This window comes from Parasteatoda tepidariorum, chromosome 1, assembly GCF_982258835.1.
Source record: "Parasteatoda tepidariorum strain Cologne lab strain chromosome 1, Ptep-v5.0, whole genome shotgun sequence".
Classification (NCBI taxonomy): Eukaryota; Metazoa; Arthropoda; class Arachnida; order Araneae; family Theridiidae; genus Parasteatoda; species Parasteatoda tepidariorum.
In genome coordinates this window covers 3,475,064-3,539,091 of record NC_141755.1, presented here as the reverse complement: position 1 = coordinate 3,539,091, position 64,028 = coordinate 3,475,064, and the positions used below count along the sequence as shown (strand labels likewise).

General features: G+C 29.3%; 2 protein-coding genes and 1 long non-coding RNA gene across 4 annotated transcripts; 2 read left to right on the top strand and 1 right to left on the bottom strand.

Annotated features, from left to right (window-relative positions):
• Positions 1 to 10,372: 10,372 nt before the first annotated feature.
• Pex13 (peroxisomal biogenesis factor 13) lies at positions 10,373 to 27,071 on the bottom strand. Its single transcript, XM_016067380.5, has 5 exons — positions 26,833 to 27,071; positions 19,674 to 20,281; positions 18,539 to 18,727; positions 13,616 to 13,750; positions 10,373 to 12,988 (listed from the first exon to the last, which is right to left on the bottom strand). The coding sequence occupies exons 1-5, from the start codon at positions 26,901 to 26,903 to the stop codon at positions 12,519 to 12,521; spliced, it is 1,473 nt and encodes a 490-aa protein (XP_015922866.2). The 5' UTR covers positions 26,904 to 27,071; the 3' UTR covers positions 10,373 to 12,518.
• Positions 27,072 to 27,283: 212 nt separating this feature from the next.
• On the top strand, positions 27,284 to 47,811 carry AIMP3 (aaRS-interacting multifunctional protein 3). 2 transcript variants are annotated; one of them, XM_016067310.5, is made up of 6 exons: positions 27,284 to 27,499; positions 34,524 to 34,620; positions 37,764 to 37,855; positions 41,033 to 41,128; positions 43,026 to 43,085; positions 47,673 to 47,811. In XM_016067310.5, exons 1-6 carry the CDS (start codon positions 27,392 to 27,394, stop codon positions 47,742 to 47,744), a joined length of 525 nt encoding a protein of 174 aa, XP_015922796.3. In that variant the 5' UTR covers positions 27,284 to 27,391; the 3' UTR covers positions 47,745 to 47,811. The 2 variants fall into 2 exon arrangements, with proteins under 2 accessions (XP_015922796.3, XP_015922802.3); XM_016067316.4 differs by having other exon boundaries at positions 27,285 to 27,472.
• Positions 47,812 to 51,217: 3,406 nt separating this feature from the next.
• On the top strand, positions 51,218 to 61,621 carry LOC107451255 (uncharacterized). The gene is made up of 3 exons (XR_011636668.2): positions 51,218 to 51,380; positions 55,992 to 56,164; positions 61,580 to 61,621. It is a non-coding gene; the product is annotated as an uncharacterized LOC107451255 (long non-coding RNA).
• Positions 61,622 to 64,028: the final 2,407 nt, after the last annotated feature.

Sequence of the window (64,028 nt, the reverse complement as noted above, 5' to 3'; positions counted from 1 at the left end):
ACAAACATTTCTTTTATCATGTTCTATCACCTTTACTAAACTATATTGAATAATAATTCTCTCTAATAATCAAATTTTTGGATTCATTTATAAATCCAGATTAAAAGGGGTGGGAATGTGAGTGTGTCAGTACTTCTATATTTTATTTGTGGGGAGGTTTTCTTCTGTTCGCTACAGTAAATAACTAAATAATAAATAAAAAATAATTTAAAAAATTACATAATACGTGAATTCAAGTGGTACTTAACTGATGAGCCAAACAGAATAGCATACATTTTTTTACGAGCATTTGACCTTAAATTAAAATAGATATTATTTTTTTATGAAAAAGTTGCATTGAAATTTGATGAAGAAGAAAATTCTTCCGCATGGATAATAATACTAATTATTTTGTGTCCTTTTTTGCTCTGCTCAGAGTCAAAACAAATTATTTTAACTCACATGCGATTTCGAGACTTTTTTTTATCATTTTAAATCATAACTTGAATTATAGAAACACACAAATACCATTTTTTCCAATTTACCGAGAAGATTCACTGCCATTCGAACTGATGAAGAGTTGAGAGACAATACTTTTTGTTTTAATTATGAGGTTATTTACTTCTGTTAGTTATCACTTCGGTTCAGAAAATTATTCCAAATATTGATTTTTTAATGTATTTTGGTTGGTAACAATAATAGCGAACTTCTGTTCATGAAATAATCGTAATATCAATATTAGAAATTTAAGAAAAAATTGACCTAACTTTTTTTTAAAAAAAAGACTATGCTATAGTTGCTGTTTACTACACTTTCTGATGAAAATTCTTTGTACTGGTATTGATATAACAATCGATTTCACATTTGCGCGTAAGAATTGTTTTAACAATGCAAACACTTAATATCCTTAAAGAATATTTAATTTTATAATCGTCGTTAAACATCATCATCATCATCATATCTGGCTAGACAGCCCAGGATGGGCCAGTGCCTTCCTTTGAATTCGAATCCACTTCTCTCTACTTTTGACACTTGTTCGCCAGTTTTTTTCCTTTAGAGTAAGGAAATCAGTCTCAACTATATCCAGCCATCTCAGCCTGGGTCTACCTCTTTTCCTGTTCGTTAGGGGTTTGTGTAATAGGATTTTCTTTAAATTTGAGTCATCCTTCTGAAAATGTGAGCTGCCCAGTTCATTCGATTTATTTTAATGAATTTCACAATATCTGGCTCTCTGTAGATTTTATACAGTTCAGTATTATATCGTCTTCTCCAGGAATTATTTATTTTTATCCCACCAAGGATGGCCCTCAAAACTTTTCTCTCAAAAATGGCAATTTATCGTCGTTAAACAGCTGATCCAATTTTTTAGGATTACGACTACTAATTTTCAACTTCATAGCCTTGTCATTTTGAACCCAATCCCGAAGAGAAGGGAATTCCTGGATCAGGTATTGGGAGAAAACATCCAACGGTAAGGGGGCTTTAACCCATAATCCGTTTGCCACTAAAGATATCCTTAAAGAATATTGTCAGAACTTGTGTGCATTTATTTAAAATGTTTATGGCGGTAAAAAAAAAATTATATATTTTCTTAAACACTAGAAGAGTCAGCCCCCTGTTCGCTTCTTTCATCAACCCGTGTGGTTACTTCTCATTCATCCAGGGGAAAGAACGGTTTCTATTTTTCTTAAACGTAACGTTGGATTGCCATCAGTCGACTTTCGAAGATGCCGACCAGGTGGCCGAGAGGTTAGCGTGCCTGACTGCGAAGCCAATGGCTGCGGGTTCGAATCTCGCTTTGGGCACGGATGTTTCTCTCTGTGTGTTGTGTGAATGTGACCCACCCTATGAACGGGTATCTGTGGCGTGGGTAATGTTACCCGCGCAGGGCATGGATGTTTCTCTCTGTTTTCTATGTCCTTTCTTCTGCGTCACCCTAAATAACTTTTCATTCTAATGATCGGATTTTCATGTACTAAGCGTCAATCTTAATGGTTTCTGGGGGGTGACTTTAAATGTGATAATTAATTAGTGCTAACTATTAATTAAGATACGAAAACGCACTTTCTCTGAATAAACATTTTTTTTCCTCACATATTTGGATTCCTGACCCTCAAAATAGGGTGGGGTAGACAAAATTTCGAAAAGATTGGATCATAAATTGTGGGGTGCTAATGAATTATGCATATTTGACGATAGTTCACAAAAACAGCTGAGCAAAGTCACCACTGCAAATGAATATTTTAAGATAACACATAGACAAATTCAGGAGAGGAATACTTACTTTTTCTCCGTAGCTAAGCAACCAAGTTCAGACTATAAAAAAAAAATTAAATAATGCTCTGTGATTGCTCGAAAAGTTTTATTCATTAATAATTAATAGAAAATATCTCGCAATATCTAGACAATAGACAATTTTTCAGCTGATTTCTGACCAAATTTTTTTTTTTCTTTTTAATCTCCTTTGAAAAGAAAAGTTGAATCAATTTATAAATTATTTAGGATGCTCTGAGCTTTTACAATGCGAATGCATGAACTTTTCATCTGACATTATTTGAGTTTTTTTATGTTGTTTTTACTTCATTTATACGAGGATTTCATACTAAAATCAAAGTTACATAACTTATTATAACTATATACAAATTTTTAGGGATAATCATATTTGCAGCTTAGATCGAGTCCTCTAGGCAAAAAAGTTTAAAGAAACAAAAAAAAGTGCCTGAAAAATTTAGATTGTATAGTAATTCTAATGCACATTCACATGGTTTTATACAATTTGCGATGTTTCTTATGGCTGAGAAAGCCTGGTTGGCAGAGCGCTGGACTCAAGTATGTGAGAACGAGAGTTCGAATCCAGCCGGCCGAAGACTGATGCACGTTAAATCTGTCGGGTCACAAAGTCTTCCATGTTCCCTTATCAATCTGGGGGTACTTAATTGGAGATCGATTGTTCTCTGGTTCAGGTCGAAATTACGATTTGTGGATGTATGAATGGGTTTGCCCTATAAACGGGTGTGACGTATGGAAGTGGCAAAAGCTGAATTCTTGGCCATACATGGCTCAACTGGAAAACAAGAACAATCTCACCCCCTCTGCCTTAATGGCAGACGACAATAACAACAATATTTCTTTTTTCTATAGCTGAAGGAATAACTGAATGTCAAGAGTCATTTTGAAAGCATTGAAATATATTACGTTTAAGAATAACATATTTAAATAATATATTTCATATTGTATGATTCATTGTTAAAAAATCGCTTTATTCTGTCAGATATTTTTTTCTTTGAGAGAGATGATTTGCAAATAGCATTCTGATGTATCAATACATTCTGAAACTTGTGGCGTTAATCATTGGACGCTCAAAACATGTCTATTTTTATTATCATCTATTATTTTTTAAATCAATGAAGTTTTTATTTTTTAGAAACAGTTTCTTAGGATTATTCATTGAATAACACAGTATATTAAATTATTTCACGCTATATTAACATAAGTTTAACTTAAGATAGAGGTATACGTTCTTAGATTGAAACAATAATAATTCGTCACTACTTTCTAAAAAAATCAATGCAAAGCAATTTTTTTTACTGCTAACCTTAATAACAGTTTTTAAGGACATAAAAAAAATTCCGTTTGCCATTGAAATTTCAAAAGTCGAATGTGAATATGGAATACCCCTAGAACCAGGAATCAAAATTAAATAGCTATTTAATTTTGATTTCGATCAAGCACAGCTATTTAAAACAAGTTAGCATTTTCGTCTTACTTGGAGTTGTTTGAAAATATATTTTTTATTTATGGATTCCAAAATTTATTCAACATATATTTTAGGATATACCTTAGGCGTACTTTGATCGAGTTTCTTTTTACACCCTCATTTGCTTAAAATTATTAAATAATTTGCTTAAAATAAATTATTCAAGCTATATGATTTAATGCATTTTTAGTATAATAGTAAACGGGACTTCCATCGCATATCCTTAACCTTGATACCGCTACCATTAAAATAATGTAATAAGCATAGATAAAAAATAATAGTTACATCTTTCTCGTTTTAGCTTTCAATGAATAATATGTTTCGTCCAAACAGATTTCAATTCTAGAAATAAAGAAATTATTGAGTGGGATCCTTGGAGCAATATCATTCTTATTACGAAACATAGGAAAAATAGGTATTCACAGATTCTGTAAAAAGTATGTTAACCTTCTCACTACTTATTTTAATTTACCAAATTAAGTTCAAAAATTGCGTATTTTTTATTGCATTTTTCAAATCAGAAGATAATTCTGAAATTGGCACGACTTTGGAATCCTTATACAAATTTCAATTTTTAGTATTTGCTGTTTAACAAAAAGAAAAAAAACATTTTTCCAAAAACAAATTATGCTAAAATAGTATCTTGGGAATTGTACTAAAGTAGATATATAAATTTAACAAAAGCAAATTTTTCAACAGAAAAACGACCTGTATACCTTAAAAATCATTTCCTCGGTCTGTTAGTTATGAAGTTAACTTTAAACAACCTTAAATTAAGATGAGGTATAAATAAAATGACTTCATACACCTCAAAAAATTCATCACTCTCTTTAGATGAAATAAGGTAAATTTTTTATACTTCATAAATACCTCTTTTGTTACAAGTATCAAAAAAACAATCTGGTATACCTTATAAATCGCCTCATCAGTCTGGCTCATATGAAGTTAATTTAAAACAACCTCAAAATGAGCTGAAGTGATGTAAAACAACCTCGTGCACCTTAGTTGCAACCTTTATGAGGTATAATTATGATTGTTTTCTTACCACCCTCAAATATACCTCAAAATAACCTCAAAGCCTCAAAAATACTTCAAAACAACCTCAAAAATACCTTACATTTTCGTAAAGGTATTTACATATTCGTAAAGGTATTTCGTAAAGGTATCACATTAAATTCAAAACATACTTGGACTCAAGTAGTATAATAACTTACTCTAAACATTAAAGCGTTTAGAACAACAAAAACAATTTCGTAAACAAAGTCATTTGTACTTGCAAAAAAAACTAAATATATTTTATATGAACCTAGAAAGAAAAAAAAAGTCTCAATTTCTAACATCAACTTTCATTCTTAATTTTGGAATTGCTCTTCTTGTTATTTTTATTCTGTTTTTGCGCGAAAATCAATAATCAATCGAATTTCTAATATTTAATGTCAAATTTAACCAAAGCGCATTATGTATAAATTGTAAATAGATGTAAATAGTATTTATTAAATATATTCATTCATTAAACTACTCATTTCGTTTCAATCCTACGTCTAACTTTCGACTACGAGAAACAATCCAAAAGACGTTTTTTGATAGTTGTCTCGTAGACGTCTACTAAGGTCCACCAAGTGCTTCATCCACGTTACGTCTACCCTTGTTATCTATAAGACATCTATACTTAAGCCATTGTGGTTTATCCATAAATACCGACGTCTATTAGACGTCGGTATTTGATCCACGACGTCTAATGGATCATGAGACCAAAATCTGGACGTCTACTTAATTATACTGTATGGGTCGATTTAACGCAAAGCAAGTATTTAACTCAACCGTGTGTTCAACTCAATTGAGTTTAAAAATTTCACTCATTTTTGAGATTTAACTTATTCATTTTAAATGAGTTAAAATATCCTGTTTATATATAATTAGATCTAACTTGGAATTGAAGCTGAAAAGGCGTCTTTATATTTCCATGATAAGACCAATACTAACCAACGCTTCACTTGCCCAGTGCAATAAATCACTTGCTCAATATTTGCAATTACTTAAATCGCCTGCTCAAAATTGCAATAACTGTCGAACAAATAGGAATTTCGAAACAAACAAAAAACTCTCGTTAAAGTTATAATTCAATATGATCTGATCAGCCTGTCAAATTTCCACTCTGTAGCTTGCATTTCAGTGGACGACCACGACTTTTTTTTACTGCAAATTTAACAGTTGATAACTCTGAACTCATAATGGTATCAAAACTTTTTTTTTCATTAAATCGAACACCTTCGTAATTTAAAATTTCCAAGTCTTATAGATTTGAGCAGCAGAGCAAAAGGTAATGCAAAGCGAAACAAATGGAGGGTAAAGGCTTTCGGACAAATTGAAGTTTCGAAGGAAAAAAACTAGGTTAAATTCATAAACAAATATGTCCCTGGCAAATTGCCAAATTTCAGCTCTGTAATTGCATTTTCCTGCAATCTGCAGAGCGGTGCAAAACATCATTTGAGTGCTTACGATCATGTACGAGAAGTTGGACGATTGGAAGCATGTTAAAGAGTCACCCTTATGGCCACAGTAATGGGAGTGTCATCTCGCTAGTAAAAAATGTCGTTGAAAATGGAGATGCTATGGGAAAGCATACCGGTGGTAGGAACACCGCAACTCAAGAAGATCGATATGTATCCCTAATGCCAAAGAAGAGCACAAAATGCCCCTCCTAGTAAGATAGCTGCAGACCTTGTAACCACAACCGGTACATGGGTTTCTGCTAGAGCAAATTCACGGCCAAATTGTATGCACGGAAGCCTGTTCGATGCATCTCGCTTCAAACTTGCCATCGTCGAGAGAGATTACGTTGATTTTATATGCTAATATAAATACCAGGACCGGGATAGCCTGGATGGCAGGGCACTAGCCCCGTGTCCAAGAGTTCGTGGGTTCGATCCCAACCTGCTGAAGACTGCCCGTGTAGTAAATGGTGACTGATGCACGTTAAATCTGTCGAGTCACACAGTCCTCCATGTTCCCATAACAAATCATACCTCTGGAGGTACTGATCCAGGAGTTTCCTTGTCCCAAAAATTGGGTCGACTGTTCAACAACGGATATATATATATATATATATATATATATATATAAGGCCAGAGCCATGATAGCTCAAGGGATAGAGCGTTCTCCTTCCAATGAGATGAACAGGGTTCGAATCCCAGCGATGGCTGGTCGATACGAAGTCTGCATCCGGCTTACACTGATCACTGTGCTCACTAAAATATCCTCAGTGGTAGACAGAGAGTCCCCTTGCCGTCAGGCTAACCGTAGGAGGTTTTCCTCACCATATAAAGCAAATGCGAGTTTGTTCCATCAAAAAGTCCTCCACTAAGGCACATTTCACATGGGATCTATTAGAAAGGAATGTAATTTGATGACAAAATCCTTAGCACTCGATTGTGAACTAGAAGCAGCTGCTCTACAGATAATTTATACCAGGTATCCAAAAAGTAATTGGATTCACATATGACTCCTGCAGAAGAAATATTAATCTCCTAGCTTCTGAGGGAAGGACTGTTGTTCTGCAGTGGTTTCCATCTCATGTAGGAATAAATGGTAACGAATGGGCTGATACATTAGCAAAGAAGGGAACAGAGATTTTGCAGGCAGGTAATGCCAAAGTACCATTTTCATCAATTAAAAGAATTATAAAAAATACTGTGAAGAAAAGCTATGATGCTAATTTAGTAGAAGAAATGAAGAATAAGAAATGGAGGTATTCAATTAATAAAATTCCAAACTCCCCTAGATCCACTGCAGTGGCGGCGTTCCGTCTGGAGACTGGACATGACTGCCTTGCTAAACATCTATACAGAATTGGTATATTTGGCAGTCCTATGTGCACTTTGTGCAACCAGAACTTTGAGATGGACAAAGATCATTTGCTCAGTTGTTCTTCATTAAATGAAGATTTATTCAGTCGATATTGGCGAGCTAGGGAGTTGATTCAATTGGTATCCAGCGACTGATTCTCGTTCATGTTTAAGTGGTTCATGTTTGGCAAGTATTTATTGTTCTTGTTATTATATTGTTCTTGTATTGTTCAATGGTTCAGTTTTTGTTTTATATACTCCAATCTCATGCATCTTCGATGCATGGGGGCCAATGATGTAAAGTCAAGTGCTTTTGCAATAAAAAAAAGGGGCACATTTCTCCCGCTACTTGATCATGGAGTTCCCTTGTCTTCTGGATTGGGTTCAAAATTACAAGACTACGGAGTTGAACATTAGTAATCGTAAACCCAAAAATTGGGACGGCTGTTCAACGACGGTTATAAAAATTATAACTTAAAATATAGTTTAGTGAAAATAAAAAGCTTTTTTGATCTAATTTTTTAATGTTCAAAAATTCGAGCTCAAACATTTTGCAAAAAATTAAAATTATTGATTGACATTGGTAATTTTTATCTAGGAAGAAACATCTCACCAAATTGATGATTTTCAAAAATTTTTTAAAATATTTTAGCTATTTTTCTGTTTGAAAAACCAATAATTCTTACGGCAAGATGGTAATTTAACGATAGATATAATAACATATATCGTTAGTAGTATATATAATTAATACAGAATAACTATTCTTAAACCATATATTTCTTAAAATACCAGATGACCTTCCATTTCAACCCATCAAGACATTTTTTTTTCTAAAATAAAAATAAAAAACAAGTGTTTAACAATTTTACATAAGGAATCTATCTTAAAAAAAGGATAACAAAATCATACATTTTAACCATTCTAAAAAAATAGCTGTAAGACCTGGCATAACTAAATGATTTGTGTATAATGTAAACAATTATAAATAAGAATATACATAAATTTATTACAAAAAAAAATTTTATTAGATATACAGAACACATAAATATATTAAATGGGTTCAATTGAGGCATACAAAAGTTTCATTTACAATAATTACAAGATATTACACATGAGTATAAAAAAAAGTCACTGGTAACTCACAAGGGAAACTAGGGAAGTGTGACTCGTCAATTTTGAAATAAACTAGTAGGATGTATGCCTTATGAAGAATAAATTTAGGGGGCAACATTCGTTTCGGCCCATAGAGGGCCTATGAGAGATAAAAAATAATTAAGTATGTAGAAAAATCGGTATTTCATTACTTCAAAGCAGACTATTAGTTATTGTAATTATCTCATACTCCAATTAATTTTGTGCTACTTTCACGTACTATATAATGCATATTTATTGTCAAAATTGATTTCGAAAATTTTATATATCTGTAGTTTTTCAGAAAAAAAAATTTAAAAAAAATTGGCATTTTTTAAAAAAAAAAATTTGGCATCAAATTTTTTAAATTTTTTTTTTCAAAAAATTTTCCAATATTAAAACTAGTAAACAGTATTAAAACTAGTAAAAACTAATTTTTGAAATATTTAACTTTAAAAGTTGGCATTAGCTAGGATATCAGGTATAAAGATAATTGTATGAATAATATTTCAAAAATAGCAATGTTTGGACAAAATATTAAACAATTCACAGGACAATTTTGTTTTATAATTTGTTAATTTTTTGGCAAAAAATTTAAACTTTTCTGAAACTTATTTTTTTTTCTCATTTTTTTTTACCAGTTGTGCAATAAAAAAAATTAAGAAAAAAAAATGTGTCTAATAAAGCGACAAATACTTACAAATTTTGTTTATATAGTACGGTTGACCTTTCAAGAAAAAAAGAAAATCATTGAAAACTGAAATATTTTTTTAAGTTCAAATTTCCCGACAAACAAATTTGAAAACATTTTTATAAATGCAATTTAATTTTATGCAATCACATAAATTATTTAAGATTTTTTTGCAAGATCTAACAATATGAAAAAAAAATTTTTTTTTTATAAATCACATTTTTGGATACACATTAAATATGAAAAAATTCCATCAGTTTGGGAAAATGCGTATTATATTTCGACTCTCATATAAATGAAATTTATTACTGTTTACTAGTTTTAATATTGAAAAATTTTTTGAAAAAAAAAATTTAAAAAATTTGATGCCAAATTTTTTTTTTTTTTTTTTCTGAAAAACTACAGATATATAAAATTTTCGAAATCAATTTTGACAATAAATATGCATTATATAGTACGTGAAAGTACCATAAAATTAATTGGAGTATAAGATAATTACAATAACTAATAGTCTGCATTGAAGTAATGAAATACCGATTTTTCTACATACTTAATTATTTTTTTATCTCTCATAGGACCCTCTATGGGCCGAAACGAATGTTGCCCCCTAAAATTATTCCTCATAAGGCATACATCCCACTAGTTTATTTCAAAATTGGCGAGTCACACTTCCCTAGTTTCCCTTGTCAGTAACATAAAAGAAAATTCCAGTCATATAATACAAATTCGAACATTTAACCCTGCAGTGCAAAAATCAAAATTATATTTCAGATTAATGACAAATGTTAAAAAAAATTTAGCACAAAAATGTCTCAAAAATCCCCTAAAGTGGTATTATTTTGTCACTTTTCAACAAACACTATTGAAATACATCTATTCTATCATGTATGAAAATAATACTAGAACAATTTCAAAAATGATACCCCAAACATATTTTCCTAGCAAGCAAACAAACATTTCCAAAGAATATTCTTTAAAAAAAAAAAGTTCAGGAATTATATGTTTTCAGAGATATTTTTTACTCATCAGTAACTTATTCGTAACGTTTGCTACTGAATAGATAAACCATTAATAGAAAAAGGAATTACTAACAATCTGATTTTTATATTTATATATCTCAATACTTAGTGTTACTAAGAGGCAGAATTATACAACCTTTATAATCTTATAGCTTAAAAAGTGTGCATGCATTAATGGAGAATTCAGTTTGTTCACAATAACATTACAATTTGATGTTAAATAATATACATGATTATCCTATAAACGTTTAAATAAAATAATATATATTAGTAGTCAGATTTCGCTAATAATATGCGCATAGACGTGTATTTGATTTGATTTTCACACTTCAAAAAGTTTACCAAGAGTAAAAATATTATTCCTAAAATATTTGTTACATTTTTTTCCTGCTGATGAAGAAAGATAACCCTTTCGAAAATCAACCATTGTATCAGTAAGACTCATTCATTAATTCAGGAAACTAATTGCTCAAACATTGCGAGTAATTACAGCTAAAAGGTTTTGTTTTAAGATAATCTGTGTGGTAAAATGACAGTCATTTACAAATGTTTTGAAATTCATTCATCTATCTTAAATTTCACTCCTTAAAAAATGATAGAATTACTGACTGAAAAAAATGTTGTATAACACCGCCTGTGGTAATGTTCAACTTTTGTTAATGACAAGAATTGTTGTGTTCAATTTTTGTTAGTGTTAATGAGGAACAATTTTTGGCAAAAGAACTATACAGAGTAGCAGTTTTGGTAACCAAATAACTGCAATTAACAAAAGTAATAATTCAATTGAAGCATCTCTTTAAGAAGTTCATTTTTTATGGTTTACCTAATTCTTTTTAGTGATCATTTAACTATCAACCCTATTTACCTCAAAAAGAGATAAAATGGGAAATAAAAGTATACTGTTTTAGTATAGTATGTTTTTTTAAGAATATACTTTTCATGTTTTTAAAATAATAATTAAAAACTAACTTCCATAATTAATTTAAAACAATAGACGCTGATATGAATACAATTATTATGTAACACATTTTTTTATAAAAGTAAAACTATTTGTAAATAATTTTAATGAATATCAGGTATAAGTTTTGATCCAAAAAAGTATGGCACTGTAATATGACAAAATCTAGTTCAATATTTTACTTTATTGCTAACTCGATTTTCATGCCTGCATTTGAAACTGAGTTTGCAATTTAAATTATATTCCATTGAATAACGTTTGTGTAACTGAATGCACAAAAATTATGAAAGGAACATTTATGAAACATTACAAATATATAATTTTTACCTTTTTTGTGGTTCAATTTAAATTGGGCAAACATGTTTGGGCTTGTCTAATAAATCAAAATCAGAAACTTCTGACTAATTTCCATTTAAATTTGATAGTTCTAAATCACTACATAATTATCGACAATAGTTGATAATAATTTTTTAATCAACTTTACAATCTATCACAATAAAACAATTTTAAACAAATTTAACATTCAAATTTAAAAAAATAACAGTAACAACTGAAAACTAATATAAATATATTCCTCATACTTCAATGCTTGTTAACTATAAATCATAAATTATTTTTATATACACATATTAAAATTCCTACTACAGATACTCTTAACTTTATCAATATGACGAGAGCTGACTACACTAAACATTTAGTAATAGATCATAAAATGATATTAAAATTTTAATTTAATTGCTAATAACCTCGTAATTATTGAATTGGAATTAAAGTAAAACTATAACAAAACTATAAATTTCAAAAAATTAAAATTATAATTTTTGAACTTTTAAAACTAACATACTTACTTTTTTTAAATATTAAATAAAATATTATTATTGCAAAGAGTTAAATTGTATTAAGAATGAAAATTAAAAAAAGTTAATTAAATAAACATACCACCAGCATTCATTTAGAAGATAGATACAAACAAACCAAAAAATTCCTTTTATTTTAAGATAATAATAAAAAAAAAGGAATTTCAATCTTTGATACTAAACACTTGAACTATATATTTTTTAAAATGATTGAAACTGCAATTATAAATAACTTATTTACATGCAGCAATCAAAAAGAAAAACATTAAAATTCTTTTAACTTAATCTTTTACAGCAGAAGTTTGTTGTTCTTTTAAGGAATCTACAGTAGATAAACCTGTTATATTTGTATCATTGAAAGAGCTTGAAGGAGGATCTAAAATAGATTTGCCTGATAAATCATTTAAAGAGCTTTTAGAACTTTGAGACTGAGCAAGATCAGAATGCACAGGTGTTAAACTTGAACTGATGCCTGAGCTAGAAGAATCATCATTTTGTGATTCGTCACTATTATATTTAGAAGCATCAATACTTGTATCTGGCTGTATAACACTCATATTAGACTCCTCATTGGTTAAGTCTGAATTAAAGAAAGGCGGTGTTTCTTGTTGAGAAATGAAAGTTCGTTGTCTTGGAGGGAGATTATTAGGTATTGCTCTAGGAACAGAACTCAAATAATTCACTGGTATTGAACCGGTTTCATTTTTCTCATTACAAGCCAATATCCAGTTTTTTCTCACGGTTCGCATTTCTAAAACAAAAATACATTTATATAAATATGATAACATGAATACTAAGGCAACACTCTATTACACACTAGGGGGCCCCAAAATGCCTCACCAACCCCCGACGTTTCTTTCGCAATAATTATTGCTTCTTCACTCTAAGAAACTAGTTATAAAATTACAGAAAAAAGTACTGCCAACCTGAGGGCAACATCCGTACCATAAAATACATTTTTACTATAGAAATTTATACCGTAGTTTTTACAGTAATATTTATTTAAATTACAGTGATTTTATAGTAAATCTTACTGAAAAACATAGTCTATAGTTGATATTTTGTTCCGCGATATTTCACAGCAAAAAGTACTGACACAATGTGCCAGACACACACCAGAAAATTTTTACAGTACTGGTAGTAAACAATTTTTCTACAAAAGAAATTATAGCTATTTCTAATAAATAACTTCTGTTTTCGAATTAAATAGGGGCTGCCCATAAACGACGTCACACTATTTTTCTGTAGCCTTTGTCACAAATTTCTCAGTCACTAGCAAATGTGATATAATTTTCTATTTGCACAAGTTTTTTTTTTTTAGAAAACTAACACAACTTAGACTTAAGAATAATAGCAAAATTATTTTTAAAAAATATACCTTCAAGATCTGGAGGGAATAATATTAACTTTTCACCAGCTTTAAAAGACAGTTCTCCTGGCTGAGTAGCTACAAAATCATATGCAGCATATGATAAAGATCTTTTCCCTTCTGCATTAACCCACATTTTGGGGTCTGAAAGCAAAAATTCATATTTTATTTTAATATTTTCACCATTTAATTATGTTTAACTCTAATAAGAAGACAATTACACAGTAGAAAATAGTTACCTACTTATGTAGTTTTTTTATTACTAAAAACAGGAAACTGCAGTAAGATATGAAAATAAGCCAGACTTTTCAACAAAAACACCATAAAACATGAACTTCAATAAGGAAAATCAAATGTTGTTTCAAATAGTGAAATTATCATTAAATATTATGTTTCAAAATAATATGTGAATAAAAATAATAAAAAATGCACACAATAATGAAAAACTAATATTCCTACTAAGTAATAAAAGATAGACATCAATTTCAAACAAAAATCAAATTAAATCAAATATTAAGTAAAATCTGTGAATATTGTAGAAAGAAATATTTCAATCAATTTTTATCATACTCTGTTTTGGATGCAAGAGAATTAAAAAAAAAGTTTGAGGATCTAAATCCTCAAAAAAAAAGAAGATTGTATCTATATAGAAATCATTCGGAAATTTTTAATACTACGGGAAGATGAGTGCAAAATTCCTGTTTAAGGAGCTTGTTTTTCGTTTCTGATTTTGTAACTTACAACTTGACTGCACAAATTACTTAGTATGTTTAAGGTTATACCCTCAAACAATTATAACTGCATCATGATATATAAAAAAAATCACATTATCAGAATAAAAGTTGTCTCTGAGTTCTGTTTATTTATTTCTGCATTGTTATTTGAAATTAAATTCAACTTAAAAAAAAACAAGAGGCACAAGAATAGTCTGTGATATACTGAAAATGAAAAAAATATACCTATGTTTACTTATAAGTAATTTTAAAAGATCATAAAATTTTTAATGTGCTTTATGAAATAACCATGTTAAATTATATATTCAGACTTTATTTAAAAACGCATGAGAATAACAAGAGTAATTTTGTAAGCTATAAGAAAAACTAACTAAGAAAAAAACACCCAGTGGCTGAGTGGTAGCATGTCACAGGTCCTTGGTTCAATCTTCAGGCCGGAGAAGAGTTACTCAGCCTTTCATCCCTTTAGTAAGTCGACAAAGGGAATACTAAGCATGTGGTTCCGCGGTCGGCTGACCACCCAACCGGAACACCTGCTCTTGCACCCCTGAGTTCAAGGTCAAGAAAACTGAGATGGGCACAGTAGGCCTTGGCCCTCTATAGACTGTTGCGCCACTGAGTTTAGTTTAGTTTAACTAAGAAAGAAATTTTAATTTAAGCAATAAATACACACTAATTTAAATTCTAACAAAAGATTTTCAAAATTGATAATACTGCTCAGTTTGAAAAGTGCCTTACTAGTTATACAAATATTGAAATTAAAATAGAATTTCAAGTAACTTAATTTTGAGAACAATTCCAATGTTTTAAAATACTTAAAATTCTTATCCCTTTTCATAAATTTGAGTCAGCTGAAAATGTTCAACAACAATAAAAACTTTTACCCACTTTAACATAATTTAAAAAAGTTATATTAAAGGATTAAATTTTATTTTACAAGTTACATAATAAACTACTTTATTTTAAATGCCAAAACTGCTGAAAATTATAAAAAACTGGTATAGTTCGCAAGAAAAAACTTTCAAGAAGCTTATTATTCTCTAACAAAAAGTGGTGCAAGTGGAGTGTTATTTCTCAAAAACTAATAAGCGAATTAATTTTAAATTTTAGATTTAGCAATTTCAAACTACTACAGTGTAACTCTTTATATGCATAACGCAGCAAAAACTTCTTCACCATTACATTAAATAACAAAAAATAATAAATTAACTTTGACAGTTTATTATAGAAATTATTTTTCACATGAAACTATACTCTGGCAAATTATTTTTATAATTTAATGTTAAAAATTTTTCTTTTTTAATTTGAACAATTAATTCAGTAAGTATAGCAAAAACTGCAAAGTGCTAAAATAATATTTAAGGGCTCAAACTTTAGACTACTTTCTTAATTAAACAATAGAGGATACATTGTTAAATTATGACTAGCCCATGTATTTTTTAGGGACGAAAATCTAAATCCTGAGAAAATAAAAAAGCATATTTATTTAGAAATATTGTGATCAGTTTTTGATTTCTCAGCTAGACCAATCAATCATCTTCATAAGTGTATAGAAAATTATAAGGGTGTTCCTAAACCTGCTAAGATTGCAATTTGGTACACTAAAAACCAATTACTTCATAAAAAGTTTTTCTTGACATAAGAAAATTATAAAAATTAAATATTTTTGCAGCAAAAAAAACAGCATTACAATAACAAAAAATAATGCATCAAAATCATGAGGCAACATATGATACTTGGAAAATATGTGAAACAAGAGGATTTACATTAATTTCAGATAATTTGCCTGAGAAAGCTAAGCACAAATAAAACTTTGGGAGGTTGCTGTTACACACCCTGGCAACAGTGTACATAACTCTTCAACTTTATTTAATTTTCATTTGTTAATTATATTAAATTATATTATTTGTTATTTTATTAAACATTAACTTATATAAATAATAAATTTATTTAAATAATAAATTCATTTAGCCTAAATTTAAGTATGGCTAATAATACATTTGTTTGTTTTGTATTGACATCATTTAAACTATAAGTTTAAAAGAGCATACTAGACATATGGTAAAAGTCTATATTATACTGGTACAGTCATTGTAAAATTTTTCTATTTTTGAGTGACTGATATCATTATTTACTCTAATTTATTAATTTACATAAAAGTTAAACAAATTGTAAAATAATGACAAACTATGAAATAAAAATTTTATCTCTGTTTTCATTTGTGCTGAAAGAACAACTTTTTTTTAAAAATTCGTCCAATCATTAAAGGATATTTATACAAAACCATATTCCACATATATATAAATGATGTAAACACCTCAAAGGCTATAAATTTTCTCCCCTGATATACATCTGGGGCATATTAAGTTGTGATTTGAGAAGTGGAAACTGAATTTTCTGGTTGAAGAATTTTACAAGAAACTATAGAAAGAATTTAGACTAAAACATTACAACTGGTCACCTCCCTGAATATAAACTTGAGTGGAGAAGATGCTGAGAACTGCATAAGTAAAAGGTAAAAATATGTTTTGTTTCATTAACTAACAATTGTAACACCATTTGATACTTTAAAAAAAAATATGGTTAACGTTAGCTAGAAGATAACTTTATTGTTATGAATATACGAGACAGTTGATACTAGATTTTACATGCTTAATTACTTCATACTATGCTGTTTAATTGCTTCATACTATGCTGTTTTATCAATTAAATTATGCGCCGCATTGTCTTATAATACCTTACCTTATGAATCACAATAAAATATTATAAAACAAGAAAAAGTAAACATCTACAAGCAGTAGCACATAATTAATTTCATGGATTAACCAGAATATATATTGCAATTTTGATAGAAAACAATAACTGAATATTAAATAAATAATCCCAAGAGACTGAAGCAATAAGATATTATTTGATTAAAAGTTTTATTTAATTTAAAAATATAAAAATTATAAATAATAGTGAATGTATTTCAAGCGCTTCAAAATAGACATCCATTTTCAAGACTTGCCAAGTGGGAATGAGAAGAAATAAAAATGATTTAAAATAAAAAATTTAAAGTTGTCAACGAAAAATGGAAAAATAAAGGTGATTAGAAAAACCACAGTAGCTGATAGAGAGAAAAAAAGATGAATAACTGAACAAGAAAAATGACAATGGCTGAGAGGGGCAAATCAGCATAAAAAGCCTTTCCATGAGCTATGGAGAGGTGGTGAATAACTAATGTCCTTTACTAGGGAATCAGCATTCATATGAATGAAACAAGATTACAAGGCATCAAGATGAGCTGCTGTGACTAGGGAAAAAATAATTTCGGCATTGTCGAAAGTGAATTTGTGCCCAAGATTCCAACATTATGCAGAAATTGAAGATTTCTTGGGTTCTTGATATCGTGCATACCTATCGCTTCTTTAAGCCTAAATTTTAAAGCACATCTAGTTAGTCCGATGTAGGTAATCAAGGTCGCACTGACAAAAAATGTGGTAAATGCCCCAGCGATTATGAAAACTAATAGGATCTTTAAGAGACTTAAATTGAATTTTATTAACAGGCCTAAAAACGACTTTAAAACCGAAATGGTATAGGATATAAGTAATGTTATGATAAACGGTAAAGTAATAAGTTTTCAATAAGGATAAGAGAAAAAGGGGCATTTGGGTCTAGTGAGTTCAGAAAGAGCTGAAAAGTTAATTTCAGAGTTCAAAGAAGAGTCATAACAAAGGTTTAGTACGCTGAAAACGAAAGCATGAAATGCAGAAATTTCCTGACAATTAGGGGGATTAGAATTGGCATGAAGGGGCAGAGGGCAAAATGTTTACGATAAACAGAGGCAGAAAGATGATCAGGGAATTGATCAAGAATTGGTAACTGACTTAAACATAACTACCACACTAAGCCTATACTGTTTTCACTTGCAACAACAGAATAAATAGCTAAAATGTAATAAATAGTTAAATTACAAACATAGGACTTCAAGACGCTCTAGCTTAATTAATAATTTTCCAAAGGAGGGTGGGCTAAGCTTAAACAAATTACATACTACTATACATTCTCAATCATGTCAAATATGAATCCAACAATGATTATAATTTACTTAAAGATAAATATCAAATTATTCTAGATTTTCAATTCAACTAAATAGAATGTAAATATATAAATAACTTTACATTTCACAGATAAAACATTTAGAGATACTAACCAAAAGCTTTTTTAACAGCATTTTTAGACAGTAGCTTAAACATAAGCCATGGAGCTCCAACAACAAGAGACAAAAACATGAAAAAAGGCCAAATAGAACCCTTGGAATTTGGAGGATAATTTCCTGTCATGGCTGCTTTGTGTGCTGTTTGCCAAGCCTCTTCCACTGCTGGATTACCTTTTCTCAATCCTAAAACAAGTACATTTTAATTTTTTTTAGATAAATTACCATAAAAACACTCATAAACTGAAATAAAACTTTTAAAACTAAATAAGATTCTTTAAAATTCAGATCAAATTAGCAATCTATACATTTACTTAAACTAAATTATAGATTTATTTAATTTTTAGCATTAACTGTAAATCCAAAAGCTCTAAAAAAACACTTCTAGGATTTATAGTACTACACATGAAAACTTAGTGTTATATTAATAGATAAATTAATTTTTAAATTACTTTTAAGCTCAAGAGAAAAATCAAAAAAATATATATAATTACCATCAGTTTTTAATCATTAACTAATTAACATATATTATTTTCATTACATGCTTCCATTCACTAATAACAAAATTAGAAACATTTTAAATTGATATATTTTCCTTTGATACATTTTAAATTGATGTGTTTTTCCTTTATCTTGAAATTGAATTTACTTTAAAATTATGTCTGAATAAAGAAAAAAATTTGTACATATTTTTATAGACAAGAAGTATGTGAAAATAATTTAGGCATAAACCCACAGAACGGAATTTGTTCCTTCTGCTACAAATACAAATAAAATGATTTTAAATAGGAAAATAATATACTAAAATTAAACTTATTATGTTTTGATTATATTATTTTAGGAAGCATCATTCCGAAATTAAAATAAATTTAAACTTACAAATGATGCTTCCTAAAATAACATAATCAAAATTTAATAGCTTTAAAACATTCAATATTTTATTGACAATTTAGCTTTGAATAAAAATCAAATCCCTTTAAATAAAGAAAAAATTAAATTTAAATTTATTAAAAAAAAATAATAATAATAATTTCTACAATGGCCAATGAAAGAGGCTAGCCAATGAATAAAATTTAATATAAATTAAAAAAATTAAGCCATAAGAGAAAGCCATAATACAAAAGCTACAAACCTAAAAGATAAAGGACTTTCAAACAAAGATAATGCAATCCCTTCAACATGGCTAAAATAGAAAACACTTGTGTAAAATGATCTTTGAGTCTTGAAAACTGATCAACTACGCCAAGAATTGCACTGTAGGAACTATGAACTGCTCCATAAGTTGACTCAAGCATCATACTAATAGAATTCACAATATGCACCACAGATTCAATAGACTCGAATGCCGGTCTCGTACTTTCCTCGGCCATTTGCAAGAAACTGTTATATTCATCATTTGGGCCACCGAAATGCCCATACGGCATTCGGTAATTGGAATAAGGAGAATACATACTGCCGGAATAAAGGCCAGAAGAGTATCTGCTTGGACCGAGTGGACTGTAATAACTGTTCATTCCGGAATACCTATTTATACCAGGGTACCCAGAATATCTGCTGTACCTATTCATAGATGTATTATCATGGCGAGGTGGGAGAGGAGGAGGTGCTGAATTGAATGTTCCACCATTCATCCTACCAGCTTGCTGCAAATATGCTGTTGATAAAGGTGGACCCTGATTTCTGAGCTCAGGGTGTAAGTTAGAGAGACATCCAATCCCTTGCAGAGGATCTACGCCAGCTCTAGAAATAGAAGTGATTTGTTATTCTAAAATTTTTACTCGAAAAATGGAAGTCAACTACCCAAAAATAATTTACCACATAGTATTTCATGAGGTACATGTTAATAGTACTCAATTTCTTGCTAATAATTTAAATATCTTTTCAAAAAAAAAAGTCAAAATTATATTAAAATTAAGAAACATTGAACATTTTCAAAATCATAGTGTTTTAAAGAATAATATATGAACCATCTATCATTATTTTGGTAAAATACTTGTAAAACATCCTTACTAGATCATTCACATAAATCAGTAACTAAATAAAAAAACAGCTTTTTTTTTTTAAATTGAGCAAATAAAAGCTATCAGATTTCAATGCAAGGGAGTATGAGATTTTACTGAAAATCATGTATATACCATATCTATCTTATTTATTAACATCTTCTAAGATGATGAAATAACACTTTATTTATGCTTTCATTTTTTTCAAGTAATTACCAAATTTTAAGTTCATTTAAGACCCTGTGGATAACTTTTACCTTTCATAATTAACACGCATTGTTTTAGCAACAAAAAAAAATTATTACTATTAATTGTCCACTTTGTTTATGAAAGAGGTCAGATTCTCAACTTAAAGAGTTTTTGAAGCCCACTCTAATATGTTCTGATGTACTGCTCAAAAACAGAGAAAACAGTTCAATTGGATTTAATGATAGGAGAAGAATTGAGATATTCCATCCTTCTCTTTTTATTATAAGCAAATGACTAAATGCTCAATTAAAATGTTTTTAGTCCCTTTTTTAGAATACAGGGGTCTGTCCAGGCCATATTTACTACCGTTTAGTAGTACCTTCACAAATTCAACTTTAGGAAAAACTGGTAGCTTCACAAAATACTTTTTCTTAAAATTTTATTTTTATTACCCATAAAAATGCTAAATCCATATTTTTGTGTTGATTTTTTAATATAATTTCTTATTTTCACAAATGGGGTCAAAATTTTCCCAAAATAGGTACCTCTCAGACAAACCTAGACAGACCCCTGCAATAAAACACTGCACTGACTACATATTTTATTGGGACTTCATGATCAAAATAAAAATTCAAATGAATTATACATTTAGGAAGCATTCATGTTAGGGGGCATGTGAATGTTTAGAAACTGCAAGTAAAACTAATTGATTACGCAGGTGCGAATCGCATTGACGTGCAATCACATATGCCAATCGTGCTCAGTGATAATGCTCCATTCGAATTTGAGAATCTGATTGGTGCATTTGAAGCAGAACAATCATACCAAATTCAGTAAGAATTTTCCCTAATATGCCCTTCTTGCCGGATACAATTTTCTGACATGCAAACAAAAGGCTCATTGATGAGATTTTCAGTCAGGGTTTCCGCTACGGTAGCTTTTTTCGCAAAATGCGAAAAGAGCCCTCAAAAATGCTAAAATTCAACAAAGCATTTTCGCATTTTTGCTAAAGGATTTCACTGATTTAATTTAAATTTTGAATATGTTCAATCAAGTGTGAAGGCTTGTATTTCAAGTTTAGAAGAAATAAAAAATGGCACCGGCACTCATTATATGAATTTTTTAGATGATGTGCCTAAGAAGGAAAGTGAAAAATTTGAGTTTCAGGGCCATATAATTTTAGATGGACTGAAACAGAGGGAAAGATTCCGTAATTTGATGCACAATTTTTTAAACTGTATCATTGAAAATATTACTGATAGATTGGGAGATTTGGATAAAATCGAAATGTTCAATATATTTATACCTAGCAGGATGCCCCATAGTTCGGAAGAATTACAGCATTATGGTGTAAAGGAAATCCGTTGCATTTTCAATTTGTTTTCGGAATCTCCCAGAAAAGATATTCAGTTTACAGAAACTGAATTACTTTGTGAATGGGGATTATTTAAACAGATCTTAATGCAACGATGTAAAAACATGTCATTTAATGAATTACTTTTATTTTTATATACCAATGATGTGTCTGAACAGTACCCATTAATAACTTCTGTTATAGAGTATTGTGCAACAATACCAATGCACACTGTTGACTGTGAAAGGGGCTTTAGCTGCCTTAATTTGATTAAAACTAATATTCGAAACAGGTTGTTAATCAACCATGTAAACAATTTGTTAATGATTAATATTGAGGGCCCTGAAAATGCATTTAACTTTCAAGAAGCATTTGTAAAATGGGCAAACATGAAAGAAAGGAAGATTGTTAATTATAAACCAAAATGTTTTGATAAATAATAAATGTTTTTTTTTTTTTTTGTTATAGGTATTCTTTTTGATATTCTTGTACATTAAGCTATTCTTTGTCAGATAACTTACAGTACTTGTTTGATATAAAGTAATTTTATAAGCCTAATGGCATTTTAGCATTTTGCTAAAACTTTTTTTCAGATGTTAGCTTTTTTGCTAATGAATTTTTAGACTCAGCTTAAACCCTGTTTTCAGTTCTTCAAGGGTTCACATTTTTTTTCCCAATGTGGTTCTCATTCACACACAATTTTTTCGCCTGAACATTTTTCCACGAGCAAAAAAAAAAGGGGGGGGAAGAAAAAAAAGCAACAAAAAAAATTCGCTTTCAGTGAGCTTAGTCCTTAAATTTCTAAAAATCACGAATTTCATTTCATTATTTAAAATTGTTTTACTGATAGAATTCTTTAAAATATTTGGAAAAGAATTATTATTAAATAAAGAATAGTGATGTCAGATGAAAACTCTGAACAAGATCGTTCGAAAAGTAGACTGTCAAACATTATTTATAATTCAAAATTTGAAAGAATTCAAAACGTGCTTCAAAAGCTCCCAGTCACAAACCCCAACCAATTTTCAACTCAGTATTTGTTTTTCTTTCGTTTTTTTTGTCCTTTTCTATAAATATAAAAAACAATTTCTTTCAGAAAAGTACAAGATATTGTTTGTTTTTTATAAATTCATTCATTTTATTAAAAGAAAAACAGCTGTTCTTAATAAATTTATTTTATATACGAATATAGGGAACAAAGCTAATTTAATAAACAATATTATAACAGTAAATGTGATTTTTTTAAAAAAGTAACAGAGTGTGATTTTAAATTAAGCATGATCAAACATCCAGATACGTCACAAAAAAAAACTAAATTTTTATTGACATATCCTGTAAACAATCGTCAGTGGCGTAGCGAGGGGTGGGCAAGGGGGGGCATCATGCCCCGGGCTCTACTCACAAAGGGGCGCCAAATGGTCCCGCAAAGCAAAAAATTGCTGGATAATTTTTTTTATTATAATTGATTTCTGGAAAATATATTTTAAATTAGTGCCAGTTTAATATAATAAATGTTAATTCATAAATATTATTCATAATATTTAATTCATATTAAATATTATATTAAATTCATATTCATATTAAATATATTTCAATATTTAATTCACGTCCTTGTCATCGCGCTCTGCTTAGAATAAAAATGAAATATTATTAAATATTAAATGTTATATATAAGTTTAATGTCAGCATAAATTATATTGTATATTTCACTATGTTACTATCTTTCAAGTTCAAGGCATTCTTGGTAAGTAATAAATCAAATAAGATTACTTACTACATCTACTCGACGATTCTATTATTAAATGAATAGAGTATGAAAAAATTTGTTAACAGAAAAATTTGTTATCATATTTGTCACCACAGATTCAAAATGAATTCATTCATCTTCTGGCATCTACAGTTCGAAATCAACTAATAAACGATATCAAAAGAAATAAATATTATGGACTTTTGTTTGATTCAACTCCTGATATCTCTCATCGAGAACAAATGTCCCAAGTCGCTAGGTATGAAGATGCTGATTTTATCAATAAAAAAGTTTCCATCAAAGAGCGATTTTTTGAGTTTTATTGAAATACATGCTAAAGATGTAGTCTCTATCGAAAATACAATTTTAGAGAAATTAAATTACGATGAAATTTCATTAACAAACTGCAGATCACAATGTTACCATAATGCTGCCGTGATGGCAGGTCACACATCTGAAACGCGATGGAGCGCCAGAATACAAGCGGTTATCGTTATCATCTATGGGCTAGAGAATATAAAAGAACTATTAGAAAAATTAGCAGAGCACACTACCACTACAAGTGACAACAGAAGTGAAGCTACAATTCTGTTGCAAAATATACTAACCTTTAGTTTTATAACTTTAGTTCATTTCTGGTATGAAATCTTAAGAAGGATTGATCGTGTGCAGCTCAGATTACAAGATCCTAGAATGAATTTTAGAGAAGTGTTCCATGATCTAGAATCATCAGCGACTGAACTAACCGAAATTTGAGACAAGCTCTGTAAAGAGGCAATAGAAAAAGCAGAGTCTCTTTGTGAGAAATGGGATATGGATACAACAATACGTGCCTGGAGAATTGGCTATGGTGGTCGTTCCGCAGAAAGTGAAATTTCTCGCGTTATGAAAAGCACTCTTGATCGTCTCCAACAAGAAATGCGTACACGATTTACACGATTAAGTGACTTTAGTTTCAAATTTGGATTTCTACTAGACGTTGAAAATTTATTAAACAAGGATAATGTTGATAAAGACCTTGAAAAAAATTGTAAAAATCTGGGTGAATTTTATAATACAGATTTCAATGAAATAGAACTTTTTTATCAAAGTATGTGACAGCAAAATGCTACTCCGCAGTAGAAAAGAAATTAAACCTAAAACTCCATTAGAATTTCTTACTTTTATAATCAATCTCGAATGGAGAGGATGTTTTTCCAAATCTGAGAGCGGCATTTCAAATACTCCTGACTATCTCAGTATCAATTGCTAGCTGCGAACGTTCATTCAGCAAATTAAAATTAATTTTGACAGATCGCCTAAGTGACCTAGCATTTTTAAGTGTGGAAAGAGAAAAATTTTAAATGATCAATTTTGATGATATTATTGATACATTTGCTTCATCAAAAGCACGGAAAATTTAGACATAGTAATTAATTTTATTAATGAATTATAATCATATGACTATTAAATATATATATCTCCTTAGAGATAATAGATATTTACTTTTTTATTGTTTTAAAACTGCGTGTTTTTAAAACATTTCTTTATAAATATGTAAAATAAATAATAGGTATCCTTTGAAGTAATTCTAGATGATCATATACATTTCAAAATCTAGTCTTGTTCTCTCAACTACATTTTTTTTGTCTCAAATTTCAAAGCCTAGCTTGAGTCTATGACTTTATTTATTTATTAATTTGCGAGTACATTTTACATATAATATTATATGGTTTTCGAATGGGGGGGGCGCTAAAAGGGTATTGTGCCCCGGGCGCGAGTTAAGCTCGCTACGCCACTGACAATCGTATATGGCATTTATTTTCATTATTTAGATCAGGGGTGTCCAACTGGCGGCCCGGGGGGCCGCATCCGGCCCGCGCAGCCTTTTTTTGTGGCCCGCGAACTAAAATATATTAGTTGTCATTTTTTGCGGACAATTTTCGTAAAAAATCTATATGGGTTTAAAATACTTTTGTCGTTAATAAAAACCTAATTTCTTCGTTTCTGTGAAGTTTAACTTACCAACGGAGCAAAAAATTTATTTCTCAGGTTTTGCATCCAAGAAAATATTTATTCAAATACAAAAATAATTGTGTGTGTTGCTCTTTTTTATTTCATTTTTTTGTATTTTGTGAATATAATTCTGCATGTGCGTATCAGAAATTTTCTCGAAGAAATTCTCCGATTTAACTTTTTGAAACCACTCATTTAGGACGAAAATATTTACACACACATTTGTAAATTTTAAATGTAAATATATATTGCAGCAGACAAACCTCAATTTTCTCATTGAACATTTTGTGTGCTACTATGTAAGTTTTAATACCAACCTTTTTAAAGTTTTATATCTTAACAATTAGACGTCTGTTGCACATCAATTGTTTAATACATAGGTACACATTAAAATTATTGTAGCCCGAATTTTTATTATTCATTTAACATTTTTAAAAATATTATTAATAACAATTAAATATTTTCAAAAATCTACTTCTTATTTTAATTTTTTAATTCAATACTTTTGTTTTGTACCACTTGGTAAAAATCTGACAGTAATATTTAATGTTCCTTCAAACAAAAAAAACGAGTCCTACATAAAATTTTGACAAAGTTGCGGCCCGCCATTTGATTTGTGTTTTTAATTATGGCCCCTGCTCTCATGTAAATTGGAAACCCCTGATTTAGATCATCATGGTCTAAGTCAGATGTACAAAAACAATTCACTCTTTCTAAGAGATCATCAAAACAAAATTTGAAATAATCATACAAACTATTTTGCTAATAGATAAGTACAAACAGATAATAGTAACAAAAATTTCAAGGAGAACAGGGATTCATTAATTTATTTAACAAGAATTAATAAATGGATCTGTCAGTAAACATTAATTAAAATAGGTCAAATGATAAGCAACATACAAATTTAACTCAGAACTCTTATAATTGAAGCTACGTATTTTGTAATTATTTATATAAAATATAATAACTTCTTAAGCAAGTAAAAAAAAAACAAGTACACACTTACGATCTTCGAAGTTGATTGTTGGTTGCGACATTAGTTGTCTCTCTTTGAGAACGACCAAACTTTGAATTCATTTTACTTTCTAAAGCAGCACATTTATTATTTCATTCCTGTGAATAAAAACTAACAATAGCTAATATTAAAGCTAATTAAAAGGAGGAAAACTTTAAGACTTTCAATTTACATCTAATCTGACAAGGAAAGAAAATACAAGAAATTAGCAGAACAGACGAGATGAAAGGATAAAATATTTAAAATGTTTTTAATAAGTCGCTTATAACCTCTTATGTCTTAAATGTTTTTAAAATTTTATTTCATTAAAACAAGTTTAAATGTACATGAAGTCTCTATAAATTACAAAAAATCAATTCTTAATTTTATTTCTTCAATTTAGTAAAATTAACAGTTATTTGAAACTTTACAAGCTAAAAGCTCGTTATTTTTGTTAACAAATAACAATGTCATATCGTGTTATATCAAGCAGCGGAAACAACTAGCAGGCAGTAGTTAAGCCGGCTTAATTAAAGAAGTTTATAGTCTTTTAATTGAATTCGAATTTAAAATGACACCATCAAAACTGTTAAAAGATGCAGTTAACATTTTAAAGTTAAATTCTCAAATTATTGAAAGCATAAGTAATCAGGTATTATGCATGAAATATTCCTACGTGGTACCGCATTTATTGATTATTTATTAGTTTTACTTATAATTTCTCTTGCAATGAAACTAACGGAAAGATTTCCGTATTGTGATCTGTGGTAGAATAATTGCCAAGTCTTGGAAACTTCCAGGCAGTGATCCGCTGGAAACTAAAAAATCATCACAGAAAGGGACCAAGGTATAACTCATAGCCACCCCCGGGCAAACATCTACATGTTTTTTTTTTTTAAATTGCAAGTTTAAAATCTATTTGGCACCTTGACAATTGTAGTTGGCACGACAGATCAGAATACGGAAATGTCCCCCAAACCAACAGTATCAACTTAAGAAATAAATGTTATGTTTGAAAAGAAAATTTATATTTTTAAAAAAAAATTAAGCATGAATGATCCCCAAACATTGCATTCCAACACTGAGATTGTAGAATTCTTTCATCTCAATATAAATGTGTACCTTTTTTTTTTACCTCTAAAATGTCCTACTTATATCTGATATGTGTTAAATAAGTGGTCATATTAAAATTAGTGATACATATCATTATCGAGTTTGACTGGCCGCTACAGGTAGGTCATTACATCTGATTTTGAATTGTGATGTAAAATTATATCTGTTATAAGGATCCAATACAAAATAATCATGATATTGGACCATAATTAAAAGAACGGGTAGGTTACTCTTTTCAAATGATCATCAGCATTTTGCATTGCCGAAAATCAAGGTTGGCAATTTCTCCCAAGACAGTGGGAAAAACCTGATGAAATTTAAGAAACTGAGAAAGACTATACAAATGTTTAGAAATTAACTAAGAATAGCTTAAATTTCAACAAATCAATTTTTATATAGTAGAAAGTAAAACGTTTTTCACGTTTTATAGCATTGCGTACGTACGTGGTAAAACTTGCGTTTAAAAAATCTATACATATATACAGTGTTCTACTTAAGCATTTTTAGAAGAGCGGCTTGCCCTTTGACATGCCCATTTTCTGAAAATGAGCCGTCATCCCTTAAAAACTTTCTTTTTATTCATATAATTTTTTTTAAAAATTAATTCAGTGTTTAATTAATAATTACACAGTGATAAAATTATCTGAGTTTATTATTTTGAGTCTGATTATTATTACAAATATTTATTTTGTTAGGATTATTCTCAATTGGTTTAATTATATAAGTTTCTCTTTTTTCGGGGGAGGGAGTATGTTAATTTTTTAAGCGATAATTTTAAAATTAACTTTTAAATAAGCATTTTTTTTAAAAAAAAATGTCCCTTTAAATGTTTATTTTCTTATAAATTTTTTTTATTTAAATTATAGAAAAAAGCTTTCAAATTTTTTATTCATTATTCATTTTTTTAGTTTACTTCTTGTGAAAAAAAATTTGGTCAGTGATTGGCTTTTAACATGTCTTTATTTTTTGTAAACTACAAATTATCTCTTGTTTTGATAATGAGTGAGAATTACTTTTCTGAATTATACTACACATAAAATATTATAAGAAGGTAATTTAAAAAATACTACTGTGTAAAGTGAGTACCCTTTCAGACCTTAAAAGTGCCTTTTTCTGAGGAAGCGCCCTTTTTTATTCGTAGGGAGAACTTCTAATGTATTTTTATACAGAATTTTAAAAACCTGTATCTAATTCAAGTGACTGTTTGAGTATTCATGCTTCACAGTATTTGATTAGAAGCTTAGTATTGTTAATTGCAATTTTGAATTCAATATGTAGGGTGACCCGGGGTAATTCACGATCACTCTGTTTCTGGGGTAAATAATGATCACCTAAGTTTTATTTTTAAAAAATTATTTTTTTTTAAATTTGAGACATGGACAAAAATGCTTGTACACTTTACTAAAGTATAACTACATTTACTTAATAATAAGTTTTTGTTTAATCTAACAAAATAAGTATCTTTGAAACTGCTTTCTGTATTTTCCATTTCAAAGATGGGTTTCAAAATGTGCATATTTCTGCAAAGATCCCCCTCATTCTCGTAATAATAAATATTTTGAGTTACTTTCTTTTTCTTTGATATAAAAGTAGTGTAAGCTTTTGTTTAATTGTTTCACATCAACTGTAAATTTTATAATTGATTATAGGAAACTATATCAAATGTTGCCCCCTACATATGGGGTAGTTATTGATCACTGGGGTAATTCCTGATCATTGTAATTTCTTCTTATAAATACAGTCAATTCGCTATAACTCGAATATTACTATAACTCGATTTTTTTATGAGGGCCCGACCCTTTTATCTTCAATTTCATGTTAATTATTCTCGATTACTCGAATTTTACTCCCTTTAACTCGATTTTTTTGGATCTTTTAAAGCAAGAAAAAAAACCTAGGAGCTGATATCTTGCCCCTTCCTTTGCAACAAACACACACAATGTCTTTCGCACTCTTCATGGAGAAGCTAAAGCTGTCCCTCTTGAAGTATGTGAACAGTGGTTAAATGAAACGTTACCAAATTTACTTCAAGCATACAGTTAAAATGATGCTTTCAATATTGATGAAATGGGTTTATTTTTTAAATGTCTTTCAAATAAGACTATGATGTTTAAGGATAAAAACTGCTCAGGGGGTAAAATGAGCAAGAAACATTTGACTGTCCTAGTTGAAGGAAATGCGTCTCGGACAAAGAAATTGCCCTTACTTGTTATCGGAAAATACCGAAATCCCCGATGTTTCAAGAATGTAAGTTACAAGTCTAAGAAAAACAGTCCTTTGGATTACAAGTCTAACAAAAAGTTTAGGATGACACCAGTTTTATTTGAAGACTATGTAAGAAAATTGGATCGGAAATTCTTCGCTAAAAAAAGAAAAGTTATACTCTTTATGTATAAATGCACAGCGCATAGTGATCTACCTAATTTGAAAGCAGTAAACTTGCAGTTTCTCCCGTCAAACACAACAGCAAAGTTGCAGCCGATAGACCAGGGTATCGTAAAGTGCTTAAACAGTCTTATCGTAAATGTCCTGTCAGAAAAATGATCTTAAATATTGTAAGCATTTGGAAGATTTGTAATTGATAAGCATTAATTAAATAATCCGATAATATTTTGAAAGTCCAAACCGAAACTAACGGTAAGTCGAACTTCCGATATGTCGAAGTTTTTCGTCAGTCCCATCAGATTCGAGTTATCGCGAATTCACTGTAGTATATAAAATAGCTTATAAATAGCTAATTGTCTTTTCTTAAATAACAGTTCATATTTATTAAGTGGAATTTTTGTTTTGAACAAAATTTGTTTTTAACTGTATACAAGACTGTATTCTGATTTGCACCATTTCTGGTTTGTCTTACCTTGCTTATTTTATGTGTGTACATCGTTTTAAGTTAATAAATTAGCCTAGTATAATTGTTAGAATAATTTTTAAGTTTATAAATTAGCCTAGTATAAATATGGTGAGAAATTATAAGCCTAAAAAGGATACTAAGCTTCTGGAAAACAAAATTAGTGAATTTCTTTTAATGATTGAAAATTAAAATTTCAGTGTGAGAGCTGCTGCCAGAGCTGTTGGCATACCTTACTTAACTTTACACTTTCCCTTAATGAAGTTAAAAAACCCAGCAAAAGTAACCCATGTGGGAACTCTCTTATATTTCAAAAGAACATGAGAATGAGTTGGCTGATTGCCTAAAATGTATGTAACGATGCAAAGATTTTTGAAAATTTAAGGCGTTAATCATTCTTCTTGCTTTTAAATAAATTGTTTTATTAGCTGCTTAAAGATATCTTTTTGGTTTATTTTTTGATCTTGATGTCTTATTTGTTAATTACCATTATATAATTATTTTCAAACCCTTTACAATAAGAACTGGTGATCAGCAATTACCCCAGAAGTAATCAGGAATTACCCCAGAAGTGATGAAGACCAGGGGTAATTCCTGATCACTAAAAATTTTAAATCTTTTAAATTCTAATTAGATTTTCAAACAAAAGAAGTTGGCATAGGACTCATCTCATATAGCCTCAAACTTCCAGTAAATATTAAAATTCTATTTTGAATAGTTTTTTCACAAAATAGATATTTGCGTTTTTTGATCAGGAATTACCCCAGGTCACCCTATTTTAAGTAGCGTATTATGTATATATTTAGCGTGTGATTTATTATGCAGTAATATTAATAAAATTTGATTTTGTTATTTAACAGTTCTTTATATAGTAATTATAAGATAAAGTTTTACTGTATTCTTTAATGTAAAATATTGTAAAAGTGCACTTATTTTAATTTAAGAAAATCATTAAATTTATTTATTTTTACAGTTGTTAATTTTAAGTTTTTGCCTCTGTTTTAAAATGATGTATTAAAAATTCTATTATTTAAAATGGATTGCAATAATAAACTATTTTAATATTTGATATTTCTCTTTAAAAAAGTTTATTCCACATGTGTTGTAAAAAACTTATTTATTCCTGTTATTGGGTGTTTTTTTTTTTTCACTGTGGAACATATTTTAATTCCTGGCTGAAATATATTTCACTTCACACAATGTTTAAAAACACTTTCAATAGTGGAGCTCTAATTCTCAAATTTATTCTGCGAGTAAACTTTTTTAATTTGCATTTATGATGACACATATTTGTAATGTTTAATTTAATCTTCAGGCTAGGTTATTTACATTCTTAATCTAGGTTATTTAGATTCTGAAATCTTAAATGTTACCGTTACTTTGCTTTCTAAACTTTTTCATTCCTGAACCTGAAATTTTAAATTTGTTACATACTGTATTTTCCTATGTTTAAATTACCTCTTAAACCTCAAAATTGCTTTGAAACCAGTGGCGGACGCAGAATTTTTTCAAGGGGGGTGTTCATAATTTTCTGAAACTACTAAAAGAAATTTGAGTCTGTAATAAAGCACTATTATTTCCCTAATTTAGACAGCTAGACAATTTTGACTTTTTATTTAGGCAGCATTGTTTGGTTAAATTTTGATTTGATTTTTTAAGTTTAAGAACATAATGTAATATCTTCTGAAAAAAGTCCAATGTCATATGGGTGGGAAGTAACACTTTGAGGGCCACTTTCACATTCATCAGATTTTTTTATGCTAGAAACGTTTTCTTCAACGAAAGTATCACATTTCTGTACAACAGAAAAACTTACATTGATACTTGATGCTGTCACTTCACTAATTTCAGGTCGTGATTTTTTCTCAAAATAATTAAAAATTGTTAAATTCTTACGTTTTGACATCCTAAAGATCCAAGAACAGTAAATATATATACTGGCACAGAAATAAATGCTATGCTCAGGGCCGGCGCTTACGCGGGGAAATACGCCATTCAAATTTTTGGGGCCCTTCGATTAAGTTGTTTTTCTCGTATATTTTTTATTTATTCAAATTTAAAAGTATTTATATCTTTTCATTTCAGAAAGCATGTTTAAAATTAAAATAAATAATAATAAATTGAATTTTACTTTATTTTGTTAAATTAGAACTAAATTTTAACCATAACATTTTGAAAAAATTTTAATATATATTTAAAATTGATTTTTTTTTAAACCATCATTGTTTTTCTTAATTTTTTAAAATTTATTTTCAAAAAAATCCATTTTAAGGGGGCCCCTAATTATTTGATATTACATCATCCACTGTACTCCGTTCCCCCTTTTATATAGTTTTTCACCGCATCTCCAAAATTCTCGAATTGTCTCAAAGACAACAGCATGTCTAGGATTACAGAATCATCGCATAAAGATCTCTCGCGAATGACAGCCAGTCTCGAAAACTACACTGGCAGGACAGAAAGGAACCAGTCCGTAACAGTATCACGTGAATTTGGTTTCAAAAGTACAACCCTATTATAGTAAATGTTTTTTCAGTATTCTGAGAAATACCAAGGGGAAAAAAGGTAGGCATAAGGCAGATAAAAATATATTGTCTTAAAAAATAATAGCTCGCATAATTTCTACTAAAATTTCTATTTTTGCCATTTTGTCTGAGCTCAAGGGGGGTGTTTAAACCCCTCCCTTGCGTACGCCACTGTTTGAAATTAAAGGTCAACTTATATGCTGATAACACATTTAGACGCAAAGGTTTTATTTGAAAACTGTTTCTTAACATAAACATTTTTTCGAATCTATAAGATAAATGCAAACATTATGAAAATAATGTTATTAAAGCAAAATTAAAACATATAACAGTAATAAAACTTTTTACATTCATGAGAAAATACATAAAATGTGCGTAAAACCAACTATTTTAAAGTTAAAGAGGAAAACTAGGCTTATACACAGGAAAATGTGATATTTATGCTTTTGAAAAACTTAAAATTAATATTTGACACATAAAAACTGAAACCTAAATATTTTTAATTGACTGAAGAATATTTTGGTAAAAACAGACCACTGTAAACTTTTTATTAACTTGAAATCTTAATCTTTCTTGATTCACCTTATTATATTCAAATTGTTATTATTCTTTAGCTTAATCTTTATTTTTCTTATTTGTGGGCGTTTCTTATATCTTATTTTGTGTACTTTTAAGTCATTATTAAGACTTACTTTGTGATTGTTTGTCATTTATTTTTCTTTGCATTTACATTTCAATTTTTCCAATTTCTTTTTCTTACTCGGGGCACTGTCAGTTTTTGGTTTCACCACTGACAACAGAAAGGCTCCTGTGTGTTGTCAGGATGTGTGTCCTGCTAACACGCATGTCCTCCCCTGTCCTGCTAACACGCATGTCTTAAAATTTTTACAATTTTTGTTTTCTGCTTGCTACAATTGTTTTTCTGACTTTATAAATTAAAATAAAACAAATTTGGATTAAGCTGCTTTAAGCGCTTCTCTATTTTGATTTATTTTTTTAAAATATTGCTTACATATTTTGTCTCTTTCTGAATTTGTAAATTAATTTCATTCTTTGATTAAAAATCTATTTCTATATTATGATGTAACCTCTGTTATTTGTTTTATGTTATTAACATATATAGTAAGTTTTATATTAGCATCTCTAAAAAAGTTATAATTTACTAATTTTAATGCTTTATGTGTTTCACTAAAGAGGTATTTTGTTTTTTATTTAAGGAAGTGACCTTTAATACAAGCGCTGGAGAACAACTGCAATGTTTTATTCCATCAGCATTATATATTGGACAACAAACTCAAAGAAAAAATTTTATTGGTAATGCTTTAAAATTTATATTTCATTAAGTAAATATTTTTCATAATAACAGATTTTTGAATTTTGTTGAGGCCATCTATGGTTATGCTTGCAGGATGCAATATAAAACAAATTTTGTTTTTTTAAGAAAAGATGTAATATTGTGTTGGTTTTTAAAGGAAATTTAATTTGTGAAGATAACTTATCATTCATTCAAGTCTAGATCATCGGTAGAAGATGTATCTTGTGAAATTATAAGTTAAAGATTAAATTATAAAAAATTATTAACAAGAATTTTTTTTTTTTTTTTTTTGCTATTTATTTTTTAGAATAAGCATAATGACCTTACATAGGATTACTTTATTCAACTAAAATTTTGAAAGTATAGTTTTATAAAAAGAATAATTGAAATGAACAATTGATTGCAATATCTATGAAGGGAATCTCATTCCAACATTAAATCATGAGTGGTAATTAGAAGTTATAAAACACTTTGCAAGAATTGTGGATTAGGAATCTGTGATTTGGCATAATAAATTTTTATTATTCCCAAGGTTATAATACAGTGAAACCTCCTGTTATGGACACTCCTGCAAAACGGGCGCCTCTCAATACGGACATATTTTTAATTCCCCGGGAATCTTCTAAGAATAAACCATTACGTACATTCTCCGCAAAGCGGACACTCCCGTAACCGGACGCGGACAGTCATTTTGATCCTGAAACATTGTTTTTTATCTCTACAAACCGGACACTACTTTTTCTAAATAAATTGCAAGCTAAAAAAAATGCAACTTTTCACCATTTCGAAAGCATGTAAATAAAACTTTTTGCCTTATCCATAACTAAAAATATTGTTAAGCTATTTCACCACCGAAAAATCAATCTTTCTCCTGTCACCTTGCCTTATCTTTGTAAAGAAAGGAGAGAAAATGGTACTGCACTCCTGAAATAATTCTGACATCGGCATCTTTTGATCTTTTCATCTGGACCACACAGGTTATGAGACCCCTCAAGTTGAAATGACTTCTCTCAATGCTTCTTCCCCATTGAAAATTTCTTTAATTTTCTTATCAATTTGAAGACTGTATTTAACACAACTGGGGTAAAAAAAAGAGAACAGAAGTATAATCTTTGAGGTGTTTATATAAATGAAACATTTATTCAGACACTTGATAGCTGATCAATTGTGAATAATCATCTCCATAGGTCCTCATGACTTACAGGTATGCATTACTTTTTTTTCTGTGAATCATGGGAGGTTTATTTTCCAAGAAGGTATTAACCATGTTCCCTATCAAATGATAAGTACTGGTAATGGGATGTGACCCTAATAATTGAAACGGACTGAGGACAGTACGCTCCTATTTGGTATCATATGTCTAACTTGAGTATCTATGCTAATAGGAAAATTATATTTATTTATCTGTAGCTACATCCAGAATTATGTATTTATATCAAACCTCTTTATATATTCTTTTTTATCCTTCTTATTGCTTAAATAAATATTCTAGTAGATATTTACAGTATCCTTGTAGACATTATTTAATTATTTCTACATCTTTGAGAATATTCTAAAAACAATTTACGGTGTTAAATTTTGTTATTAGGGTACCCTTCCCGTAAACGGACAACTCTCATAAACGGACGAAATTTTTGGTCCCATGAATGTCCGCTTAACGGAGGTTTCACTGTACTTGTTTAATTAAAACTTTTTTTGGAATTTAAAATGCATTGGATGTGGGAAATGGATGATATTTTGTTTATAACGAGAAATAAAAATGTGTTTCTGTTCTCAATCAATCAACTAACTTTTGATTACTAATGATCAGTTTTGTTAAAATAATGTATGTAGTTCTCTAACACATGATAGGAGTTATTTATATATGTGTGTGTACTGGTTTTCCTCTTAATATAAAGCAATTTATTAGTTAATCCAACCAAACCATATGTATCTAAATAATTCATAATTTTAATTTGAGTTTGTTCTTTTAAATAAATTTCCATTTTTTTATAAATTTGAACACTGCCGAAAAAATACAAGAACTAAAATATTAGTTATGTTTATCAAGTTTTACATTATGTAAGTTTCTCTACTTAAAGTTTACAAATAATAATAGTTCATTTCAGAAATACAAATGCTGTGTATTTTATATCCGTGTATAAGCCGGAGAGGATGCTTTTTACTTGGAAAATAACTCAAAATTCAAAAATCTTATGTAAGTCAATGTCAGAAAAATAAAAAATAAGGTATACTATGCATTGAAATTGAAATGGACACCCTCTCTTGTAGTAATGGTAGATCTAATAACAGTTGCACTCTGGATAAAAGAAGCATGAATCTTATGAATTCGTAATTGGAGGTTAAAAAAGTAATAATATTTCTCTCAAATTGTCTTTTTTTAAAGGTTTTTTTTTTCTTCAATATTTATGTTTAGACACACCACTTTCAACTATTATTTTATGTATTTTTATGTCTTGTATGTAAAGTGAGCAACAAAAAAAAAAGGACGTTCCTAAATAACTTTTGATCTAATGATAGGATTTTCACATTCTGGGACTCAATCTTATTGGCTCGAGAGGATGACCTCAAATGTGCTAATTAATAAGTGCAGAAGATATTTTAAGTTACGAAATCAGACACAAAAAATTGCTTTCTCTGAATAAACATACCTTTTTTGCAACGCATTCGGATTTCTGATCCCCATAATCTAGGAAGTGGCCACAATTTGGGAAATATAGTCCCAATAGTTTGGTCATGAGAGCACGCCTAAATTTCAACCCCTTAATGATAATTTTACTTTTAGCGTAGTTCACTTTGTATTGAGAACATTTTAATCAAATTGAAAATTTTTTACGCATATAAGTTGTATGATTTCTAATTTTTTGCATCATTTTAAAGAATGTAATTTAATATGGCAAAATAGTGAAATCTTGAGAAATTTAATTTCAAAAAGTCGGACGCTTAAAATTCAATTTCTCAGGAAGTATTCGACCGACGTCTTAATATTGTATTCCTTGCCTAGTAGTTGTTTTTTAGTAGGTATTTTATTAATATTTTTTGCAAGGATTCATTTCATTTATAGTTTTTTAAAAGTAATGTCAATGTAGTGTTGCCGTCTGTAGATGAATATACCTCTTCTTAAATACATTTATATTCACAGGTTGTAGCAAAGAAGAAGAAGCTTCTGTGTATCAATGGTTAGAGTATTGTTTACTCAATTCTAGTCACATGAGTAACCAAGAGATTTTGTCTGTAAGTTAGATTTATTTAAATTCTTTGCATTATTTATATCAGTATATTTTTGAACTGAAATCAATTTTTGATATTTCTAATTATCTCATTGTATTTATTTTTGATTAAATTTGTGATTGAAATTTTACTATTTTAAAATTAGTTTTTGGATTATAGAGTCTCTTATGGCTTTTTAATAATTATAATATTAGGAATATACAACCTGTGGAAAGGGGGTCAAATCTGCTTTTTAATGGTCAATGTGTAGCCTCCTACCATCTAACCAAAAATTTGTTGGAAATGTGTGTATATATATATATATAATATATATTACTGTTTTTCAAACTGATTTAAACTAACTTTAGTTATAACGCATTTCATTAAATCATAACATTAAAACTCCAAAATGTCAAGGGGTTAGAAGATTTATTTTACCAATCATTAGAAGAAGAAAAAAAAATCAGTTAAAAAAAATTTTTTAACATATATTCAACCTTTAAGCTTAAGTACTCAAACTAAATTTTTCTCTTGGATTTATTTAAATGTTAAAGATGTAGTCAATTTATATACATTAAAAAATAATAACAAGCTTAATTTTTCTTCAGAGAAATGTGAAAACCTGTTATAACTTAATTTTATTAAAAAAGACAAAATGTACATAACTTCAAAAGTTTTTTATTGGAGAAATATTATACATTATACTTAATATTGAATTTTTGAGAAATCGATATTGTTCCACAAATAGGTAACACTTACATTAGATTAAAATTACATTAAGGAATAATTCAATCTTGAATTACTATAAAAACAAAGAGTATTATTTAATGTATTTTCTGTTTCCATAATTAATTGTCATGAATATTATAATTTACATAAACAGGGCTGATTGTGCTCCAGAGAAATCCGGATTTCTGGATTTTTCCCTAACCGTGATCCGGAAGTTTCTGGCAATCCAATGTCCCAGTTTAAAAAAATCATTGATCACATTTATGCATAAGAATTTTTGTATATTTTCTTTAAAAATATTAGAACTAGAATTTATGCTTGACATCTCTTTCATTTGTAAATATTTTTTCTGGTAGAATAATAAATATAATTAAAGATAAAAGTGAAATTATACATAATTATTCATTTAAATTATGCTGCATATAATTTACTTAGAATTTCATGTTTTGAAATATAAATAATTTAAATTTATTTAGACATTAATTTTTTGAAATGCTTCATTAATGATTTTAGGATTAATATTCAGAATTTTAAGTTAGGCTCACAATCACCCCTGCATAAAAACAAAGTCACTGAATGAAGCTTGAAACTATTTTCAATTTTATATTCTCCTTTCTGAAAATAAAACAATGTCTTTTAAAGATTTTATTGCGAAAAATGCCACTTTTTTCTTAAGCATGTAAATATTTTTCTATCTAAGTAAAATAGCATGAGATTATTATTCAACTTTTATCGAATATTTCTATTAAAGGAAATGTACATTCATGTACACACATTAAATATTCTTGATTTTACAATGTAATATTCATCATTGTAGCAAAAAACATTTAATTAAATTAACTTTCCTCGAAAGAAAATATATAATGTTAGTAACTAGTCATTATGTAAATATCTAGTAATAGCAATAACTAGTTAAATACTCATTTTTGATATGAAGCAGAAAGTGGTTTTATTTGATCAATGAGGCAGAAATGGCCTGGTTGGCAGGGCGCTGGACTCTCATTTCTGAGAATGGGAATTCGAATCCAGTTGTCCAAAGACAACCCGTGTAGTAAATGGTGACTGGTACACATTAAATCTATCTGATCACAAAGTCTTCCATATTTCCGTAACAAATCAATACCTCTTGGGGTACTGAATTGGAGATTGATTTATCTCTAGTTCAGTTCAAAATAACAGACTGTGTATGTATGAATGGGTCCATTCTATAAATGGATATGACATATGGGTCTGACATAAGTTGAATTCTTGGCCATAGATGGCGCCACTGGAAAACAAGAACAATCGCGCCTCCTCTGCCTTAATAGACGACGACAACAACAGCAAATAATCAATGAATAAGAAATAATTAAGACTATGCAATCATGCAGAAATCTAAAAAGTAGATATTTTGTCACAATTATATTTTGCTTAATATTTTTTATATTTTATTTAATATTTTTTATATGTAATTTTTATTATAGTTTCGTTTTTGTTCAATATGAAGTTCAGCTTTTTTTTCCTTAAAACAACTGTGGCATATCTAATAAATACCCTAGAAGTTATACGAACGACACTCAAACTTCATATTATTAAACAAAAATGGCATAAACACACTAAAAAAGTTAATATTTATTACTATTATGTTTAAAAAAAACATAACTTAGAATTTCAGTTGTACCTAAAGAACATAAATGACATCATTTATATATGCTACAATGCTTGTGAATGTTTTCTATCGCCTCAATGGAAAATAGCTAAATATTATTTATTGCTATTTTATTTGTTGATTATTTTTTTGTCAAATAATGAAAAAAAAATAGCAACGCATAACTTTTAATGAATGAGAGCCATGCTTTGTGCATCATTTTTAAGAACATTCAATGAAACAAAATGCTGTTTTAAAAAATTTTTACAAAACTTTGAACCTGATATTAAAAAGTAATCTTTATGAAAAATAATAATAATGAATGAATAAATATATAGCCTTGATTTATGTGCCAAATATATTTAGATATAAACTAATACTCTTGAAATGTCCTTAAAAATTGTTTTTTAAGAAACAATTCATCGTAATTGTTAAATGTACAAAAATTTTGCATAGAGTGTCTGTATATTACGATATTTAGACATCTTCTTTTATTAAAACATAATATAGTACATGCTATATTATGTATGGATAGCTTTTTAGACACAAATGTAAGTTAATTATTGTATTTTTCCATATGACTTTGTTACATCCATATGACTTTGTTACAATTTTTCACCTGCGTGGACTTAGGTGAGAATGTAGTCCCATTTTCGATTTGTGCTGGAGAGTAATTTTGGAAAAAAACAATAAGATGTATTAGTGCATTATGTGTACTTTTATCAGATGTGAATTGCAAAAACTTGTGAAGCACCTATCTGGAAACAATTCTACTATTAATAACTCATCTGAAAATTATTTAACTTTCAAAAAGTTTTATATTTAAATCATTCTTAATCTTGTAGGAACTTAACCTAAATCTGAAGGATAGTGTATATCTGGCTCGAAACAATTTTACTATTGCGGATCTGCTAATATATCTGAGTCTTCATGAAGTTTATGTAAGCTTTTGCAAACTTTATTGTTATTTTTTTTTCAATCCATAGAATTTTGTTTTTTTATCATTGACTTTCTTAATTTATTATTGTGTTAGTAACAATTATTTGGTATCAACTAAATATTGAAAAATATTTATTGAATATTTTAATTTGTTTCATCTATGTTATTGCTTCGAATTTGTTTTAATTTCTTTCTTTTTTTCTATTTTTTTATTAGTATCATATCTGTTAAATACAAAAAGTGTTATTTGTCATTCTTGTCATAAAAATATTAATGCGTAAATTCAATTCCTGTTAATGAAAATATTTTTTAAAAATTCTACTAATATTTTGTTGTAAGTACTGATGTAAAAAATTTCCTTCTTTTTAACACATTTGAAATCTTGTTCTGTTTGAGATTTGTAATTTAGAAAAGTTTTGTTGATATCAACTTTTTAAAATTTACTCTTTTATTCGTTACACCTATCAGAAATAAAAACATTTTTTTTAATCGCTTAATCTTGTTTTCAATATCCAAAAGTAACATTAAAATGGAGTCAAATGTATTTTTAGACTCCCAGCTTTTTGTGTGAAAGTTTAATATAAAGAAATGAATTGTTGTTATAAAGTTTGTTTTAAAGATTCTGAGTCTTTGATTTTAAAGTATGTATTATACATAAGGGTTTTAAATAAACAAATCATGCAGATATTTGCAATGTGTATTACATAAATAACATAGACTGAAACAAAAAATGTGGAATCTTATTTAATTTAAAATATAAGAAAAAAATGACGCATCACCAGAAAATGACTAAAAAAGGAAAATTATATATTTCTTTCTCCTTAAGGGAGATTCTCTTGTAACATTTTAAATTAGTTGTGAAAGTAACTGAGGGTGGTTAGATAGCCACAACCTTAGTTGTCTAACCTTGTTACTAGGACTCCATTTAAAAGTTCTTTTTTTTTTAAAAAAAAGTGATTCTTAGGAAATATATTTTATACTTTAATACTTTTTCTTACTAAAATATGAAATCAAAAGCAGTCAACAGAAAAGTATCTTGTTTTACAACGATGAAAATTATCCTTTTCTAAATATTAAATTAATCTTTTCGCAATCTGAACTAAAGATGCAAGTGTTTAATTATCAAAATTTTATTACAATACATAATGTCTTACACGTTTTTTATTTTATCTTTTGTTCAGTTCAAAAATTTATTTACCACTTTAAATAATTTTGACTTCCAGGTTTGCATCTGTACCTTCATCTTATAGTTTTAGACTTATGTCTATGTTGTTTATAACTTTAATTTTGTTGTGTTTATAAATGTGATCTTTTTTGAACTTTTATTTTGCCATATGTAAAATGATATTTCCTTTTTTGGTTGCATATTTTTTGCTAAATTTAACTGAATATGTGTTTAGCTTTCTATGTTCTAAAATTGATCGCTCCAACCATAGCTCATTTAGAAAAAACATTTGTTTTTAGTTAAGACTATATTTTCTATCATATTCAGAAAAATTAATAAAATGAATTGTTTCTTATTACAGTAATTTCATAGCTACAAACTTCTTGCAAAAAAGTTTACTTTGTAATCGCAAAATTTTTGCTTTGTTTTATTTTTACGCAATAAATTTAGTTTAAAATAATTTTTATTGCCATGACAATTGAATAACTTACATAAATATGGTCTAATAATCAACTTGAAATGTTTTACAATGTTAATCAGATTCCAAGAATTCTGCTTATTTTAATTTATGTCAGTAAGGAAAAATTTCCTCTAAAAACCTGACATCTTAACAGTTCGCATCTATGTGTTTCTTGTGCAAACTCTATTCTTTACTACCTAACTTTGAGTAAAAAATAAAGAAAATAACTTAAGTTTTTTAATATATAATAAAAATGCAATTCTCTCATTTTTAGTCAAAACTGACGTTCCAAGAAAAAGAAGTATATTCAAACCTATCCAGATGGTTTCGACAGGTAATATATATAAAATTTGGTGAATTTAAAGGTTCTAGCTTGTTTCGCTTTGTGGACAAAGTTTTTCTTTGGTAGCAAAGTCTGTGTTTTAATGCTCTTAGTGTAGTAAACTTGTAGTAAATTTATTTTGACCACCATGACATATAACTAATTCAAATGTATGTATAAAATGACAATTTCTTTCAGCTATCTTGTGGTATTGGCAAAATTCTGAATGCTTTAGTTTTTATTTCTCAGTCGCCTGATAATATCTTTTACAGAAAGCAAAATAGTTGGCAACCCTGTAAACTGTTTCATAAAATGAGAAAATCAAATCTTTATTTTCCGTATGCATAATATTCACCTGTCAGTCCTTGATAATAATTGCAAATATCAAACAAACAAAAATAACAAATGATCAATATTAAGTGAATAAAAATTGAATGCAATCACTTTATTTCATTTCAAAATATTAATGTTAATTAATTATATTTTTTAATTTTGTTAAATTATGTTGGTGCTTCTAGCTCTAACACTTGTTGACTATATTATCATAGATAATTGTCAGTATTTAACTTTATAAAATTAAATCTTAACATACACATCTTTTTTTTAAAAAAATAACTTCTTTAAATTTTTTTAGTCATTTTTTTTTCTAAACAAACTATTCTTCTAAATGAATGTTGCATACTGGAAATGCCATTGAAATTTAAACAATTCTAACAATATTTAATACTGTTTAGTGTTGAAAATCACTCTTTCCCATCTTTGAAGAAATCTTTGTACAGCTTGTTTTTGAATAGTGCGACAGTTTAGAAAAAAAGTTAAAATTAGGGTTATTAATTTCTTTAAATAATAAATTAAATTTCTGTTGATGTATTACAACACACCGGGTGGTTCAAGTTTTGTTTCTTATAATAATATAGAGCCAGCTCTGGTTTACCAATATCAATGAAACTATGGATAAATGGTAACTGGACCATGAGGAAAAAAGGTCTACCATAAACTCAAAAACTTTTTCTAAATCGTAGCATATGTTCACTGTTACAGTGCACCCAAAAAATCGACCACCCTAATTAACTTTTGCTCTAATGATTAGATCTTCATGCTTTAGGACTCAATCTTCATGGTTCAAAGGGGTGACCTGAAATATCCCAATTAATTGGTGCAGAGAATATTTGAAGTTATGAAATAAGACACAAAAGCGTATTTTGTCCGAATAAGGGGGTAGCCGCATTTTGGTCAGGAGAGCGATCCAAAGTCTGGACCTCTTACTGTTAATTTTATTTTTTGCATATTTGGCCACATCTCGAGAACTTTTTAAGGAAACATTTTTGCACATAATTATAGAATTCGCTTATTTAAAGATGATGAATTGCAAAAAAATACATTTTAGTTAATATTTATTATGTTTTTATTATTTTATTTAATAATAGTCAAAATTTTTGAGTTGTAAGGTATAAAATTTTTTACATCATTTTAGAGTAATATTTACATATGGTGAAATACAAAATTTGAGCGAAATCAGTCGCAGAGTTCCTGAAAAATCGATTTTTAACTATATAACTGATTTCGTATCTTTAAATATCATCTGTGTTAATTAATTAGCATATTTAATGTCGCCCTCTCTAACCATTAAGATTGGGTCCTAGACTAGTCCTTATTGGGTTTCCTATCATTAGATTCAAAAAAGTTATTCTGTTAGTTAGATGCAAAAGTTATTCAGGATAGTCGGGGGTCCTCGCTGCACTCTACATTTTTGTCAAACATATTTAAAACATATTATTAGGAGTTGAACATTTAGTATTTCTCGCTATTTTGCAGCAACATAACTTCTTTTTATCTCAGTTTCATTTGAAAACTACTTTTATGCAACATCCGTCATACTTGCAACATACATTTCAGTAATCTTTTTCAATCAAATCACTAATTTTTTTCAGTTATTTTTCTATAATATAAATGGTTGAAAAAACTGCATTATTTTTGTAGTTTATTACCACTATTTTGTTTCAAATGATGCTAACTTCTCCATTACTCTAAGGAGACAAACTTAAATTAAATTTAAAAGAATAATTAAGAAATATTTATTCATGTTTACATGAGCCAGTTTGTTATTCCAAAACATTTGTATAGAATTTCTTCATTTGATTCTCAACTTTTTTTACCTTTCTCGACAGTGAATATTTAATTTAAGAAATTCAAAATTATTAAATACTTGAAATTTTTTAATTGTTTAATGCTCTTTTATTTCCTGTAAAAAATGAAGTACAATCGAAAATACGTCCCCTTCCTTTTAATTAACATCAATGTCTTACGAATGTACATTCACATGTGAAAGTGTGACCAAAATGACTAATTATCTATTTTTCTTAATGGCTAGTTTAAATATTAGTTATACATGATTCTAAATTCGTAATTCTTGTTAACACTCAGCTGCAGCCACTGGGTCATTTTCGATACCTCCATTGATAGACTCGCGAAGATTTACTAAACTATTGTTAAAAGTAGTTTCCAGGACTTGCTACAAACTACTGTATATATATATATATATATATATATATATATATATATATATATATATATATATATATATATATATATATATATATATATATATATATATTACACTACTAACTTTTTTTTTTAATATTGCTCCCTACACTACAAACCACAAAAAAGTAGTGACTACAGTAGTTTCACTACTTATAGTGCACTATTTCTGACCATATTGTAGTCAGGAATAAGTTTACGAATGTTGCTGTCTGCTGTCATTTTAAACTACTCCAAATTCCATTAAGGTCATTTCTCATACCCCAAAACCCTTCATCAAAAATTTATATTTGTATGGTAAAATATGAGATTTTTTTTTAACTCAAATTTATTTTTCTTGTGTTTCATGTAACATATTTATCAAATTTCATCCATGCCCATCCTTTAAAACAGACGCAATGTTGATTTAAGCAAGTTAAATCTATAATTACTTATCTATTACATTTTATCTTTAAATACAAACTAACAATAAAGATAATACTAAAAGAAAACAAAAAAAAATTTATGTAAATTATTAAAACTTCTTTGAAAAAAACGCTCTTAAAAGCAGCAGAAATTTCCCAAAAAGGATGAATGTAGCAATAAAGGAAATAAAAAAATTACCACAACTGACGTCTTCAGGGGGTACCCCCTGAAGACGTCGGCTTCGGTGGTCATATTTTTATTTTTGTTTCCTTTATTGCTAATAGGGTGCTTGTACTTTGTCAAAAGTTTTGCTAAAGAAAGAAGAGAAAAACACTTAAAAACTACTTATAATTTTTATAATTCTTTTCTCAAATTATCATTTAATTTCTATAATTAAATTCTATTTCTTTAAAAATGTAAGTTTTGATGTTTGGTGCACGCACTTTAGTTACTTTTTGAAACTAATTAATATTTAATTTAGGATTGAAGTTTGCTAATTTTTTTTTTCTAAAACATGACATTCATTTTTCAAAAATAACTAAAGAAACTTTTTTTTACTTAAGTAAATAAATGAATGTATTAAAAATTATATATATATATATATATATATATATATATATATATATATATATATATATATATATATAGCTCAAAAAAGACAAAAAGGGTAAAAAAAAAAATGAGAGAAAAGCTAAGAAAATTAACAAGTCTTATATGTAATATTTAAATACTCGATATTTGAACTTATATATATCAGTAGTATTAAGAAAAATTTTAAAGATAAAATAATTGTCTTTTTGTTTTACAGAAATAAATGAAAAACATATTCTGTTCATTGAATTTGTTATTAAAACCTAACTTCCTATTTTCTGAATTTTCTTTATATCTATATACACTTTTTTTTTTTTAAAAAAAATAACTCTTACTTTTAAATAAAATAACACTTATTTTTAATAAAAAGAAATAAGATTTTCAGTTTTATTAATAAATAAATCTCTGCTACTCATAAACAATCAATGTCTATGAAATACATATGTAGGCAGTTTTCTATGCACTATATTTTTAATTATGCGTATGAATTTAAGTCATTTTTTGAAGCTGAATTAATAGTTGTAGCATCTAAAGAAGGCAAAAAAAAGAAAATTGAAGCTGATTTAAATGAATTTTTTTAAAGAAGAAAAAAAAACGATTGATTTTAAATCATAATTAAGTCAGTAATTTGATGATTAAATACTATAGTTCACCTGCTTATAGATTCCACTAAATTATGTGTTGTGCACAAAAAAAACGATCTTTAAATTTAACATAAAATATCTCAAAAATAATGTCCACATCAGTAAAAAAAAATTTTATCAGAATATTTCTTAATCATTTTCGTAGCAATGTACTAATTTGCTATTTTTTTAACTCCTATTTTTTGGAATATGTGAGTGAAGAAATGCTCACAGCAAAAACTTTCAGTGTCATTCATGTCAGTAACTTTCATTTAATACAGAAAGATGTCGCTTTCTTATAAAAACTTATAGGGGGGGGGGTGAAGATTGCATAAATGTCTTGATTTCAATCTAGTCATTCTTTCATGATGTTAAATATTTTTCATTTTTGTTAGTTATATATATATTAACAATGATAGATCTGTATTTCTCTTTCTAGGTTCAAAATGAAACGAGTCCTTCTGATCTATACCCCAAAATAGTTTTTACTAAAACAAAGCTTTACACTTAATTATACTGTTCATTTTTATGTATTTATTTAAGCCTGACTGTGTTATTAAAAAAAATTTTCATTTAAATGTTTGTATTTTTTATTTCTTTGCATTTACCAGTTGAACTCAATAATATTGATAATAATTTAATATTATGGTAATTGATTGTTTGACCAAAAATATCCATTTTAAAAAAAGTTCCTCAGTTTTAAAAAAATGATAATAATTACTAAATTTTAAATGTGTACTATTATGGTCAAGCCGACCAGCCTGTGTAGGGGTCAGGGAACTGGCCTTGCATCAGAAAGGCTCTGGGTTTGAATCCCGTGCAAGACATGGACTTACTGTGGGGAGCAACGTTGGTGCCCCTGGAAAAGTAGTCAACAAATCTGCCCTTCAGATGCCTGTATGATGTAGGTCATTCCCCAGGCGGGCATTGAAAAAGAAAAAAAAAAACATTATGGCAAAAGAAACAAAAAGAAAGTTGGTTTTTGTACTTAACAAAATAAGAAGTTTGAGTATTGCCAAAGCAGCAATACTTTTAACTGTTATTTTCACTTAATTAATAATGTCTTTATATATTTTAACTAAGTGTGAAATGCAGAGACGATTGTTCACCGTAAAAAATCTTAGTTTTCCTGATTTTTGATCTGGAAATCCAAGGTCCAGAAGTTTCAAGAAATCATCGATTACATTAATGTATAAAGATTCTTATATATTTTATTTAATAATATTAGAGCTTGAATTTATACTTGGCTCCTCTTTCATTTGTCAATATTTTTTCTGGTAGAATAATAAATGGGATTAGAGATAAGGGTAACATAATATTAACAGCACATAACTATTAATTTAAATTATGTTGCATAGAATTTATTTAAAATTTGATGTTATGAAAATATCAATGATTTAAATTTATAAAGACATTAATTTTTTAAACTGCGTCATTAATGATTTTACTCAAGAAATTGTCAGGATTTTTGAGTTAGGCTCGCAAGCAACCCTGGAAATGTAAACAGTTCTTAAATTATTATTTTTCTAAATCTTTTTTTTTTTTTTTTGGTCTAAAAAACTATGATATATAATTATTGTGTACTAAAAATAAAATATATTGTGCAACATTCATTTATTTTTGTAATTAACCCTTTCATACGTTGGGTGGTTTTAAAACAACAAAACTTTGATTAAGTTTGCTTAAATTCTTTCTTTATTTTAAGGTGTTTTATTTCTCTGTTTTCCAATCTTAACATAACAGTGCTGCTTTTTCGTTTAATTACCTTTTCCATTCCAGTTTCCACAGTCATTTACTCTAACCCCCTTCCTCCTCTCTCCTGTCAAAATAACATTGAGAAGTTTCACCCTCTATTTCTCCCTTAAATCTCCTGGTTAAAAAATGTTCAAAGTACCAAACAAAAATTTAAACAATCTATTATGCCTAGTATTATTTTTATTTCTCAATTTATACACCAAATGACAATACCAGACAATTTGTGACAAATTTAGAATTAGTTAATAGTTATTTAACAAATTTAGTAATAGTTATAACTCTCTTCAAACAGCTCTCTTCAAACATGTAGCCAGAAATTAAAAATGAATAAATGTTTATTTACATGTTACCTACTCAGTGTATGGTACATGCACTCAGTTTCATATAATTTTCTTGAATTAAAAAAATAAGCACATTTATAACCGTTTTCTTTAAAATTATGACTTAATGGTCATAATTAAGGAGTAAATAAGCAATTTTTTTATTTCTCCTTAAAATGTCTCGTTCCCGCAGTGGACTGATCATAAAGACACGGTTCCCAACAGATCACCGAAGTCAAGCATCACTAGCTGCGATCTGTCGCGGGTGGGTGACCACTTTGATCAACCTGCGTAGTGACCGAAAGTGTGCAGTATCGGATCTCGTTAAACTGTTCTAACGTAAAGAACTCGCGCGCAGGTCGTCGGGCTACCAAAGCAGGGGTGCCATCCTCAGGGATGTTTTCCAGACCGTTGCCAATAGCCCATTGCACAGCTCTAATGAGACGTGAATAAACTGCCTACCTATTAAAAATGTGTCATTTAGGAGATGGTGTTGTTGACATTAATGGAAGTAAGTGTTATTAATTTGATATTTTCATATGGAATATGATAAAAATGCCTAAATATAAAATTTATTTTTAAAAATGGTCGAAATGTGGATTGGTGATAAATTATGTTAATAGCGGTTAGGAAACTATTGAAATTTCATTGTCATCACACTTGAGTTAAGTTTTAAGCCCTTTAGCTAGTTTGTGATCGAAATTTTGATTCAATAAGGCGAAAAATCAGTTCAAGTGCGCCCCATTGCCGGGATCAGTTATTTTTTCTCCAAGCGATTATTAGATCAAAGTAACTTTTATGCCTAAAAGGTTGAAGGCCTTGGAGACGCATGAACGTCCCCATAACAGCGCACCATCAATAGCAATTACTTCACAAGCTTTATTGATGGGACAGTATATGTCCCGCCGTAAGCCCAAAGCATCTAAACCCTGGAACAGGGTATGACCCGACCGGAATTCTAGAGTCTTTAACTCATTTTTTAACATTTTAACAGTCTTTAACATTTTACTTAACATTTTGATGATTAAAATAATCATCAAAATGTTAAGTAAAATGTCAATACAAAATGAGTTATTGTTACGTAATAAAAGGACATCACAAAAATACATCCAAGTTAGCGATGAAGTTCGAACCCGCTACCTCCAGGTTTATCCATTCATTTGGTGGAACGTGTTTCGCCACGCGTGGAGACTCCATCTGCGGAATACCAGAACATTAATTTCTAGACCACTCTGGCTTAGTATGTAATGATTGTTATTGTAGTTTATTTACGTCGCTCTAAAGCTGCATAATGGGCTATTCGCGACGGTCTGAGGATGATCCGAAGACACGCCATCACAATTTTGATCCTCTGCAGAGGGAATCGTACCCCCGCTTCGGTAGATCGACGACCTGTGTACGAAGTCGAGCACTTGACGGTAGAACAGTTTAACAAGGACCCATACCGCACACCCTCGATCCCTTCGTAGACTGATCCAAGTGGTCACCCACCTGCACACTGACCGCAGCCAGTGATGCTCGACTTCGGTGTTCTACCGGGAACAGAGTCTTAACGATCAGCCTGCTGTGGAAAGTATGAAATGAATTAAATAAAATATGCTAGCGTTAAAGGCTCGATAGTTGGCCGAGAGGTATCGTAAGCCAAACACTGTGCGAAGCGTGGAAGTTACAGGTTCGAATCCTGCTATTTTCCTGGGTGTATTTTCGTGTTGTCCTTCTCAGTATTTTGCTATGTTCCCTTCTACTTGACAGAGGTTTATAAGTCTTAATTGAACACACAAGCCTGCAAATGTATTTTATACCAATAAACCAAACCTAGTCTCGAGAAATAGAAAAGCTCTCCTATTGTGCTATTTGTCCTCTTCTACTTGACGAAGGTTTATAAGCCTATTTTGAGCACACAAGCCTGAAAATTTATGTAATTGCAATAACCTAGTCTCGATAGCTTAATGCACAAGTCGGCGTCCTATAACGCTATTCATAATCCCAATTGAGATATTTTGAAAGTTGATTTTAACATTGAAAGTTAAGATATTTTGTCTATATTGATTTTACTCTATATCTAAAAGAAAGTAAGTAAACTCATACATTTGTTAATCAATCATTTAAAACCTTATATAGTGTTTAGTCGAATAATATGCTAAGTATAGTATTTCGAAAACACCAAATTTTTCAACTTGAAGCACATATTTCCGATTAATATGAAATTAGTCTGTTTTTAACGTGCGAATAAGTTTTTAAGTTTTCTGTTTTTGTAGAGTGAACCGAAGAAAAATATAATCCTGGATAATTTTTGTTCTAATTATCAGATTTTCAGACTCTAAAAAAGAATCTTTAAAATATTGATGTTTAATATGCTAAAATGATTACAAAATACATGAAAATTAATTTTCTCTGAATAAAAACACCTTTTCGATGATTTTGGATTTTTGACAGATAAAATAGAGAATGGAGGGATATCCGCTGTCTGGTTCCAACAGTTCAGTCAGTGCTCGAAACTTAGGGTCTCTTAATGTGAATAATAATTTAGGTATTCCGCCCATTTCTGGATTTTTTTTTTTATGAGAATCGAAAAAAAAATTTTTACAATCATAAAATTCGTTTATCTTAAGGTAATTCTATGTAAAAAATAATCCTTAGTACTTGATTGTTTTTTTTTTTAATAATAATAGTCGAAACAATTTTGAATCTTAAAAAATAAAAAGTTTTACATCATTTTCAACTATGTGATGGAATATTTTGATTTCTGCTTATGATAAAAATTCCAAATCTGCCATAAATGGTGTGCTGATTCTGGGAAAGTGCGTATTTGAGTCCGTAGTTGGTACAAAGTAGTTTTGGTTAGCATATTAAAGGTTAACTTTTTGAACCATTAAAATTGGTTTATAGCACATGAATATCCGATTATTAGAAGTGAAATGAATCAGGTGTTTATTTATGTTCCTCCTTCAAATGGCTAAGGCACTGGGCTGTCATTGTTAAGGTTCAATCTCTGGTGGCGTTTGAAGTCACTCAGTATCAGATCCAGCTTATCTTGAAAGTAAAGGCGAATATTGCACAATGCTGCTTATTGTATTTCATAATCATTCTGTTGGTGTAGAAATGGAGGAGCTTTAACCTCCATTAACCCTTGCATCAGAATACTCTATTTTTAAATTTCTTTTCATATTATTTGACCAGCTTGCTGTTTAAAACCACTTCCAGATTGCAGCTACATATTTTGGGGATCAGAAATCCGAATTCATTGGGAAAAAAAGGTATGTTTATTCAGGTAGGTATTTTATTTGCGTCGCACTGTAGCTACACAATGGGCTATTGGCGACTGTCTGGGAAACATCCCCGAGGATGATCCGAAGACACGCCATCCCAATTTTGATTCTGCAGAGGGGATGGCTCCTTCCCTTTGGTACCGAAGACCTGCACTCGAAGTCGAGTACTTTACGGTAGAACAGTTTAACGAGGACCCATACCGCACACCCTCGGTCCCTACGCAAACTGATCCAAGTGGTCACCCACCCGCACACTGACCGCAGCCAGTGATGCCTGACTTCGGTGTAGTACTGGGAACAATGTCTTTACGATTAGTCCACTGAGGAACTATGTTCATTTAGTGAAAGTACGTTATGTTTTATTTCGCAACTTCACACATCGTCTGCACTAATTAATTCGCATATTTGAGGTCACCCCCTTGAACCGTGGAGATCGAGTTCTAGAACATGAAGATTCGATCATTAGATCAAAGGTTAATCAATTTTAATGATTATTATTATTTTCTTTTTGCACTGTACATTTATATACAGTGTGCAGAATAAAAGATATCAACCTGAATAAATGTCTTTCTAATGATCCGATTTTCACGTACTTAGTGTCATTCTAACATTCTAATTAATTAGTACTAACTATTAACTGAATTACGAAATCAGACACAAAAATGAACTTCGTCAAAAAAAAATTTTTTTTTACACATTTGGATTCCTGACCCTTAAATAAGGGTCAGGAATCCAAATGTGTAAAAAAAATTTTTTTTTGACGAAGTCATTTTTGTGTCTGATTTCGTACATTCAGTTAATAGTTAGTACTAATTAATTAGAATGTTAGAATGACACTAAATAGTGAAAATCGGCCATCATTAGCAAGACATTTATTCAGCGTTGATACAACAAAAAATAATGAAATAAAAAACTAATTTTTTTCATTCATCGTTTTCAGTTAGCTCCAGAAAGCTTATTTAATAGAAAAATAGTTCGACGTTCATATTCAACAGGCATTTTATGGGGCTGATTTCTGACTAAAAAATAAAGATAGTTTTCTTTTTTATCTTCTTTGGAAATAAAATTTGTATGAACGTCAAAATAAAATAGCAATTCCAGAATTTTTGTCCGTTTAAAAAGTAACGCAACCTGTAGTATTTTTTGCATTGCTCATATATGCATTTTCTTTTTATAACACGAATAAATAAAAAACGATAGTAAAAATAATTATAATTCAATCAATAATTTAACTATATTTTTCGAGGAAATATGCTAAGTAAATAGTCAGCTGTTTTGCATCGAGTCATTTTAAAGCAATAAAATGTTTTTTATTTCTTAAGTTTAATTATCATCGATGCTAAGCTTTCTTTTATTAAGAACTTGATAAAAGTTTAAAAACGAGCGTTTCATTTAAAGGAAAATATAAATTAAAATACTAAATATATATAAAATATCTATATATACTAATATACTATATATACTAAATATACTAAAAAAATATATTATAGAAAAAGATAATCTATGTGGTAGTGTAAAGAATAAAATTTTGGAAAATGAAAAATTATAATTAAATAGTTGGTAAAATGGTACTGTGAAACTCGGGCTGTCAAGTAATTAAAAATTTTATTTTAAGATGAAAATGATATAGAACATATCGAGAAATTTTAAGTTGTTTAAAAATAGTAGCTACGTAATCGGCAACTCTCTTCTCTTTACAGTGACATGAAATATCCAAGGGCGCCGGCAGCGGGGTGCAAGAGGGTGCACTTGCACCCCCCTGGCTTTTTTTTTAAATAATGAAAGCGATACAGAAAAACAATTGTTATAAAAGAAATTTTTAAGTATTTTTATTCAAAAACAAATAATTAAGTAATTATTGATACATAACAATTAAAATACTGTTTAATCAAACAAGAATTGTAATCGTCTTGTTTGCTGTCCAAATCTGTTTATAACTTTTTCAATGAATTCTGAGTCATCTTAGATTCTTTTCTTATGCACACTGAGCATGCACAAACTTGGCAGATATCTAAGCTATATTTTTAAATTTCATTTAATAAAATATAAATAATATTATATTTTCTATTAGTTATTTAGTTTAACAAAGGTGTATAACACAAACGTTCTAGTATACGAAACTACTGTTTGTAGTTATTTGGGTTTCAAAGTCAGTAGCTATGCCATCAATAAAGTTTCTCATGGCAAAATTTGCAAGTACAAGAAATTTTTAGTTTTTTTTTTTTTTTTTTTTTTTTTTTTTTTTTTTTTTAATATCTTGTTAAAAATGAAGAAATGTATCTTGAAAAAAATTAACAGATGAAAGTATATGTAATAACAAAACAAAACGTAATAACAGAATATTTAAAAAAAATTTTTTTTTTTTTGGGGGGGGGGGTTAGTTTGTTTGAGGGTTGCACCCTATTTTTTTATTATTCTGCCGGCGCCCTTGGAAATATCTAAACACAATTTCACATAATCAACGTTTATATTGCAATTTTTTTCAAGAAGATATAAAGATACCTTTTATAAAACTTTTATCTTCATTAATGTTATTGTTTGATAATTATAAAAATATATATTATTCCAAATCAATGCATACGTATATATATTATTGAAATCGAATCAATCATTCAATGAACCTACTAAAAATAAAATTCAAAAAATGCAGATGTATAACCACATTTTATCAGAAAAATGCTTTTATAAAATTCAACATTCGTTGAATATAACGATTTTTGAAATCTCTTTTTGCTAAATTAAAAAAAAAAATTCAGACTACTTAAAAAGAAACACTGTATTTCATAATTTAAAAGAAGAAAATATGAATGACACGCGTGCGTAAAGTAAGTTCTAAGTTAACCACATTTAAATATTAATTTCCCCTTTTAAATATTTCTTCATTGTCACCAAATTACTTTTTTAAAAATAATTAATTACTTTGTTACCAAATTACTTTTTAATAACAATAATAATTAAAAATAGTTCATTTTAATTTTTTTTCAGCTTCTGCTAAATAAGAACAGTGGAAATTTTAGATTTCTCGATTAAAAAAAATATGTTGATTAATATGGTATTAAAAAAAATTGTACCTCATAATTTTTTATATGCAATTAAATAATAAAAAATAACAAATAATTAATAAAAATTATTGTTTGCATGAATGAATTTCTTTGAGTAAATGAGTTGCTTTGGGTAAAAGAGTTTCATGAGTGGGTGCATTTTTTTCCTTTTAGAAATTGCTCAATTAGTTTTAAAGATAGGACTAAAAACGCAAAAAGCAAATTTAACATGAAGAGGAACAAACTTTCATCCACTCTCCTGACTAAACTATTAGGGCAGCAATTTCCAGATTGCAGCTACCCCCTATATTTTAAAGGTCAAGAATATATATATATATATATATATATATATATATATAATTTTTTTATTTAGTGTGTTCTTTCCTTCGATATGGGCTTTTTTTACTCTACTGGGCTGGAGAGTTCTATTTCATCTTTCTGATGCAACTGTTCTATTGGATAAGATCAAAGTCTTTGAAAATCTACCTGCTATCACAAAAAGAAATATCTGAACTAAAACTTGCATGCATAGGTATAATATTCATGGTAAGACTTGATTCTTTTCGGGCTTATTACATGCATATATGTACTAAAAATTACACTTTAATTACTTTATCATAAAATAATCATTAACACCTTAATGAAGGACGATCAGTATCAAAGAGAGGCGAGTTACCTGTGCATTATTGGCGAACGAAATGTACCTATCGCAACACTAGGCATGCTTTCCAGATTAGCGTGTGGATAGCCATAAGAGTCGGAAGAACGTTAGTTTCTATCTTCATTTTCAAACCGATAACAATTTTTTAAGCTTGGAAACTGTATGGGACTCAGAACTGCATTAAGCATAGTGATGCTTAATTTAAGATTCATAAAAAATTTTAAATACGTTTTAGATATTCTAATGCGAAAAATACTAGGGCAAGTGGAGTAATCGGTATTCATCATTCCTATAGATTGGTGTTTTCTTCACTGCAAGCTCTTGACTGCCTACACTACCAGGTTACTATCTCCACTGTATTTTGAAGCAATTAGGCTGAAAAAGTGATCATTGTGTTTCTCTTGAGTAGCATTTCTTGCATACGTGTATATATTACCTGATTTATTATTTGTGTTTACAAAAAGAATCGTAAGAATCTTCATTTGTAGACCTGTCATTTCAAGACAAAAATAGTCATTTGAAGAAAAAAAATCGTTACAAAACATTTCTTACCTAGTCAACAATATACCAATTTCGAAATTTTAACCTACATGATAATTTGTAAAGTGAACTTAATCTTACTGCTAGAACAATATGCTAACACTAACGTATGATAGGGCACAGCTTGCAGCAAGAACAAACAGTGATAAACAAGTAAAAAGAGGCCAAATCAAGACTGATAAAAAAGCCTTTTTTTAAAAAAAAATTCTTGCCATCATGTCACCTCTTTTAACAATGGATCTATAAATATCTAAAACAAATTTTTACTTCAATCTCGCCATAGTGACTTAATATTATTAATATCTTATGAAATAGAGCAGATTTAAGCTCAAAAATTATGACTTATTTCTTTTATTAAAAACAAGATTATATGTTTGAAAATATCGTCTTGCAAAGTAAACTGTAATAAATGGCTGTATACTTTCTAACCGTAGTAAAGTAGAGCAGGTCAAGAGCTCGAGATTGTTGTTTACATTTATATTGAAAACACCATCCATATATATACTAAACTGCAATGTTTCTTGACAATGGAGAAATATGCTGAGGGAAAACGAAGAAAATAGTTCCCGGCGCGATGTCTGTATTTCGAGGTAAATTACGCATTTCACAATAGAAATATGATTAGTTATCTTAACCCACACATATATAGCGTTAATTTGCTATAATTTTCTTAAAATTTTATATATTTTCAGATTTACGAGCGGCGCATCGCGGAATGGTATCTTTATTTAGTTATATTTCTTCTATATAACGACTGAACTTATTTCTCTTTCTTCCTCCGCCAGCCGTGACGTCATTGTCAAGAAACTTTGCATTCTAGTATAGTTTGTTAGCGGTAAGAACTCCCCCCGCCAATCCTGAAGCCGTCTACTGCTATGGAAACAAGAATAGCGCATTAGGGTAGGGGCAGCTTTTCTTCACTCTAGGGCAGTGTTTCCCAAACTTATGACTTTTGTTTACCCCTTTTAAATATTTCGTAATGCTGTGTGCCACTAATAAAAAAATGAATGCATTTTCTTAAAAATATGTTTATTTTTATTTTTTGGTATAAAGTTTTGTAAATAAGTTTATTTGCATCAGTGAGAAGGATATTGTTTTTGCTGTGATAACAGTTCATCATAATTTGGTTCTCTTGTGATCAATTTTATTCTGAGATGCAATTCCACGTACAATAATCTATTTCTTTTTCGAATTAATGTCCACGAAAGCTGAAAAAGCGACTTCACATAAATATGAAGTTGGAAAAGGCAAAATATATTTCACAACTTTTCCTATTAAAACTGGATGCATATTTTGCATTTGCAGTCAGAATGATGTTAAGAAACACTCCTCGTGTTTATTTTTCAAGAAGGATAAAAATTATATTTTATAAAAATAATCAAAATAAGTAAAATTTATTACAAACTTTTACTGTAAAAAAAAACTGCACAAAAGTTGAAAATCACAAGTGGCTGTTGACACTACTCATTATTAACTGTTAACTCTGCAAAAAATAGCCAATAAAAAAAATACGTAATCGTAAATTTTCATGGCTAGCTTTGTTTTTAATTAAGTTGCAAGATATTTCGCATAAGAATGCGTACACCCGCTAAACTGTTCCCGTACCCCTGGGGGTACGCGTACCACACTTTGGGAAACACTGCTCTAGGGCAAACGCAATAGAACGAAGAAAAAGATTCTCTCTCTCCAACCCAATGTCCTAAACAGTGCACTCCTACTTAAAATAGTTATAGCTCGTTACCAAAGTCACCATCACGGGTCCAGACGAATGGCTAGGGGAGTTCTTACTTTAGACAAACGGTATACATAGGTATACAGAGGAGGGGAAAAAAAAAGGGTGAGTCTCTAGGCATGAAACCGGTTTTCACCCCTGATGGTGTATTCGAGTGTTGCAATCGCGAATATTTGTCACAAAAACGTTAATGGAAGAAGCAGTGGATGAAGGACCTGTGTAATAATACTTTAAGATTAACTTCAGATTTCCACACGCTATTCACTTAAAATAGAATGATGTTGTGTTATGACTAATGCCACTTGTCAATATCAGCATGCCTGCTATGGGATTCCAAGCGAGTATTGAAGGCAGAATTGCATTTTTTGTCTTTCAGTGGCACCATCTATGGCTAAGAGACACACACACGTCACAGCCCGTTTTACAGGGAGGATCTATTCATTTATCCACAGATCGTTATTTTGACTTGAACCTGAGAGTGAGCAATCTGCAATTCAGTATCCCTGGTGGTATTGATTTGTTATGGGAACTTGAATGACTTTTTGACCCCTACAGATTTAACGTGCATCAGTCATCATTTAAAACATGGGGATTCGCACTTACTCTCTCACGAACACAAGCCCAACGTTCTACCAATCAGGCTAGTCTGGCCCAATGTTAAACATAATCCCATTGATTGAATTTGTAACCAAATGAACGGTAATAAAGGATGTTTATTGAGTTTTTTACTCTCGCTTAAGACAAAACTTTATTCAATGTACTAAAAAATTTCACAACTGATTTATATTTAAGTTTCCGATATATTTAGAAAATTATTCCAATTCTTTGAAGATAAATAAATTAAATCTGGACTACATCGGAATTTTCCATTGAGTATACTACCATTACATTACTAAAAAATATTGGGAGTACAAATTAGTTCGGTCCGTTTTCAAAAGATGGCTCTGGCTGTTATGAATGTGTCGTAGTGACAGCTGGTTTCGGTGGTTTCAGAGAGGTTAGACATCTGTCAATAATATTCAGTTTATATCGTTTTGAGTTTCATACAAAAACCCGGTTTTTAAATTTGCTGAATATGTCAAATTTTGTGGTAACTAAGCAGCATTTGCGGGAGGTCTTGTGTTTCTGCTTTAATTTTAAGGAAAGTGCAGCTGAAGAGCATCGAATGCTTGTAGAAGTTTATGGTTACGTGACAATGCTTCAACTGATAAATCATGTAGGGAATGGTTTCGACGTTTCAAGAATGGTGAATGGAGTTGCATACTGAGCTGCTACAACCTGGCGATTCCATTACGGGCGATCGGTATAGGCTACAATGTTTATTCGTTTAAGCAGTGCATTACGAGAAAAACGGCCGGAATACGAGCAAAGACATGACAAAGTTAATCTTCTGCATGATAACGGTCGGCCTCATGTCACTAATTTCGTAAGAAATTATTTGGAAACTCTCAAGTGGGATAGTTTACCGCACCCACCGGACATTGCTCCTTCTGATCACTGGTTGTTCCGACGGATGCAGCATTTTGCAGATCACCGATTCACTTATTTTGCAGAAAGTGAAAATTACCTCCGAACTTGGATCACCTCAAAAGACGAGACATTTATTTCGAGATGGAATTCGAAAGTTGTCCGAGAGGTGGGGAAAAGTAGTAGCCAGCGATGGACAATACTTTGATTAATCTGTTCATTCATTTTGTTCTGATATAAATGCAATTTTGACCACAAAAAAACGGATCGAACTAATTTGTACTCCTAATATTTGTATTTTTTACTTTTTTAAATGAGGCTCTGTACTGTCCTACCTCTTTTTTCTACTTACCTTCGAAACTTCAAGTTTCTAAGTAGTATAGATATTGTGCAAAAAATGTTACGTCCAGCAAAAATGGTGATAAAGTATTCGCAAAAAAAGCAGTTAAAATTGAAATAACTTTCAAGCAATATTGGGGTTTCGATAAAATAAAAAAAATTATTAAAATATTAGATTGATATTAGAATTTACAAAGAACAAATATCGCTTGAAATTTACCATCTAGATAAAGTCTTATTTTACAATTCAAAATTAATATGCTTCATATATTTTTCACGATGATTATATTCGCATTAATTACAATATAAATAGTTGTATTAATAATGACTATTACTTATTTTTCAAATTTCTTAAACCGTAAAAATCAATAACATTAATCTAAATATTTCCCAGATAAATGCTCCAGGAGTGCTGTGAAAATTTTAATTCTATTGGGTGTGTTAACGTTTTATTTCTATTAAGGAATAGTTAGGAAATATCGGATTAAGATTGTTAAATGGTTTTTTATTTCCGATGAAGCAGGCGATATAGACATTATCCTAACGCCGTACAGAGATCAAAAGAAAAATACAGAAAGAGATGAAATATACAAAACATATCAAGAGAAAATCATCCAGATACACGAAAATCAATCAGAAGCTCAAGATTAATTATTGTTAATCAAGATCGCGTTCAGAAAAGAAAAAAGAAAGTTTTTTTTTTTACCTTTTCTTTGTTAAAATTTTTATTTATTAATTTACTTTTTTTAACATTTCTTTCCTTTTACTCACTGAATGGACTTAATTAACTCATTTGGAGCTGTTTTAAAAACATAAACTTTGAAATAGTTTTAAAAATATGCCTCAATATTTAAAATTTTGTGACTAAAATTCCATATAACACGTTTCAATAAACTAAAATGATTAGTAAATAGATAACTGAACTGCTCGTGTGATTTTCCGTGTGCTAAAATGGAACTGGTAGAATCACATTAAATAACTAGAGGCTGATTTACGAAGGCTCTGGTATCACATTAAATAACGCTTTTTATTGTAAAATATGCTATTTATATAACTGTTATCCGTTACATAGTTTTAGTAAAGATAAACTACGCTTTTACTGTGTGCCTGTAAGATTGTATATAGTACTACTTTCAGACTTCGAATAATTTTCACAATTCTTTTACAGAAAATATTGTGAAAAAAGAAATGAGGCACTTTATTCTCCCTTTGTTTCCTTTAGGCAAACATGTTTCGTTTTTGGGTTGTAGGTCAAGCATATAAATGGATCTTGAAAAAGATAAGAAGAATGCATAGAACACACATGACGATGTTATTAGATTTGAAAAGTGGATTGCTGGAAAAAATTGTTACCATGCGAGAAATTCAATTCGTATTAATGGATAGTGTTAGAGATTTTCGCATCAAACCTGCCTTGTTTGCTGCAGTGGGTGCATTCATTCTTTCTGTACGCTAGGCCTGGGCAATATACCGTAATACCGTCATTTACCGGTATTTCTTTGATACCGCGGTAATGATATTCGGAAGTATATTCTTCGGCAATACCGAGTTATTGAACTTCGGTATGCCTGCACCTCTCGGTACTCACCGCTAGCCAATATCTTCGGCCGACCGGCGGCGAGGAAGTGGCGGTATGGTATGGTATCTAGGAGGTATTGGTATGGCACGTGATTGATTTAGGGGTGAAGAACTCAAAGGCTTGCGCGTAATATTTACGATACCTCCTCTCGGCAGCTAGAAATTTTTCCTACAATATATTGTGGTATCATTTGACTTTAAAGCGCATGCGTCATATCCGTGGTATTGGCGATATCGGATTTCAAACACCCGCGCGTTATATCAACCCTCCATGGTATACTTAGTTACTGATTTTGGTTTCATTTTGAGAATAGCGTGCTTCTGATTTTAAAAATATCCGAGATTGTCGGATCTCCTTGTGATGTTTATAATTGTGTTGATATTTATAATTGTTGATGTTTATAATTGTGTTGATGTTTATAACTGTTTTGATGTTTATAATTGTGTTGATGTTTATATTAGTAATTGATGTTTATATTAATAAAATTTTTCTGTTTTAAAATAATGATGCTTTATAATTAGTTGATTCCATGGGATAATTATGCTGCGAGCTAATATAGGATAAGTACCCCATTTTTTTTAAATGATGCTCTTTAAACACATTAATTTTTAATTGCAAAATAGTCTTAGCATTTATAATATACATAACAATTTAATTACCGCGGTATATCATAATATCGTGATATGAAGCTCACAATATACCACAATATCGAAATTCTGACATTGCCCAGCCCTACTGTACGCATCACTTTAGAAAGGATACATTTATTACTTGGAAGAGTCGGCTACAAATTAGTAAATGAGATGTATAAAAACTATTCGATAGGCCCCGCACCACTCTTGGACTCTGAAAATGATATATATGTTGAGCAAGATGATGTATAAATGTTGATCAATAAATTGTTTAATACTTTTGCATCCAATAACCAGTTAACAAAATATAGGTCCAGATTATGTTTACTTCAGAATTTAATGTTGCAAAAATAAATATTTATTTTGAGAAGGTTTTTTCCAATGGTAAAACTTTTTGAAAGAGAATTACTACAGTCAAACCCCGCTATAGTGAACAGAAATTTCGGTCCCTTGAAGGTTCACTTTAGCGGGGTTTGACTGTATTTTCAAGTAATTTAAACTCTAATATTGCTTTCATTCCATATCGATGTCATAAAGTGGGATCAAACAATGATCAGAAATATGTTTGAGGTCAATGAGAGAAAAAGAATTAAAAACTAAATAGACGTTCGCATATGAGTAAAATGTACTTACTAGATATTTTGAGCAAATTGGTTACTCTAATTTTGATAACGATGCAGATTCGTTAAATTTTAAAAAATAATTCAGTGTAATTTTCTCAATCAATTCCTCAAGAGCATCGGGTTTTTTTGAAAAGGATTTTACGAATATACATATAGATATATTTAATAAACGTAGAAAATATAAGGGCTCACTTTCAGAAGAAAACAAATGATGGCAGAAAAAGTGATTTTAAGTAGAAATAATATAGCTTTGAAGAAACTTACGCATATGTAAAACGTATTTAAAAAAAGAATTAAAACTAAGTTTTTTTTCTTTTAATATTCAGGAAAACATAAAATTGTAGCACTTCTGATACACTAGTATGAATTTGACAGTGTACCTCTCAGAGTTTTATTTTTTACAAGACACGTCAAAAACCCAGGGCAAGTTTCATTTTAGACATTTCATTAGATACTAAATCATTCACAATACTTGCATTATATCCTACTATATTTGACTTGTATATCACATATATAAAAAATGTTAGCAAAACTAATAATGGTTATCTTAATACTTTATTAGGTTTATATTATAACTATGAGTTGCTAATCATTATTCATTTAAATACTGATTTTACTTTTATATGAAACTTGAGGCAGACTTTTTAGGTCTGATCCTCAATATTTGTTATTAATTATATTCAGAGGAGCAGAATATGACCGCAGGAACAAGCCTTTGGGGGCGATTCACGTTGCCACAGGGAAATTTTTGGTCCAACAAAATTTTTTTTTATTAAAAAACATTTGTGTATTTATTAGTTCAAATTCCACAAGTTAATAAGTGGGACCTTAAATTTG

What these genes read in the sequence shown, in the direction of transcription:
- Pex13 (XM_016067380.5), bottom strand. Translation starts at nt 26,903, where the DNA reads ATGAATTCAAAGTTTGGTCGTTCTCAAAGAGAGACAACTAATGTCGCA. An exon ending in GAAAGTCCTTTATCTTTTAG is followed by an intron (nt 18,728 to 19,673) that starts GTTTGTAGCTTT and finishes TACTTGTTTTAG; the next exon opens with GATTGAGAAAAGGTAATCCA. An exon ending in TGCTGTTAAAAAAGCTTTTG is followed by an intron (nt 13,751 to 18,538) that starts GTTAGTATCTCT and finishes TTTTGCTTTCAG; the next exon opens with ACCCCAAAATGTGGGTTAAT.
- AIMP3 (XM_016067310.5), top strand. Translation starts at nt 27,392, where the DNA reads ATGACACCATCAAAACTGTTAAAAGATGCAGTTAACATTTTAAAGTTA. An exon ending in GCATGAAATATTCCTACGTG is followed by an intron (nt 27,500 to 34,523) that starts GTACCGCATTTA and finishes TTTTTATTTAAG; the next exon opens with GAAGTGACCTTTAATACAAG. An exon ending in TGAGTCTTCATGAAGTTTAT is followed by an intron (nt 41,129 to 43,025) that starts GTAAGCTTTTGC and finishes TCTCATTTTTAG; the next exon opens with TCAAAACTGACGTTCCAAGA.